Raw genomic sequence first — 72,089 nt, 5'->3', positions numbered from 1 at the left:
TGTATGCGGCATTGCCAGCAATTTCTTCAAAGCAAAGGCTTACAAACGCTGAGTGTTTTTTTTTCTTTTTTCTTTTTGCCAATGATTTATTTACTTGAAATTCTACAAAAAGAATGAGTTGTTTTGTTGCCTCTTATATCAGATGAATTTGATGCAGGGAGGGGATTTCTCAGAGCAAGTTAGCAACTTATCTGTGTTGCATTTGCATTTTGAGAAGCATTGCTTAGGACGAGAACGGGGAAGAAAATGAAACGAGACAGAGGAAAGAGCCGTGGGAGAACAGTCATTCATTAAAAATGATTTGTACGTTTAGATTTCTGCCCCTGCAGAACATAACTTAGTTAAAAAGCAGACACCCGTGGGAAGATTGTGTGGATGTCCTTTTTAATAGAAGCGTAAATGGACAAACAGAAAGGCAGAGAATCATCAGCCATACGTAATCACATTTAATATACAGACCGAGAAAATTAAAACTTATATTTGAGATTTTAACATGTTCACCCCTGGGAACTGCACAAGCATATACTTATCAAGAAAGACCATGTATTCCTTTATTGTTTTCCCAGACTCTCCTCATTTATTGTCTGTTTTGTTTGTGTTAATATCTTAATGATCCTGGTAAGCACCTGCAGTTTTATAGTGCAGAAAATGATATTTGGTCACCTAGTCCAAGTGCTGTTATCACCCAGCAATGCTGCTGCCATCTTTATGCGAATATTAATTACACTGATTAGTTTTCTGCATTAAGTTCAAGTTGGCTGGTACAAAAAAATAACTCAGCATGTTGCTATAGAGACCAGCTGCTCATGCCCAATAAAATCAATGACTCATATAAACAAATTTTAAATTCGATTGATATTATTTTAATTTATGTGTCCAACCAGTATCAATAAAATATGATAGTGTATGGATTTATCCTTTGGTTTTTAAACATTTAAAGTTATATGGTGTTTGTATGGTCTCCGTAAGTTTCCTTGCATGAGTTTAAGCTACATTTTGAAAATAATTTTATTAGTTGGTCAGTCAAACTGTTTATGTCTGTACAACATTGCCATAAGAAAAACCTTGCATATTTTTGTGTTCTTTATTCCGAACCCTTTATAATGCTCTTCTGCTCTGGCCTCCCCGCTACAACATGTGTGCATGTCAAATCAAGCGCACAACAGAAGCTGACATTTTCCTTTGCTCAAAATTTATCTCTCTGCACAGAAATACTGGAACACCAGAGGCTCCCATCATATCTGCAGAAGTCTGTCATTTCTCACAACAGGCCCCTAGTGACTCAACTGAAATGCCACTGGCACTGGGTACTTCAGAAACACTTCCCTTATTCTAAGAATGCATTTGTTAGGTTAAAAGACTGGTAATGGCAAATATAAAAGCACTGGGTTATGACTCCAAACATTCAAAGAATGTGACCCAGTTTGTTGGGTTGCATGAGAAACTAGAAGGGGCCCTGACATTGTTCACACAATGCCATTTATAACTACATGATCAGACTTCTATGAGGTAAGCATTAGCATAAACTTAGAGATTTAAGTTGCAAGCCACTATTTTTTGGTTCTTTGCCTGTTTTAATGACAAAGTTGAAATGATGGGGGAAAAAGTCAAAAAGCATATCGATGTCAAAACGTTAAGAATAAAGTTGCTATGTTGGTTTAAAGACCTGGTCAATAACCAAAACCAACACCAGCACAAAGCCCTATGACAGCCATGCCTATTTTTAAAAGCAAAGCTTTGTGCAAAAAGAGAATTAACTTTACTCTTTATAACAGGATTTATTGACAGGAAAAGTATTTATTTTTTAGAATATGAACATGCACAGCTCCAACGAGACCCACATGCGCAGAAGAAGAACATAGACATCACACAACAGCTCTTTGTCAATATTACGCACTTTTGTGTTTTTAGACAGTTGTTGGATGGTTTTAATCATCATGCTGAAGTTTTAATCCAGAAAAAAATGTATTAAACCAAAGCAGTGTTGTTTTAAATTCAACAGGTTTTTAGAGTGCTACACGTAAATATGCCTAGCGAAGTTTAAGAGTAAATATGTACCGACATTATTTCTCCTCTTCTAATCTCCAGTATAAGGACTGAATTTCTGAAAAGTGCTGAGAGTAAACAGAACATCTGTTTAGTAGGAAATTAGAAGCTGTAATTAAAATGAATAGTGTTTCCTACGAGATGACAGATTATACACACTCCACAACAAATTCCAGTCTCTTGACGGCTGCAGTAAAGTCTGTGATACAACAGACGTGTTATTGTAGCAATTATCTTTGATTTATTGTTGAAATAAGACGGGTTTTTTTAATCATTCCTCAACTGTTTGGGATTCAGCTAAACACTGCTTGCATTCAAACACATATTTAGTGTTTCTTTATTCCTTTAAGCTAATATTATTTGAAATTATGGATCGTATCATTTGCCAACCAGCCTTGCAACAGAAGAATGAGCAGTGTAAACAGAGTAAAACAAGCTAATTATTGTGAACACATAAGCAGGAACAGAAAAGGTGGGCTGTCAGGTGAAGGAATATTCAAACAGCTTGCATCAGTAGTAATCCCTCAGAGAAATGTCTGCTGTGGAAAAGCTTTCTAGTATATATAAAAAAGGCTGGCTCTGCCAGGACCCAAAGCCCCAAATGTCAAGAAGACACAAAACAAAACAAATCAAACTGTGATGCAAAAAAAAAAGTGTCATTCAAGCAGATCCTGTCAGTCTCCACCTGTCACTCAGAAATCCCAACATTTATGTGCTCACTTAAACACATCATTTGAGCTGAAAGTAACATCTTCTCATATGCCTGTGGCACTCACAGCCTACACAGGCGTTAGTGAAATACAGAGAAAAAGAGGAAAAACAAGACGATTTAAACAGTCAATTTGCTCCACAGTGTACCGCTGTTTTAAAAATAGCCAGTCCCGTAAAGCTTTTTAAATGGCTTGGCTTGTTCTGGGCTTGTTCATTTAGCCTGTTCAGCCTCCTGCTGCATAATGAGACGAAAATTGTCTCTTTCTCTCTCTCTCTGCTCAGTGATGAGGGTTTTTTTTTTTTTTTTTTGGAAAGCACAGTGGTGATGTGGTGGCGGCATTGCTTAGTAGAAGCACTGCACTGGTTTTTGCAAAACAATATTTGCTTCTCATGATGTTTAATAAATATGAAAAAATATGGCTTGAGATCCAGTATTACTAAAGACTGCAGTATTTTTTTTTTTTTCAAAGCTTTAACAGAGAAAAATCGACTTAAAAGGACTCAAACAAAAAGGTCAACACTTTCTGTTTTTTTTATTTATAAAACATTTTGAAAAACATATTTCCCTTTTGTCACATAAAATCCGAAGGTTATAGCCACACAAATTGTGAAAAAAGGAACAATTGCAGTTCTGCTGCAAGGCACAGTATCCGTTCATCTGTCCACTTTGGTCTTACAACAAATACTGCGTAACCAAAGTACAGATTAGATTAACATCGCGGTGAGCCACACGGCCTTATTAACAGTGACATGGATCTGGCATCTGGTGATTTTTATCTTCCTCGTGAAGGGATGGCATCATTATGCTGTCGGTGACTAATGTGCTGTCTCACATTTCCTGAAAGGAGAGGAGGAATTATTCTAACTAGTCAACTGAACAACTTAATAAACTGAACAAGTTTCTAATTGGCAATTGAATGACAGTTTTTATTTGAAAAAAAAAAACAAATGTCAAAAATAAAGAATATTTTTGACATTTTCATTATTGTTTCTGGGATGGTTGAGATTAAAAAAACGGGAAGGAAGATCAATCTTCAAAGACAGGAATGCTGCAAAGGGATTTTTCATTTGTAAGATATTTTGGGAAGTTATGCCTTCCTTTTAAAACTTTATGAAAATATGCTTCGCTATTCCACAGAAAGCTTCTGACTGCTGTTTTCCTTTTCCTGAGGCTATTTCCACCACCAGCGCTACTCCATGGCTTTTGGGGAGAGCAGGGAGTGTTGCAAGACAGGAAATGTGCTGCAGAGAAAGAGGGTGTCAGCTGTCTTGCCAAGGAAGGATGCTGAAGATAAGTCTTGTAAAATGAGACGTGTAGTTTCAAGGGCTTGCAGCAAATTGGGTGCTGGATTTCTGTTGATTCTGGAGGAGTCCGCAGCCTTTTAAGCTTCCAGCATTTTAAGCTCTGTGACTTCTCTTCCGGAGAAGAGAAATCACAGACACTAGATTACCATATTTCAAAGCCAGACCAGTTCAAAGAGAACAAACATTGATACGGAGCAAAGTGTACAATACCAACAAAAAATACTGTAATCATTATTAATTTAAAACCACTTGCTGGTTCTTTATCATTTTTAACCAAAGCTACTAAGAACCATTCTGGAAGGTCCATAGAGCCATTTGCAGCTCCATCGTTGCAGCTCTGGTCTAAACTGATATTTTTATTTTTCTGGCACACGTCTCACTTACTTTGTAAAATGTGATGCTATAGAAACAGAATAACTTTTGACATATTTTATGTTCTGTTTTTCTAATACTTAATGGTCACCTGATCTTATTGGAGTGGTAGCTCTGAGGCAGCGAGGTCTAAGTGAGGAATCTAATGATCCATAAACCAATCATGTTGAAGAACTACTTACGTATAACTTCTCATATTTACAGAGTACTACAACACATAAGTGTGTGATTGTGTCAGTAAGCCTCATTGGTGTTATATTTTTCTCCTTTTTTTCATGAGCAAATAAGTTAAATGAAGTAGCCACTCATCTCCACTGAGCGCTAAGGCACGGTCCGTGTCTATTTTATAATCTGGCTTATTCAGAAAAGAGAACCAGATAAATTCTCTCAGGGCAGGCAGGCTTAAACCCAAATGCCTAACATGCATCATACTACTGTAACGACAAAAGTGATGCACTAGCTGTTAATGCTAGTTGCATGTAGCGACTTTTTTTGTCCCCCAGTTAATGGATTGTGTTGTGCTGTGTGACGCTAACCGTACGGTATCCATGATCCTATAGACATACAACTGACGGGTGTCCAGGAATGCCGTAGTACGGGTTGGAAGTAGTTGGAAGTGGTTGAGCAGTACAGCATGGTACACAACCATGCTGTACTGCTCAGTTGCTGTATGTGAGAAACAAGCAGCTTAAATGGTTTACTTCACAAATCATAAAGTTCAGAGTGAGGAAAAAGCACCATAAATTGTCCACTTTGTTGCTCATATATGTCAGGATATATAACACTGTCAAAAACCTTTAGGCCTGTGGGGAAACAATATTTTTATATAATTTTGGTGATATACAAATAAATAATAACTGATTTGACTTTTTTTATTTTAAACTTGAATGGATATGATTAAATGTCAAACAAATGTCACCCTATAGAAATATTTAAAACATGTGTGTAAGCAGTTAAAACAGAAGAAACCTACGAGGTTCCAAATACTTTTTATGGGATTGAATCTCAGGTGTGTTTCTAGGTTGAAATCTCTATTAGTGTTTTGTATGCATTGAACACTTAATGCCCATTTCAGATTATTTTAAAGCTCACCTCAACTCTCATCCTTGGTGATGTTAAATGGTAGAATTATGTGTTAGCCACCTATTTTTTTTTTTGTTTGTTTTAAACGGTCTCGTAACAGGATTGCCAACATCTTTTTATTCTCGGACAAAACATACTGCTACATTAAGAAAAATAATCCACTAACTCTGAAAAGTAACATAGCTTCCAGCTTGTTGTGTTTTCCTCTACTTTCCATTCTCCCCAACTAAAAAAAGAAAAGAAAAGGAAAATCAGCTCACTGTACGCCGGATGAGACACAACATCAGCACCACTGAGCTCCACAACATTTCTGTGACTATCAACAACATACCAGGGGCGAAGTGTTGCTGAAATGCTGATAACCTCGGATTGCTATCGAATACAAATGGAGCGGCATAGATGAATAATCCTCCCTCATGACAGAAATAATAGGATTGGCTGCTGAATTAATCAATTTTCATCTGTAAAAAATGGCATACATTCAAAATATTCTCACTGCCTCTCAATGCCTTGCCTCTGCGATGCTCAAAAAAGTCAAAACTCTGGAAAAATTGATTTACTTGCATGAATAATGTTTAATATTTCATATTTAGTTGTTATTTCCCATGAAAATTTGATCTCATTAATAGTTCTGTTTCAGAAGAACAAACTAGAAATACCACTCTTATGAAGAAGCATATTACTCACAAGAATATTGTCTGTGTTAAAAGCAATGTTTAGACATCTTTTGTCTTTTGACTGAATTCTCTCAGAGATAACATTAATTCAGAAACGTGGAATCTGGAATTTCACTTAAATCCTCCATGGCAAAGACACATCTTATCAACATTTTCAAATTGTATCTTCTTGCATAGAATAATATTCCACAATCCATTTATGTTTCATACCCTCTTATCCTTACAGGCACCTGGTGCCCATCTCCAGCAGTCACCAGGTAAGACGTGGGGCACACTCTGGACAGGTATGCTAAATTGTAAAAGGTAAGACCTTTGTGCCAAATCCAGCCATGTGGCACACATTGTATTAACCTTTTTTTCCTCAATATTAGGCAGTCTACTTGACTACCTAATATTGTCAAACAGTTTTAGTGAGCTAAAGCATTTTTAGCTCACTAAAGCTAAAATGTGAGCTAAAGAAGCTAAATTCTAAATGTTGCTGAATTTAGAATGTTGGTTCTAAATTCACCAACATGAATTTAGAAACTCCAAATTCATGTTGGTGTTCTAAAAATTTCAAGTGACACATTTTATTGAAAAGTATCAAAAATAGTATTCACCATTGAACTGACACTTTCTGTCCTACAGCATCATTATGGAACCACAGAAAAATAGTCGAATGTTATACAGTGCTGAAAGGAAACACTACGTTCAAAAGATAAATGTGCAAAAGATGCTGTCTGAAGCCGGTGAGAGTGGGTGATGATCTACAATAAAATAAGTCCTACCAGGATGCACCAAAAGGCTAATTGGAAGGAAGGAACCAATACTCCAAAAGCAACATAAAAAAGACTGAATAAAGAGACTAGCTCACATTACAAAAGAAATATTCCTTTCCTGGGGAAAAAAAGAGAAAACATTATGTGGAATTACTGAAGCATCATCTCAAATCATTAGCAAGGAAATTAAAGCTTGGGTGCAAATGGTTCTTAAAAATGGAAATGACTCTAATCATATCCTTAAATTAATTTTTATTAGTAGTAATGTGGCTTAAGGACAACAAAGTCAGTGTTTCAAAGTGGCTGTCAAAAAACTCTCTTCAATTTTATTGAAAATTTGTGGGCAGAGCTGAAAATGTGTGTGAACAAGGCAGCCTGCAAACCTGACTCATTTTCAGCAGTTCTGTCAGGAGCAATGAGCAATAAGTCCTGCAGCTGTTATGAGTTGCTTGTTAAAGGCTACTCAGAAGATTTAAAGCAAGTAAAACACTTTAAAACGAAGTACTTATAGTTTTAACTGTGTTTGGTTTGTGTCAAAATGCTTTTCATCACCTTTTTGCCAAGACTCTGATGTTTCTGTGGACACCATTACTGAACCAAGGGAAGGTTCAGTAATGAATGCAAGGGGGAAAAATTAGAATGTAAATTGAAGCCAGTACAGGTATTTCTTCACCACGAATCAAATATAAATGAACAAGAACAAGTTAAGCACATCAAAAATACTTTTAAAATAAAATTTTGACCTACAGTACATTCTTATCCATGTAGAAAATGGGATTGAAGCACGACAAATTTTATGGGAACACTGAAGAATGGTGTAATAATGTGGTCTCCTGGTGCCAACGGGAAACATCTACTTTCTATAAGACCAGTTTTAGCTTAAAGTTCCTGCCAAAAAATAAATTTCAGCAGCCATGATAAGGACACACTTGCAAATCTACACAGTTTGTCACGTTACCATCAAAATGAACATTAAGTACGAAGGAAAGTTAGCAGTGTTGTGGTTCTACATGATAAAAAAAAGAAAGAACATTACAAAAAATAAAATAACATACTAGGTTGCCTGAAGAAAGCAGTTTGGCCTGCTGCTCAGTCAGCTCAATCGTCCTGGTTTTGTGGTACGTAGATCCCCTCGTGTTTTGAGGGAACAGGATTAACATCCTTGTAATCGCTCCTGTCTCTCTCTCAAAAAAACTCAATCCTTTCAGCATCCTGGCCGTCTTTAGTGCTTACTTTTTAGTAGAGAGCCTTTATCCTGCCATATTTACACCTGAGCTCTTGTCCTCCCACCCCTATTGGTGACCTTAGATGAGTGTTAAGATACTTCCATTTTCCTGTCAGATATACTGTATATATACTGTATATATATATATTTTTTTAACCAGTCCAGTATGTGTCTAACTTGTATTAAAATCTTATTTTTAGGCCAGAAATGTGCATTGAATTGAACAATGTGTGTAGGGTTTGGATAAGGCCTGTGAGATAACAATGTGTTAATCCAAAAAAGAGGATAAACCAAAAAGGATTTGGGGAAGAGAAGCAGCAAAGAATGATCCTGACTCATCAGAGTTATTTTTCTTTTTCTGCTCTCTCCAGGTGTGTGTGCTTGCCTCTTTTAGAACTTATTTTTGGCTGGTGATTAGACTCCCTTGTTTCCTTTAGCACTCAGCTGTGAATATGCCTCCTGCAGCCCCTCATTGTAAATTCTGACTCATACACAATTTCCTCAGATGTCCGTCCACAATCAAGGTGACTTCAAGAACTGTCTGCAAAAGTTGCACAGACTTGTGTAAGGGAAAATCTTTCACTTTTCAGGTAAAAAAAACCCACAAGGAACGTAGATTTTTGCTCAGGTTTGCTACTGAGTCATTAAAACCATTAAAAATAAGATGTTTAGTTTCAATGTGTTTTTCTCCCTGCTTAATTAGAGGTTGATATTTTAAACAACTGTTTGAAACTGAAATTTCACCCAATAGGAGCAACAAGTAATCCTTCTACACTTTAAGATAAAAAACTAGAGAAGTGACTAGTGAGTGATAAATGCTGGACGTAACTGCATTGCCTTGCAAAAGAATTCATAAACATACATTTTTTAAATAGAATTTTATATAATACATGATACAATATGACGTTGGTTAATACTTGATCCAGTGACTTCAAAAAAGGTCAATAAGAGATTGAATTGAGTGATTGCTCAAGAGTCTTTGTAACTGATTGTTCAAAGAAAGACGGTTCATTAAATAAAAAACACAATACAATTTGTATTAGTAATACATAAATACAACATTAGAGTGTCTTCAGTCAGAAGATGTTCAGATCTCCTGGGATGCAGACAACTAAAGGAGGTCATTCAACCCCCAACCAACACCACATTAAAGCACTGGAGAAATATAGTTAGCGAGAAATACTACAACATTAAGCTTTGATTTGGGATTAACTGAATCAAATTAAACTCATATGAACTAAGTTGAAATTAACTGAATTGATCTGAATTGAACTGACCTGTTTTCATGTGAATAAATGCAGGATGAACCAACATTTAACATTATAAAAGTACTAGATAGAGTTGTTCGCTATTGACATTCAAACAAATAGATTTTTGCTGAAAAAAAAAAAGAAATTAAAAATATTCTATCTCTCAACAGAGGTTACCAGTACTGCATGACTGCACTGTAGTTTTCCAAGAAGCATGCTCAGTGTATTAAATCGAGTCCTTTCATCACCTGCAGTCTCTTTGTTTTTCAGCCCCTGCTCATCATAGTTGTGTGTCACATCAGGAGAAGTGAAAACATGAGGTCAGCGAGGTCGCTGAAGCGTAATAAATATTGACAAGGCATCGGTCCATGCAACCCGTGCCCTGACAGTGTGCATTCAAGTATGTTTAACTACTCACGTAGGGATGATGACATCACCCCAGAGGAAAGAAAATATATATATATCTGAAAACTGAATTGATTATTCATATTTTCCACAGGGAGCTGCATGAAATATGAAGTGTGCCCTTTGACTGGCATTTGGACATGCTGCTTGTACTGATTAGCCGGGGTAGTCAGGACAGTATTATCTGCTAACAGGGTACAACTGACACGCTGTTCATTAGACCTGGTAATCAAAGGTATGGAGGGCCTCATTAAACAGTTGCCAATCATTCATCCAATCCAGGATCTTCAAAACATACACAGACCCAGCAGGCTGGCTGGGCAATAAAGAACAGCAACATCCAGTTTGCCGTTATTAAAGATTCACGTCTAATGATCATGTGCAAACCACAAAATACACACATAAATGCAAAGAGAAGCAGGCTCCCCTGTTACAGAAAGTTTATATAATCATCATAGTTTATAATGAAAAAGGTAAAAAATACCTTATACTAATAATTAGAGGTCAAAGTAAGGATGCCTTCCATTAAGCAATTTAATAACTGAATAAATTAACAAGGAAGGGAAAATACTGTCTGAGCAGCTGGAGCAGGTTGTGTTTGTAATGCACCTGTTTCACTTGTTCAGTCAGGCATGGTGTGTCAAGTATATTTTGTAAATGTTTTCTCTAACATAAAATCAAAATTGTATTATTATTATTATTATTATTATTTTACATGTTAATGTTTTGGTTTGAGCACAAAATCAAAAGAAGTGTAGTGTGGTAAAAACAGATGAAAGTGCGTTTCCTCTATGTCACATTTATGTCACCTTTTCCTTGGCGTAAGTTTCCCTTTCGGTTTCACACATGGGGAATTGTACAGAATTTATGAATTTAATATATTGCCACATATGTAGACACATGAAACCTTACACACCAACCAGACCCACTAGAGAAATCTTCAGGCTTTACGGCTTCGCCAGCCTTGACCTACTTTTTGTCTGCATTTATATCATTAAAGGTTTCTCTGTCATTCACATCCTAGACGGCACATTTATCCTCTAGGTATATAACAGCTACAGTTTTAAATCAGGACCTTTACAGCACAGTGATCCAGACATAAAGGAAGGTAATATGCTCTCAGACATTGAATAAGTCTCATAGGATGGCTGAATACCACAAATCCTGATTGAAGCATCAAGACTTTGATCTGCACAAAATAATACTTTTTCTTCTCGTGCTTTAAATCTACACAGAATTAACGTATATTTTGACATTTTAATAGAAGACAACAGTATATCACTGTTTTAACAGTGCAAAAGTCTTGCCTCAAACTTTATGTCTTTATTTTTGATTCCATGTTGCCAGGTTTGCTGTATTTGCAATCTTTTAAATACTCTTATGCCAGCTGGCCAGTCAAGGGTTGTGTTGTATTTTGGTACAGTTTTCTGACACACATACAGATAGCACACAAGATTCTGGCAACTTTAAGTTAGTTTTTGTCACAAAGATTCTCAGAATGAAATTCAGGCCAATAAAAGTTGATTCTGTGTTGCAGAGAATCAACAGAATCAACTTTTCCCCCCTTTTTCTAGGAGGAAAAAGAGAGGTATGGTTCCCGAATCTCCAATGATGACGAACTCTTGAGAGGTGGTGTGTTTTTTTTTTTCTTCCTTTGGTTTTTGTGATTCTAGTGGGCTTTATTCATTAGTAACTTGGCAGTAACAAGGGTTAAGAGATAAGAGGAAGACATGCAGCAAACAACCCAAGGTCGGGAATAAAACAAGGGACCGCAGTCTCTGCATATGGTGCACCTGCTCTACCACGGATCCATCTGGCTCCAAGACATCACCTTTAATGTCCAGCAGCTTCATGATGTGTTAATTTACATTTCTTCTCCAATGTAAATTGCATATTCTGCAACGTGGCAAAAAAAAAAAGAAAAAATCTGGCCATATTTTGAGAACAATTCCAGGTTTACATGTATATTGGCAATAAAAAACAAAAGTCAGTTGCTCTTAAGAAGGACTAGGATGAACAGGACAAGCCAGATTTAATCTTCAAATTTGTTTAAACAAGACTTCTCAAACAACTACATCATCTGCCATGACTGCCAAGATTGATTGGCAAGTAGAGAGGCTGATGATGGGTCCAATCTAAAAGGTTTTAGATCAAACTGAACCAGCACGCTCCAGTTCTCCAAACATCACAAAATTAAGTGCTCCTTTTTTTTGTTTGTGCACGTTGTACAGTGCTTAATGTATACGACAAAGAATTTGCACATCAGCTGCATGACTGATGTGCTGGCATGTCATGTAAGCAACAGCAGCAAAATTTGAGTGTCGAACGAGTGTGGAAATTGATCGAATGAAAAACATCAAACAGAATGTAGAATGATTCAAACCATTTTAAGTTTGTTTCAGCCTCTGCATTCATGTTACCATCCAACATGACCTTTGGATGATCAGAGCCAGTTTTTGGCTTACACATACGAGGTTGAAGTGCTTGCAGCTGCAACTTTTCCTCTGTCGGCGTTGTACTCCACAGGAGAAAAAAAGTCAGTTAGGCTGGATGAAAATATTTTAGAAATCATTTTGCAGTGTCCAAAATCACTCAATGGGCTTTACTTTACATTTACAAGCTTTTACTAAAGCCTTGACACAAACTTGAAATTTATTTTTTGTGTCAGACGTTGTTGTTAACAATTGTTTTTCCTGACCACTGTCAGTTCTGCCAGGAGATCTAAATTTTCGTTTATGTTGTATTTTGAGTTTATTCTGCTATTCCTTTTTCAGATTTTTGTAAATTAAATTTAGATTTTTGCACCAGAAAAGCACCTTTATCTGGTTTGTAGCATCTAGTAATATTGTGTTTTTTCATTGCAACAAAAAAATGGTTTTGTTTCAAGAGAAACTGTGTAAAATACTTTTTTCTAAAAACAAAATTATTCTTCTCATGAATGAAAGCAAATTTGATTGATTCCCAGAGAAGGCTGTTGCTAAACGCTATAAACTTCAATGTCGCTGGTACTTACAGGTATTAAATATTAAATCGTTTCCTATGAATTGAGAAAGAAAGCCCATTTAAAAAATCCCCTCTACATCAAATTGTGGCCACAGATGCATTGAAAATAGCTGCATGGAGTGATGTGTTCATAGACACCCTCTGGTTTGACAGCCTCAGTGCTTTTCTTCCATAATCTGCAATGACTGCTTTCTTCTTATTCAAACAAGAAGAAAATTGATGAAAGACCTTTAAAGTTCTTTCAGACGGATGCACGCTTAACGTAGAGCACGGTTCATCTTCTATAGCTTCATTATTTCCAGGCCTCTTTTTTTATTACTGTTTCGGTTCTGTGTTTTATGTAAGGGGAGGATCACAAAGGTTCATTTAAAAACTGTTGTGATCCACTCCACCGCTAATTGTGAAATCCCATTAAAAGCACGCACAGAGAAAAAGTAACCCGAGAAACGAATTGGATTTTGTTTGAGCGGGAGAGAAAAGACAACAGGCTAAACAGCAGAGATGTCAAAGGATAAATTCAGTAATTAAAAATACAACATAGGACTTTCAGATGCTCTCTTCTGAGCGGGGAGTTCAGAGGAACGGCTCTTATGAGCTGTTGAACATGCATGCTCTGCTTACTGCATGGATTCTCTTAAAAGAACAGAATTTGATTTCTGCTGCTCAAAGAAAACAATGACAGGACACTTGTCTTTCAATTACTGGATGTCTTCAACAAAGCTTCTAATTTTATTCCTATTTTTATACTAATGATATAGCCAAACGTTAAAAAAACAATTTCCTTGTTGATTTGTATTGTAATGCATATATTGTACAACACCATATTGTACCAAAACTTGGTACAATATGCCTGGTGTACAGTCATGCAGTAATAAAATCAACTGAATTTAAACAGCCAGATTCGATAAACTAGAATATACTTTCTGATGAGTTTGTCAGATTAAAAGTAACTTTTAAAAATAACAGCCCTTGTATGTGTATTAAACATATATCTTTAATAAGCCCACATTGAAAATGTTTTTTTATAGGTCTGACATGAAACTCCAGTGTAAAATGCTGTTTTCATTAGCTGTAAACATCATGAAAAACTTTATAACTTTATAAACTTTAGATAATATGTGATGTTATTCATTGAAATTGTTTTTAGTTTTTACTGTGAAGAGAGAGAAACAAGCAGAGACTCCCAGACCTCCTTGTTCTAAACTATTTCAACTGACTTATCCGGCTCCTGGGGAGCAGCATCATTACTCTAAACCCTTATCAAATCTCTAAGCCTTCCCAAAGGTTGAGCCAAGCCACTTTTCACAAAATGATTGTATTTGCAGAATTTTTTTTATATTTATTTTGGCTTTTGGTCACTCCCAAGAGCTTATCACAGTAGTTCAGATCAGGTCTTACTTCATAGTGATAAACCCAGTTACATGGATCCAGATGTTTTTTGTTTACATGTCGCTGATAATCACTGATCGGTGCAAGTCAAAGTTAGTCCAATCAGAACTAACATTATGGATGTTTTTTTAACATATATTATTTACATTCTCCCTCTTTTCAAATTTCATCTAAGCATAAGCCAAAAATGAGAACAGATACTTTGCTTTTGCACTGAGATCTTTTGCCAGAAATCTTTTTAAAGAAAACAATACAGCAATTGTGGTAGGAATTGCGGTGCAGTCTTCCTACACCTCCTGGAGCTCCTGACTCTTGAGTCACGAATTCTCATCTGCATTAGAAAGAGTAACTTCTCTTGCAATGCTAGCGTGGAAAGAATCTTTTACTTGACATATTATGACAACTAGTTTGACTACTTTGCAAGGTAAGAGTTATGCAACGTACGTATGCTGCTGTGGAGGTTGAGAATATTCATAATAGACACAAATAATGCAATTTCAACATGTTTTAATGAAACTGAAAATGAAGGCAATAGCAGAGGGTTGTACATAATCACTAGTGTGAATGTACTGAAGCATTCGCAACTTGTTCAAAGCAATAAGAAACAACTTTTCTAAAGTGTCTAAGTGATAAAGTGATTTAAAGATCCAACAGGTAGTTTTGAGAATTTCAATACTGATCTGAAGGCTATGCCAAAGCGACTGAGAAAGTCTGTATTATAAACAACTTGTCCATAAAGTTGTTCACATTAACTTTTTCTCACTTTTAGTGGAAAGCTCTTCAGGCTACAGGTTCTTGCATGGGAACAGCAAGAGCAAAATTGGATCCGAAGACAACTCAGGGTAATTGATAGATTTTGATGGTTGGCACATGAGTTTTTGGTTTGCGTTATGTTTAAGATAAGGGGAGAAGATCTATGGCAGGTTTCAGGAGCTGTATGTTGTAAATTACAGTCTTAGCCATGACAGAGACCAAAGGCATGCACAAAATGTCAAACCCACACGTGAACGAGATGTCATGTCCCGTGTTCTTTAAACGACTATGCAGCATTTCAACAATATTTTATTTTGTGTTCCCTTTTATCCTCAAAGGGTTTATCAGATTACTCGAGGAGAGAGCAATTTTCAACTTGGGACAAAATCTTGATTGTTTTTTTGCTGCAAGTCACTGAAGTGAAACATGGAGCAGCTACAGTCTATTTTCCAGAGTGCATCATCAGTGAGGAAGCTTAATGTGTTGCAGAAACATCTACCAACATTTCTTTAATTGGAAAACTAAGTGTGGCAATTTTTTTCAATTAACTAAGCCCTAGCAGCACTCTAGCTACAAATTTATCCACATTTCTATTATGACATTGAAAAGTTAATAGGTGTTGCATATACATGAGATTTAAATATGTATTATTGTGAGGCAGGCATTCAATAATTAGCACCAGATTCACTAACGTTTTGTTGGCCTTGCTTTGTCTCTTCAAACACTGCTGCTCATTTGTATTCTTTTCTGTTTCTCCCTGTGAGTGTCGACTGAGAGTGACAGAGAGGTAGAGGTTGGGATCGAGCACGGTGCCGTCGATGAGCCCTCTGCCTTCTAGACTCATTTGTGAAAAGGTCTGTAAAGGTGACAAATGACACCGTAAGAGGAGAGCCAGAAAATGGTTGGAGGCGAGAGCGAGGTTTTTATATGCCCAGTGTAGCTCCGTTCTTAAGGAATTCTCTCCACGCTGTTGCCATTATGCCGGAATGCCATCCTCCTGCCTCCAAACAGACCTGTGAGCCACTGAGCTCAGGGATATTCATTTGCAGCCCTAATGTTCTGTGGCAAAAGGAATTGGAGTCATCTCAAAACAAACAAATTGGATCTTACAGCTCTGCTGCATCGCGAGACATGCCTGTAGCTGTGAGAGCGACAAGCACCCCTGAAAAGCAGGAAAGGATACGGCAGAACTTCACAATATGACAGCCTTCTGCTGATCAAACTGTAAGTGCAAAAAGAGAGGAGTGAAGCTAAGGAAGAAAAGTTATCAATGATTGATGGGCTTCTGATGAGGCCAAGAGTGCAACCGACCAGTGGACCTGAATCTGTTTGTCAGGAATGATTGCTGTTCCACTGAGTTTGAACAAAAAAATACAGATAGGAAAAAAAAAAAATACTCCTGGGAGGCCTGTCTTAAGAACAGTAGGTGGTTTGAGGAAACGTTGAAATGGCGGTATGATCAATGTTTCAGAACGTTCAAGCTATTACACGGCCTGTCAGAGCCACCTCCCATTGTGCTTGCCCTCTTTTTTTCCATCCCTATTGTCCATCCCTTGGTCAAACTCTGTGATGATCCAGACTATTTTGATCCACACTCTCCTGGGGTATTTCTTGACCTTTTCCCCACTTTTTTCTTACGCTCTTCTTTACTCTAAAGTGGGCAGGTCTAAATGTCAAATGCATAAAAGAGGCTGGTATACATCAAAGAAAAGAAATGTCTATACAAAGAATCTGAGAGATTTTACACTTACGGGTCAAAATAATTAAGAGTAAGAGGTCCGGATGTAGATTACGGTGCATATTTACTCTGAGGTGCATTTACTTTTATTAAGTTCTCATTTTCTTTTAGAATGTAAAAGAGACAAGCATTAAATGATTGATATGTTGTTGATGTAACAGTAACAAGAAAATTCCTACAAGAGGATGATTCATATATCTGTGACCCAGCTGCACATTTATAGAATGCTCTATTTTTTAGATTAGAATCCAGATTTAGTGCATACTAATTTGCCGCCTGGCATAATATAACATATGGGTGCAATTGCTCTTTGTGTTAATGTGTTAATTAGTTAAGGCGTTAAATCTTACACTGAGATTTTTTTTTCCTGCACAATTCTGTGATATAGCTTCATTTTTCCTAGCAACCCACATGATGTTTTAGAATACAAATACAAAGACACACAATGCTGTCTGATTAGGACAGTGCCAGTGTTACTGGCTGTGCCTGCAGCTTTAATGAAGTCCATGGATCCATCTTCTACACCTGCTTAATCCTTACAGGATTCCAAGGGGGTCAAAAGGTGAGAGATGGAATAAACCCATGGACCAGACGGCAGTCTATCACAGAGCAACAAAGACACCCACAGGACAAAAGACACCAAACAGCAAGTTAGAGAGACTAATCCACCTACAATAACAGGCATATTTTTATGCCTGAAACCCAAAGGTTTCTGGCTGCCCAAGAAACCCTTGCCCAAGAAACCCTTGGGCAGCCAGAAACCTTTGGGTTTCAGGTTTCAGGCCCAAGAAACCCTTGGGCAGCCAGTATCGGCCAAAATCTCTTGTATTTGCTCTTTGCTTGTTGTCTCAAAACTGTAGTTTTATCACAGATTGAAAATCTTTTTGAGAAGTTGCTATTGACATAAATCAATGGGCCGAACAATGAATGCAGCCTGCTGCCATATAATTCACTACTGTAGTTGGCAATAGCAGGCTATATCCAGCTTGTACCACCCCTGATGTGGTACCAGAAAACAGGGAAAAACTGCACAGTATCTGGAAATGGAGATAAATCTACATGGGGCTGGCTGGGGGGAAAAAAACAGGTAAAGCCACATCCATGGAGAAGAAGCTTAAGGGAACGCACCTGAAAAGGCTCCAGCCAGGATTCACATCTATAACCTTTTTGCTGCAAGGAAAAACCTCAGACTTGACTTAACTTCAAGAGTATCCAAAGACATTCCCAGGATATAGAATCTATCTAGCAAGTTCTGGGTCGGCACTGGCTGGAGTATCCTCACAATGGGACACCTGGAAAACCTTTGAAGGGACGAGAGGTGGAAGCATTTTGACCAGATCTCAGAATCACCTCAGCTGATTACTTTCTCAAAGCAGCAGTGATGTGATGATACTATGAGCCAGCCTTCAAGATGGCCGACCTTTGTGTTTATCTGGAGTTCAAACTGAGCAATAAACGGCATTGCTGACCATGTACACCCTTTTTTGACCACTAATAGGAAAAACCATGTTGCAATCCTAAAATCATCTTAAACTGGCAACTTGTACATGACAGAGTACGAGTAATCAAAATAATTTGACTTGCAGCAGATAAATCTGCATCAACTGTGTGAACCTGTCATGTCAATAATGGCGAAACTTTGGAAGAGATGGCTTTGACACCTTGTTGATATGCAATAAAGAATTAGGGCTTTATACTTCTGGCAAAAAAAAGGGGGGTCCAACCCAGTACTAGCAAAGCGTTCCCAAGAAACAGAAATTAAACATATTTAATAAGAAATTATTTTCAGGGTCTTTCACCAAGTAGATTTATTGTCTGATTTCTATAATAATAATAATAATAATAATAATAATAATAATAATGTGATTGAAGTCATTGGATTCACACATTTAAACTAATGAAATCACGGGTCACAGAAAAAACACAGAGCTGCCTCCTCACGTCCATCCATTCTCTATATAATTGCCGCAGCTGTGTTTAAAAGGTGCCCGCTGTCTGCCCTGAAGCCCTTCCAAGGAGAGATGACAGTCCAGTCCAATCACGACTCTGATCACCTGTCACTTTAATGAACTTAGATTTGCTTGGACTTTTCTACCTTATTTCATCCCAGTCTGCTTGCTTTCCCGCAGCGAGCGGTGGATTGCCTTGATTTCGAGCAGTCAGGGTTTTAGCAGATCTTCAGATTGCAGACGGCTTGCTGATGACCAATAGGTAATAGTAAATTCGGTTATAGTAATTTCTGGCTGTCTGGGGTGGACGTGTTGTGTTGCCTACTCGCCTTGCGCGCACTTCCACTCCTCATCTCTCTATCCGCGTCTCTAAACCTTTACGCACCATCAATCGTGTCTCCCTCTTTTTGTTCCGAGGGTTGTTCTAAGTTTCAGAAGAGACAGATATCCAGTGAGAGGTCGGGTTTATTGTGGGGAGAGAACCTCATATTTGGTGGAGGAGCTCTTTCTCCCCCCCCACCACCCCCCTTGAAGTCGGAAGAGCGGCTTCGCCCGGAGTGATGGGCTATTTCTTTAAATTATAAAGTCTGAGAAATGTCTCTTTCTGTGGAGGACAACGCCAGCTCCGCTGCCATAATGCACGGGCAAAAACAAGCGAATGTTTCCATCCTCATGACATCTGGAGCCGCCAGGACCCAAAGGTAGGGATTTTATTCTCCCATCACAGTTTTCAATCTCTTTCGCAATAAACGCGTGTAGAGGCGCGCTTTTATTTGATCGCGAGTGTCTTTATGTGAAGAAAGCGCGCTGCTTTTACGCACAGTTTTGCCTTCTCATGTTCATCCTCAAGTAATTAATTTTATTACGGGGCCATATCTGTCGCATTGCACTGGGTCCCTTGCGATGGAGGAGGATGTTGATAAAGAACTCACACAGTCTCCACTTGCGACTGCTGAAGCTAAAATCCTACTCTGTTGTTTTTTCAGCGACTCAACTTCTGTCCTATATTATCGGGATGTGTCTTTATAAGATTGGGCAGAGATTGGAGTAAAAGCACTTGCTTGGACAAACAGTGTTAAAGGATTTATTTTTTCCTTAATGAAGAAATCAAAGGGTGAAAAAGAAACAAAGGACGCTGTGGGGTTTTTTGCGTGAACGAGTACGTTATCTCCTTAAAGTATTTGCATTTTATATGTTTTATACTCTAATTTCAAAAAGTACAACTATTTTGTGGATTCATAAAGTGATATAATTCAAACGTTTATGTTTTGAGCTATTTTAATCATTAGTTTTTTTTAGCTAACAAACACACAAAATTATGTTTCTGAGATTATTAGAATATATAAAAAATATTTTAGTTGGAAAGGCTTTATGTTCATATCTACAGTCTTTGATACTGTCCTCAAAGAGGGTACCTAAAATCAATGCTTGGAAAAGCTGGCTGTTCCCAGATTGCTGCGTCAAAGCATATTTGTGGAAAGCTTAGTGGAAGGAAAAAGTATGAAATGTGTGCAGAGGCACTGTTTCAATAGCAACAGGTTTGAATTGGTCAATAATTGGCCAATACGTGCTGATGTGAAGCCAATAGATAAATTGAAGAGGGAGCTGAAGATTAGGGTTATTACAGAGAAAGGTGTCAATTATTTTTAAAAATGCAATTTTTTGCATAAAAAAAATAAAATAATAAATGCAGAAAAAATATGTCTTTTTTAAGATCGATTCCTCGTTTTACTGTATTATCTTTTGAGAGATGCCTGTTTCATTTTCTACAAGAAACAAACTTTTTGTCTGAATGAAAGCAATTCTAAATCTACATCTAACAGATGGTGTGAATAATTTTGGTTTTATGTGAGCACATTAAATGAAAGTTGTGTGGAAGGGAAACAATGCACAAGTAAGAAGGATGACAACAGACTTGAGAGGATTCTAGTTAGTGGGAGAAACTGACACTGTTGGCATGCACTCGGCACTACACAGGACTAGTTCTCACTATTAATATTTAATCACTGACATTGGTGAGATTTATCATTTTTGTCTCCAAATGGGAAGCCTGTCCCCTGAGCACCTGCAGTGATTTCTGTCCCCCGAATCTGAGTTTCATGAGTAAACAAGACAATAAGCCCTCAATCTATACCCATTCGTCCATCCAACACTGAAAATAACCTGGTCTAAACGTTGGTCTCATGTCATCTGCGCCTAAAGTCTGCGATCAATAGGTAATGAAGACAACTCAGACACATTCTGCCTCACCGACAGCAAACAACAGAGAACAAACTATGCAGAAGTGCGACACCTTTCTCGCTGAATTATTCAAGCACCCATGACAGAGACGGCGGATTTACACATCAAGGAACACCTTGTGTCCTCTCACAGGAGTGTGAACATCCTAAAGCACGGTGGCAAGAGTGCAACTGGGCACAAAGACTCCAGAGAGGGCTCTGGCTGTTCCGTGAAATGTATGAATAGTTTTATGTTCATGAGCTCAGCACACAGTCATGACCTCATCTGTGGCTGTTCGTGCAGAAATAGACATCCGATTAATTTGAAGTGGGTTATTTTATACACAGTCTCCTTTGATGGTAATAGATCGTAAAAGGATCAGTCAGCACGAGTGAAGCCCATTGCTCATATAATCATTTTTGTTTGTCCCCAGATCAATCTGTGGGTTTTCCTCTGCTGAGGGATCACTGATAATGTGCTAATGCTGATGTTTCAGCATTTCAACCTTGTGCATCATTCCAATTTGTGGCCATAAACAAGTGTGTGTCGTCTCCCTTCTTCAATGCCATGCACTGCTTCTAAAATGAAATTACATAGCGATGGATCCGTTGTTGTGGTTCCCAGCAAGCGGCTCTCCACATGTGGCGGCGAAACTGTGGATGCGACGTTCTAGTAAACACATTAGACAGATAAGGCGCATTGGTATTCTGCCGCCTCTCGCTGATGCTTGCCTCAAGGCCTTGTTGATAATACCCGCTTTCCGTTTCTCCAGGGTCAGAGGTTAGAGCTTGATTGGCAGCAGGCTGCGAAAGGGAAGCAGGCTATGCTGACTGGAGTCTAATTGTGCTGCGGCACTCAGATGTTGGCGCTGCCACGGTCTTAATCTTACCCTATTCACACCTTGTTGCTTACAGGCTGTTAGCTAATCTTTGGACCCCATTGCTGGACCCCTCTGGGCGCCTCTCTCTCATGCAGTTGCACTGCAGCACCCAGGCCCTGCGCTAAGGCCATCTTAGTCATGCCGAATTGTTTTCCTTGCAACAATGGCTTCTCTGCCTCATTCGCTTTCAGCCGCGCCTCCCAGCTTTTTATTCCTCGCCACCTCTGCTGTCTGCCAATATGCCCAAATGCACTCAACCAGAGAATCACATATAATTGTGATCTCCCTCTCGATTCCCCCCCACCCTCTCCCGGCATCTATTTGTTACTCCTTCTTTGCCCAAAAAAAAAAAAATGCACCCAGCCTCAGATACAGATGTATAGTCACTTACGGCCACATGTCAAACAAAACACGCCTGCATATATAAATTTGAATTCTTTAGCTCTATGACTTTCATGCTGTCTGATTCTAAGGTGTCCTACATTTTTCAGCCTGCACTAAAATAGCTTATTTACTCTTTAATTCCCATTTGGAGGAAAAGAAAAAGCGCCCACCTTGAACCACCAACACAGCCTCAACAAATTAAGTAGCATGGCAAAACCATAAATATTCCTGCGTGTGTCCCAAAGTAATGCAGCTCATTCAAAGCATTTATTTGGAGTATTAGTCTTACAGATATTATAGCAGCAAAGTATTAAGCAGAAAACTTTTTCCTGTTACTTACATGACAACCGCATCATCTTGCTCTCAAAACCAAGTCAGAGTGGCTTGGCTTATTTGCTTTTAAAGTTTAAGCAGACCCACTAAATCAGGATTGTTTGTTGTCCACTAAGCATGGACTGTTCTGATATTTAGGTAGTCAGAGAATCCTGATGAAATACTAGGATTTAATGGGATCACATATAAATATTAAATCAAAAGCTTATATTACACAGTTCATTTGGACAATAACACGAATTCTTCATAGTGCTGCTGAAAGGGCACAGCATATTAATTATTGCAGTTGTAATTTTGTGTACGGCATTTATGTAATGTTTTGAGTTATATACATAGACTAATGCAAAAATCTAGCATATGTACACATTAAATTTACTAGTAGTTTTAAAAGAACAGTGCTTATTGTGCATTGTGGGTGTCTGGGTATTTACTGGCTGGTTAATTATTTGGACAGTCTGCTCAGGTAGCCAACCTGCAGTTGGCTGCTTACCAGACTTGCTGCTTAAAGCTAGTGAAGTGTCTTAATACAGTAAATATGAGAACAATAGTAAATATGATGGTGAAGCTCCTTTGGTTCTCACATTATGATGAAATAGATTTTTCGAGACCGGATATTATGGCATGCAAGGCAAATGTCTTTTGCCAAGTTGCCTGGCAGTGGCAACTTGAAGCCTTGTTTACCAAAACTGAAACTTTAAATACATTATACAATCATTGGAAACATTCTGATGATTTCTTCTGCAAGAGAATAAATTAACTGGGAATAGTCCAGGCAAACACTTTTGGGAATCAATTTCACTGTCTATGTCAGAGTAAAGAAAAAATGCAATGTTTTTTTAAACACTGTTCTTAAGAGTATTATATTTACACCAAACCTTCCCGACCTGGCCGACCACTCACCAAATGCTTCTGAAACATTATGCCTATTTCAGTAACACTTTATTTGACGGGTTGTGAATATCATGACACTTTTAATACAAAGTTGACATTATTCGTTATGACAACTTGACATTAATCAAGAAATCGTGATCTGACATAAATTTGTTTTAAAAGTATTACTGATTAAACTTTAAAAATGATGTAGCTTTATGTTATTAAAGCTAAAGTTGCTCTATTCTAATAGGGATGTGATTTACAGCTGCTAAAATGCACTTTAACTGAAGTATCTAGCAAACACAAGGTAAAAATAATGCAATATAAACAAAAAAAACTAAATCTGTCAGCAGTGGCCTACAGTGTCAATAACTTATATATCAGGATCCATACGCCACAACATGGTCTATGTCTAGGCCAAGAAGACCTGTTTACATACATAAATATAGCATCAAGAGCAGAAAGTAATGTAAACACCTGCTCATCTGCTGCACAATGTGCTATTAATCTCATTCTTAAAATTTAAGATTCACTTGCACATATGAGCCCTGGAGCCATGCATGGTCTAATCAAAATCATTTTCTCAGCACATTGAGGCACAGGAAGACCAGCAGGGAGGAACACTGAAAACATTGTTAGCTGTCCAGTGCTTCTAGAGTTTTAGGATGTCTGGGAGTCTGAGGATGTTGATTTATTAATGTGTTTTCAGAAAAGAGAAAAGGGGAGTGGGGGGAATCCACCTTGGAAGAAAAGTGGGGAAGCAAGGAGAGGAATTTGTAGCATATAACAAGTCATTAAAGCAAAGAATGCAAGGAGGTCACAAACCTCAATGTTTTTAATTGGAACTTAATGTGATAGATCAACACAATGCAATTGCTATAAAATGAATAGGATACAAAGTTGTTTTTTTCTACAAATGATTATCTAAAACATGGAGTGTGCATTTGTACTGAAACCCCATGAGTCAACACCTTTAGAACTGTATCTGCATGGCTGTCTGTCCAGGGTGTATTCTGTCTTCTGCCCAATGATCAGTGGAGATAGGAACGAGCCACCCTGTGACCCTGCATGGATAAGTGGGTGTAGACAATGGATGGATGTTACTGCTCAAGAAAAACAATAGATAGAGTAAATAGTTTTGGTGAGATGTGAAGCATCCAGTGTGTGGCTGGCAGAGAAGAGGTATAGGACACACTCTTTTTGTGCCAGAGGTCCAAACTATAAGTGTGGACTTCTGTGTAATGCTATAAGAACAACTTGGTGGTCCAATAACTACCAGTGTCTCTGTCCCAATATTTATAATATGTATATGTTTTCTATTTAAGGCTTAGGATTATTGGGTGGGTATTTTTATGTGTGATGTGTTTAAGTATATTTTTTTTCTATGATGAATGACAGAGAAAGTGGTAATGCTCATGAATTGCAAAATGTATATACATATTGAACTTGAATGCAGCAGACATAATTAATTGATTAGAAAACTTCATCAAAGAACAGTTCATACGAACAGAGTTTCAATATCAGTTCGAAGTTGTGCAGAGATGGGACACATTTACATAATCATTTTTGCAATTCATGTATGGAAAACATATTGAAATGCAGTGGCAGAGATGAAAGATTTGGTGCTGATTTAAAGAGACTATGAAAAATAGAAAAACAATATGCACGTGTGAATCTGCTGCTTTTTTATTTACTATAAATAACCTACAAATCAATAATCATGTTTAAGATAATAAGTACACAGGGTGTTAATCACTGAGCCCTCCATTGTATTTATCCCATCAACTGAAGGCCATTTCCTGTTGTTCCTAATCTTGTTCTTTTCTGCATTACCTTAAAGCATTTGGTAATTCAGCCATATATGACTGTGATCAGGAATCAAGGTAAATAATCTATGTCTGGAAATATCATGCAACCTAGAAATTATTCAGAGGAAGGTCAAGGGGTGAGAAGAGAACCTGGGATGGTGGGAAAACAAGTAGGGTGACCAAAAATATACATTTGAGCCTGGATGCTTTTTGGATGCAGGTGCATAGTGCTACAGATGGAAGATGGCTAGTGAGCACTTCTGCACTAATCCAGCACATTATTTTTTCTTTCCTGTGCTCTGAAAAACATGTTGACTGGCATAAGGCTTACACTTTTGCATGACATTAAAAGTTTATTTTTAGGGTTGTTCACATATACTGTATATTCAAGGGGAACCGCTGCAATATTTTCTCCAAATAACTATCGCAATTATATTTTGATAACGTTGTCACTGAGAAATATATTAAAAAGCTGTATTAAACTTTAAATTGAGTGCCAGATATTTAATGACAAAATTAATAAACATTGAAAATGAGTACCTTTGCCAATCTCTAACTTATTAAAGACCAATTATAAACTTCCGTTCTAAAGATGTCATACTTGTTTAAGCAGAACTATCAGACACTGATTAGTAGGAATGGGAACAATAGCTTCCCTGTGAGCAAAAGATATGTAGGAGGCATCCACTGACACATCAGACGGTGATACTGATTACACTTTTGACAATAATCTGATGTGCTCACAAAACCTACATACACAGTGGAAAATAGCGATATAAAAACCCTTTCTCAATTATTTGAGATTCTTCCCTTTTCTTTGATACACTTACATAAAATTGAGCTTGCCTTAAGAAGACACCTAGTGTGTTATTAGAGCACACTTTTGTGTATTTCAACCTCAGTATAAAAACAATTGTTCTAAGAACAAACATCATGAAGGCTAAGGAATAGACAACTATTTACCAGACAAGTCCGGTAAATAGTTGTGGAGATGTTTAAAGCTCTCCAAGGCACACATTTCCCTGTGGCAACATCATGATGCCCTTCTTTGCATCATAGTGCATAGAAAGATAAGTAGAGATGAAATACAAAGCAGTCCTAAAGGAAAACTGTTAGAGGAGGTAAAGGCCTTGAGATCAACCTTCAAGCAGAATGGCAACCATAAACAGCCAGAGCCACAATAAAATGTGTTTTTTTTTTTTTTGTTTGTTTTTTTAGATCAAAGCATGGTCATGTGTTACACCGACCCAGGCAAAGCCAGAGCTAAATCCAATTTTGTCTTGTAGCAAGATCTGAAAATTGATGTTCTCAGACGTGTCATTCTGTCTGGCTGTGCCTGAGCCATTTCGGCAAAAGTGTTAGTTTCTTAATGTGCAAAGCTTGCAGAGAAACACCCCAAAAGACTAGTAGATGTACGAAGGCACTTGATGGCAGTGGATTATATTTATACTCATTAAAGCAAAAGGAGGTAAGTACAACATATAGACCACACCTTTAGGCTTTCATTTGTAGAAGAAAACAAAACAGAAACAATCATTTTCACTTTCAACTACGCCTATCACATTAAATCCAAATGAAACACACCAGCATTTGTGGCTGTAATGGAATAAAATATGGAAATGCTCACTGGATATGAAGACCTTTACAATTCGCCGCATATTACTGCAGTTTCTGCTCTTTTGTATGTGAATGTTTTCTAATGTGACTTGAGCGAGGATGCAAATTAGGCCTAATGGATTCATCTGCACCATCCAGTTCTCGACAAGCAGAAGGCTGTAAAAGTTGCTGCTGCTGAGAGAGCCCCGGCTCTTAACTTTGATCTGATGTGAGCATGTGTTGGAGTAAATGTTACCTGCCAGTAGATGTCAAGTAAAATTCTGCTGAAGGTAAAAGCTCTCATCTCTGTCTGTGTTTGTTGCCTCTACAGATCTCAGAGTGCTTAATGCCATTAATGTCTATTGGCATTAACACCCACCACTAAGGAGCCTGTTCCTCCCACAACTCTTCCGTCTCTTCCGGCTGCTGAGAAGGTTCGTTGTCTCGCATTTTGATCCCAGTTCCAATGGAGAACCTCAGCGAACTGCAGAACCCGTTGCTGGACAAAAACAGTAAGCACATGGTCAATGGTTACGGAGGAGAATTCCCCAATAACCAATACCAAGAAAACATTATTAACTACTTTGCTGGAGGAGGAGGAGGAGGTCCAGGTGGAGGTGAGGGCGGTGAAGGAGGAGGAAAGGTAAATAATGGGAATGTAGTCAGTGGAGGAAGTTACAGCACCAATGGGAAGGTGAAGTCGCAGCAGTTTCTGGACGCCACCTCTCTGCATCTGGCGGTGGAGGCTTTCTACAGGCCTAACTTCATCCTGTACAAGGAGGACAGCGGAAGCATCAAGGCTAAGGAATACAAAAGTGAGTGCTGTGAGACCACCTTTACCGAGAAGAAGGCAAAGGAGGTGTCCAACACAGCGGGAGGGGACACGCCCGGCGCAGAGGACCCTCAGTCCAAGCTGCTTGAAGATGGCGAACATGTCAAGATTCAAACCGTTTCTTACGAGGTGGAGGAGGAGGAATATGTGGAGTATGAGGTAAGAGCAGATCGAAGATGGCATGATTTTATCAAAAATATTCAAACGCACTCCTAGAATTGCTGTAATGGGTCAGCTTATCCGCATCTAGAAGAAGCTATGCATGTAAAGCAATGAATTCATTTTGTTCCTTGCTCCTGTCCCATCATATCTGACGTTTCCATATATGCTGCTGATTTGAGAAATGCATTTTACCGGGGTCTAAAAGTGAAGAACTGAAGGAAAGTTTGAGGAAAATCCTGCAAGCTGATATTTGGATCTGCTGAATCTGACCTACTCTGACGTACTTTCTGATTAATTCATCTAATCAATATTTGACCTCTTGGGGGCACATATAGGTTATGTTCACACTTAAGCCAAAAGTGACTCAAATCCAACTATTTTGCTCAAGTGATCTATTACTTATCCTGAACCTCACAATCAGATTTATTTTTCAAATTAGACCACTGGCCACTATGATGAGTGGTTGTGAACTGCAGATGGTTGTGATGTGTTCTGAAGCTCACTCAGTCTAGATGTTCGCATTTTACATCACTGAAATATGACGCTACATAAAATGCAGACAAGGGTAGAATAAGAGTGGCAGACTAGGTGATAGTCATTGTTTTGTTGGTTCAGATCAGATTTATCTTATGTTTGATACACACACACCAGCTTATGTTGCATCCATATTTATTTCCGAATAATCCAACATGCTGTGTGTGATGAAACATATCCATAAACTGTTCATATCTAAGGAGCATTGACTTTGCTGAATTGCTTCAAAGTCATCCTCAGTGATATTTTTACAGAGCGTTGCTTTTAAAGTTTGTTTTTTTTTTTATCAGTGAGTATTGTTTCTATCCATTTTTGGGTCCAATCATTTTCAGTTCAAGATCATTTTCAGTTAGATCTAATCTTATTCGTTAAGCCACTGAACTTTGACCCACGAATTCAAGCCACACACCCGTAAACGGACTCCTAAGTGTCCTTAAACTTGTGTGTTTTTGTATATAACAACTTAGCAAAACACCAGTTTTAAACAGGATCTATGGTCACTTTCTTTTGCCGAGTCAAAGTTTGTTTCAGTCTCTTGTTGACTCCTTGAAAATATCGTAGACAATAAAGATACTCACTCACTGAAATGGCATTTTAGCTCTTTCTAATACATTGTTAGCTAAAAACTTGACATAAAGCAGGTCAACAGAAGCGTGTTACATCTTTCAGACTTTGAGTGGCAGTCTTTCTATTTTGTCCTGCACTTACAGAGTCCTTTTTAAGCATTCACCACGTAGCATCCAGCCATGGTCAGGTACATGTCAGGACAGAAAATTAGAGAAAACGCTTGTATTTCTGTGGCAGACGTACTTTTATATTCAGGTCTTTTGTAAGACTGACATTTTACCGAGAATAAATCTCTTTTGATGCACTGACCTTGCAGTCAGTTCCCTATATTGGTAACTCAATCGCTAGATATTATGAAATCACAGGCCTTCCTAGAACAGAAATATTGGGTACTTGCCACAAAATTAGCTGCAGCATTTTCACTCTCAGCCAGCACAACCAATTGCAAAAAGTGCTCAAATGGATTTAACAAACCAGACAAGCAGAATAGGGAGCTAGAAGCTAATCGGTGTCCTGTACTGGGCTCTGTACACAGGTGGCTACTGGAATCCACCTGGATAATTGTGGCAAACATCAGACATATTTACCACAAAATAGTCACTGGGGAATGAAAGTACTCTTCAACTGCTTTGATGTATAGACGCATAAGAGGAAATAATTTCTTGATTTTGGAATTTCCATTTCTCCATTTTCTTTGAAACTTGTGGATTTAGATGCAAACATCATCCCATAAGACATGTTTGATCTGTGGGATCTCATTGACATTTAGCTGCTAAAAACCAACATCGTTTTATTGCTGTTATTCTTTTCACACACATTCTCTTTGAGGCACATCAGCAAATCACTTTGAGATGTAAAGACCGAAGTAAACATTGGGAGTCATTATGTAGAGTAGGAAACAAATGACACTTCCAAGGTGTTTCTAACTCTCCTACTCACAGTCTGACAACATCAAAGATCTCAGACTAGAAAGGCTGTCTGCTGAGATGCATTGTGGTTGAGATTTAGCACTCGGGGACACAAATACTTTCACTATGAATCTATATTCTCAACTTCATATTTGCAGACAGTTTGCTCCCAGGAATTCATTTGCCATTTCATTATTTCCCTTGATTATTATTATTATTTTTTTATTATTTAGTTCTTTGCTGATTTTTCTGAGGGCATTGTGCAAGAAACATTGTTCTGCCTGGTGAATGGCCATGTTATCAGTTTGATTAAATCAGCATTGTAGACATTTTGTCTTCCCCTAATGGCAATTGGAGTAAATTTAATGTTTGTCCTTGTAGAGAAAGGCTTTCTTTTTAGGATATTAATATAGGTGAACGAACACCTTTCTCTTTTTGCCTGGTGTCTCAGGAAATTTTTTGCTGTAACAAAGAGCTCTATGTTTTAAATATTTTTGCTTTAGTCATCATGTAAATGATGTGTGTGTGTCTGAGATACTTAATGGGCCTAACATTGAAATTATTGGCCTATCATTACACATAATTGCCGCATATAAACTACATGCAGTTGAAACCTGATGTATACATACACTAAATAAAAAAAGTATTTTAGATATAGAAAGATTGTGCACACGGCTTTAAGGGTGCATGACTCTGTTGTTTAGCCATGCAGAGAGCCTTGTGCATTATGGCTAAACTGAAACTGGGTCATCAACAGGTCAATGGTTTCAAACACAACAGCTATGACTGGAAAAACAAAAGGCATTCACACAAAGTCAAACTTCAACATTATTGAAATTCTGTGTAGTGACCTGTGCAGAATCAAATGCCTGCAAACTCAATTAATCATGAGCTATGCTTGATCATTGACACACAGCTTTTTCATTTTGTCCATATACACAATGCACAAAACCCTAGAACTGAAAGAGGGTGCTGTTAAGAGTTGCACTATAAATTAACATTGGGGACACACCACTTTAAAACTAGAAATCTGGCTTGAAGTGCTGCAGGGCTGTCTTGCTTTGTTTTATCTGTAACTAACAGCTGTTGTTTTCAGTTTATCACGAAAAAATAAATAGCTAAAAGAATTAACGGGAAAAAGGCTGTAATGGAATTAAGTCTTCTTCAGTTTTACTATCAAGAGACTAAAGTAACTGAAATCAAAGTGCCTAAGTAAATTACGTAAAGGCCCGAGGGGAAAAGGAATATTGTTTTAATAATATATCATGATAAACTTCTGTTGATGTGTTGGAATTCACTATTTCCAAACTTCACAATACATTTCTATTCAAACATTTCATCATGGCCTCTTGCTGAGATAGTAAAAGAAGTCTGAACTGCAGGAAATAATGTACAAAAGTTTATAAATGATTAATAAATTAAAAATATATACAAATATACTATGCATTTGTATTTGTACTGAAATTAGCATGTTAATGTTTAAGCCTTAAGATGTCAAACTTTTGTAAAAAATTTGAAAATCTTATTTTATTTATTGGCTTTTTGAAGAATATAACTCAGTTTTGTTTATAGGTGAATTTTCTGTCTCCAGATTTTGTTTGGATGTTTTTCTAATTTCAATTTCTTTCATTTAATGTGAATACTTGCCAACTAATCTTTACAGATTGATTTATTTTAATAGCCCTATGATTCGGTTGAATACTTGATAACAGGAATGCTTGGAGACATTCCTGAAATTCTTCAGAGCAAAACATTTTTAAGATGTATGGTCTCCTTGAAGAGCATTACCAGTACAATTTTTTTTCTTCAGAATTCAGCAAACCTTAGGCTTCAAGGTCTCCATGCCAGACTACCAAGGTAATATTACCTGCTGCTTTTCATCAGGCTGTACTTTAACACATGTACAATAAGCACAGGAGGTCAGCCAAATGAACCACCATCTGTCTCCATCACGCTGTAGCCTCAGTGTGCATTGGCAGGTGAGAGCATGAGGACATTTGGCCAACTATGGATGAAAAACAAAAAAAAAAAAACGCTTCTCTGAAGCAAGGAGGTGGCATTTACTTGGTTAGATTCCTTATAGGATTGTTATTTCTGTGGGTCAATGAAAGGAGATCACACACAGGATGTGTACTGCCAGAACATGCTGAAGTATTGTGAAATGTTGTCAGTGTTGCAGTGCCATTGTTGCACAGTGGGTAAATAACTGCTTTAGTACATTAGCCATGTTACAGCATACTGAGAAATACGCTGGAAGCAGCACCTTAAAAAGCATGCTGAAATACATAAAGCAGTAACTAACCTTTTAATAGCACAGGGATACTTTTTATATTTAGTATATGTATAAGTTCTTTAAATACACAGTTATGGATAAGCAACAAGAACAACATTTGTCTTTTCATAGAAAAATCCCTCTACAATCAGTTATTTTTGTCTTTAGAGTGAATGAAACATCCCACAAGAATATTTTTGCTAAGCGCTCGCTGAAATAAAGATTTTGCTAAACAATATATAGTTGTGGTTAGGACTGTGTAATGTTTCTGCTTAATTGCAGACCAACAAAAATCAGCTGAAGAAACAAAAACCAATGGACCAAGAGTAAGGTTCTGGGGGACAAATACCTATATTTATATATTTAGGGAACGCAGCTCGCACCGTGTCTCCCCATTCCATATAAAAACAACTGTTGTGCACATTGCTTTCCCAAAAAAATGCACTTTGCATCATAAATCTTATATTAGAAATGGATAACAGGCAGGTTAATGGATGCAGTTTACCTGGCAAGTACTTAGCACAACAATACAGTGTGGGCAAGAAGGAGAGCATGCAGGTACGAGTTGTGTTGTGTATTCATTTGTGCAAAGTTCTAACGGGAATGAGCTGCTTTTTATGCAGATGATGTGCTGAAAAGTACTAAATATTGTACTTTGAGTAAATCACCTTCATGGAAACGGCATTCCCTCGCTCGCGGTGGAATATTATGAATGTGCAAAGAAGCCAAAATGGTTCAAGAACATGCAAACAGCCGTAGTTTGAGTTTTACAGTGATAAAAAGATATGTGTGTGTTCATGCGTGTTTGTGTGTATGTTTCCATTAAGTTGTGCACAGTTGTGAAAGCTGCTAGATCTAGATGCGAAGTGTTTTGCATTTTGCCGGCTCTACTATTCCCATGACTCGGGAAGCCATGTTCGTGGAAAAGCTGTGCACAGATCTGCAACAAAAGCTGTTTCTTCATTGAAACAGCTTTTGTTGCGCGATTGGGTGCATTTTTCCTTGAAAAGTCAGCGATAAACTATGTTTTCAAGTCTCATCTGGTGAAATGCGCAGCCTTTTGTCCACAGTTGGGGGAAAAAAAATATAAGAGAGCAGCAGATGGTGTTGGTGTCCACACTAAGACATCTGCTGGCTATATAAAGAACGCAGTCTAGCCATCATCCCATCATTCCTGTCCTTATTTGCCTCAGCTCAAGAAGCAAAGTGGTGTGAAAAAGGTCTCACTTCCAGGTCAGTCAACCAGGTTCCGTCCCAAAACCACTTTCACGTCACTAACTGACAATATTTCATGAATACATCAGCCGGCCATTTCACTTAAGCATGTAATTGAAAAAAGTTTGATATTTTACAAGTAATATTCATGTCAGATAAAAGGGAGAGTGAAAACATTATACTTGCTCATAGTTTATTGTTGTAACATGATTAAGCCATGATCACATTTTGTTTTTGGTTTCTGCAGTTGTGAATAATGATAGATTCAAGTAATATCGGCTTCTATTTATGCAGTTTTCATATTACATCACAAACAAGTTTAAACAAGTTTATACTGTTTTTTTTTTGTTTTTTTTTTACTGAGTCAGTTTTGTTTTTTCAGACCAGTTTGGTTGTATTTCAGTTTGTGAAATTCTTTTGACTTCTGAAAATGCTGAGACAGTGTAAGAAAGGCCAGACAAATCTCCAGATGACAGTTTTATTGACTGCTATAGCTTAAGGGAGAGTACATGAAGGTCTAGTCTGTCAGAAATTTGAGTGAGAAAAGCGAATGAAAGGTGACTTGGGCAGTTTGTCTGAAGATTGCTTTAGTGGAAGAAATAGTCTTAGAAATGTGCATCTTTCCAGAAAAGTGGACTAAAGCTCTTAAGTTTTGTATCTTATATTGGATAATGACTGTTGTAGCAATACTGCATATGCACTAATACCAGTAAAAACCAAGCAAACAAAACACAATTTCATATTCAGGAAGAGTTTTAGCCTGAAAGGAAGAGGGAAGTAAGGTTTTCTTACAATATGAAATTTGTCTTTAAAAATCTTTCAGCAAAAATCCAGATTAATATTCCCAGTGGCTGAGGTTAGTAGCTAATCTGTTGGGTCTCTAAGACCAAATCAGACTTCTGCACAATAAAACAACTCAGTTCTCAAGTAAATTATGACTGTTTACGCAAACACCAATTCATGAACCATAATTAGTTACCATGTCTTTTTTGGTTTTTACTTCTGCAAAAGTTGTTGGTTATGTACACAGAAAATTAAGGTAGTAGATGATTCATGTATAACTACGGGTTCTGAGAATATTTCATATCAGGTCAGACTAACTACCTGATATAATAGTGAACTGGTATAAAAACCAAAAGTACCGTATTTTCCGCACTATAAGGGGCACCACATTATAAGGCTCACCTTCAATGAATGGCCTGTTTTAAAACTTTTTTCATATATAAGGCGCACCGCATTATAAGGCGCATAGAATAGACGCTACAGTAGAGGCTGGGGTTACGTTATGCATCCATTAGATGGAACTGCGCTAAAGGGAATGTCAACAAAATAGTCAGATAGGTCAGTCAAACTTTATTAATAGATTACAAACCAGTGTTCTGAAAATTCCGTTCATTCCCAAAACGAATAAACAGCGGTTTTATTATTTTCCCCGAGGTAAAGTAAGTGACATGGTATTTTCGTGACAGTTTATCTTTCAACAACAGCAAGGTATAACATATAGTGGAGGGGAACTTTTCCTCGATTCAATAAACACGTAAAAAAACAGTCTTATACTGTTGCGGTAAATCAAACGTTAGTGCAATCACAATATATATCCACTTCCGCACCATTGATTCGTTCATGTTAAATTCTCTCGCTGCTGCTCTATTCCCGTGTTCTACTGCGTGACTGGTCGCCTTGAGCTTAAACTCTGCGTCGTAAGCGTGTCTCTTAACAGGAGCCATTTTGGGGTTTTTACACAAAACCCAGCGTGCACCGCGCGCTTCTTCCTCTATGGGGGGAAATGAAGTTGGCGGCTGCTTACCGTAGTTGCGAGACCTGTTGTGGCTCAATATTGGTCCATATATAAGGCGCACTGGATTATAAGGCGCACTGTCGGCTTTTGAGAATTTTGAAGGTTTTTAGGTGCGCCTTATTGTGCGGAAAATACGGTAATAGCCCTTTTTATTGACAGAAACCCATTTTTGATTTTTGTGTAAATTTTTCATTATTTTCAATCTCAATCTGTCAGCTGAAATTGAGTCACACGTTGTTTGTGGTGCCAAACACGAATAGACGTAGTCTTGGCGGCTAACCACATCTCATCATATCTCCCATGTAAAACATGAACTAAGGAAAGGAACAGACTGATATTACTGTGATATTAGTGAATACATATCAAGCTGCGTTCACACTGCAGCCTGAAGTGACCCAATTCTGATTTTTTTTTTTTTTTTACGTAATTCGACCTGTACCTGATCTTTTCATGACACTCTGAACACTGAGCACTTCTTTTTATGGCGGTTGGGAGAACACTGAGACCGCTGACGCTATTGTGCCCTCTACTGCGTATGTGGGACACTTTTAGGTCGTTGGCCTGTTCAGACTGCAGAACACGATTTCAGGAGTAAGAGGCTGAAACCGTCTGTGACGTCAGGAGTCACAGAGGCTGAAAACTTCTGTGACGTCAGGAGTCACAGAGGCTGAAAACTTCTGACGTCAGGAGTCACAGAGGCTGAAAACTTCCGACGTCAGGAGTCACAGAGGCTGAAAACTTCCGACGTCAGGAGTAACAGAGGCTGAAAACTTCCGACGTCAGGAGTCACAGAGGCTGAAAACTTCTGTGACATCAGGAGTCACAGAGGCTGAAAACTTCCAACGTCAGGAGTCACAGAGGCTGAAAACTTGCGACATCAGGAGTCACAGAGGCTGAAAACTTCTGTGACGTCAGGAGTCACATAGGCTGAAAACGTCTGTGACTCCTAAAGTCACAGAGGCTGAAAACTTCTGACATCAGGAGTCACAGAGGCTGAAAACGTCTGACATCAGGAGTCACAGAGGCTGAAAACTTCTGTGACATCAGGAGTCACAGAGGCTGAAAACTTCCGACGTCAGGAGTCACAGAGGCTGAAAACTTCTGACATCAGGAGTCACAGAGGCTGAAAACTTCTGTGACGTCAGGAGTCACATAGGCTGAAAACGTCTGTGACTCGTAAAGTCACAGAGGCTGAAAACTTCTGACATCAGGAGTCACTGAGGCTGAAAACTTCCGACGTCAGGAGTCACAGAGGCTGAAAACGTCTGACATCAGGAGTCACAGAGGCTGAAAACTTCTGTGACACCTAAAGTCACAGAGGCTGAAAACGTCCGACGTCAGGAGTCACAGAGGCTGAAAATGTCTGTGACGTCAGGAGTCACAGAGGCTGAAAAGTTCTGACGTCAGGAGTCACAGAGGCTGAAAACGTCTGACATCAGGAGTCACACAGGCTGAAAACTTCTGTGACTCCTAAAGTCACAGAGGCTGAAAACGTCTGTGACACCTAAAGTCACAGAGGCTGAAAACTTCCGACGTCAGGAGTCATAGAGGCTGAAAAGTTCTGACGTCAGGAGTCACAGAGGCTGAAACGTCTGTGACTCCTGACGTCACAGAGACTGAAAACTTCTGTGACTCCTGGTGTCACAGAGGCTGAAAACTTCTGGGACTCCTGACGTCACAGAGGCTGAAGACTTCTGACGTCAGGAGTCACAGAGGCTGAAAAGTTCTGATGTCAGGAGTCACAGAGGCTGAAACCGTCTGTGACTCCTGACGTCAAAGAGACTGAAAACTTCTGTGACTCCTGGTGTCACAGAGGCTGAAAACTTCTGACATCAGGAGTCACAGAGGCTGAAAACTTCTGTGACTCCTAAAGTCACAGAGGCTGAAAACTTCTGTGACACCTAAAGTCACAGAGGCTGAAAACTTCCGACGTCAGGAGTCACAGAGGCTGAAACTTCTGAGACTCCTGACGTCACAGACTGAAAACTTCTGTGACTCCTGGTGTCACAGAGGCTGAAAACTTCTGTGACTCCTGACGTCACAGAGGCTGAAAACTTCTGTGACGTCAGGAGTCAAGGCTGAAAACTTCCGATGTCAGGAGTCACAGAGGCTGAAAACTTCTGACATCAGGAGTCACAGAGGCTGAAAACTTCTGTGACGTCAGGAGTCACAGAAGCTGATAACTTCCGACGTCAGTAGTCACAGAGGCTGAAAACGTCTGTGACGTCAGGAGTCACAGAGGCTGAAAAGTTCTGTGACGTCAGGAGTCACAGAGGCTGAAAACTTCTGTGACGTCAGGAGTCACAAAGGCTGAAAACTTCCGATGTCAGGAGTCACAGAGGCTGAAAACTTCCGACGTCAGGAGTCACAGAGGCTGAAAACTTCTGTGACTCCTGACGTCACAGAGACTGAAAACTTCTGTGACTCCTGGTGTCACAGAGGCTGAAAACTTCTGTGACTCCTGACGTCACAGAGGCTGAAAACTTCTGTGACGTCAGGAGTCAAAGGCTGAAAACTTCCGATGTCAGGAGTCACAGAGGCTGAAAACGTCTGACATCAGGAGTCACAGAGGCTGAAACCTTCTGTGACGTCAGGAGTCACAGAAGCTGAAAACTTCCGACGTCAGGAGTCACAGAGGCTGAAAACTTCTGTGACGTCAGGAGTCACAGAGGCTGAAAACTTCTGTGACGTCAGGAGTCACAGAGGCTGAAAACTTCCGATGTCAGGAGTCACAGAGGCTGAAAACGTCCGACGTCAGGAGTCACAGAGGCTGAAAACTTCTGTGACTCCTGACGTCACAGAGACTGAAAACTTCTGTGACTCCTGGTGTCACAGAGGCTGAAAACTTCTGTGACTCCTGACGTCACAGAGACTGAAAACTTCTGTGAGTCCTGGTGTCATAGCGGCTGAAAACTTCTGTGACTCCTGACGTCACAGAGGCTGAAGAGTTCTGACGTGAGGAGTCACAGAGGCTGAAAAGTTCTGACGTCAGGAGTCACAGAGGCTGAAACCTTCTGTGACTCCTGACGTCACAGATACTGAAAACTTCTGTGACTCCTGGTGTCACAGAGGCTGAAAACTTCTGTGACTGCTGACGTCACAGAGGCTGAAGACTTCTGACGTCAGGAGTCACAGAGGTTGAAAACTTCTGTGACGTCAGGAGTCACAAAGGCTGAAAACTTCCGATGTCAGGTGTCACAGAGGCTGAAAACTTCTTTGACTCCTGACGTCACAGAGACTGAAAACTTCTGTGACTCCTGGTGTCACAGAAGCTGAAAACTTCTGTGACTCCTGACATAACAGAGGCTGAAGACTTCTGACGTCAGGAGTCACAGAGGTTGAAAACTTCTGTGACGTCAGGAGTCACAAAGGCTGAAAACTTCCGATGTCAGGTGTCACAGAGGCTGAAAACTTCTGACGTCAGGAGTCACAGAGGCTGAAAACTTCTGTGACGTCAGGAGTCACAAAGACTGAAAACTTCCGATGTCAGGAGTCACAGAGGCTGAAACCTTCTGTGACTCCTGACGTCACAGATACTGAAAACTTCTGTGACTCCTGGTGTCACAGAGGCTGAAAACTTCTGTGACTCCTGACGTCACAGAGGCTGAAGACTTCTGACGTCAGGAGTCACAGAGGTTGAAAACTTCTGTGACGTCAGGAGTCACAAAGGCTGAAAACTTCCGATGTCAGGTGTCACAGAGGCTGAAAACTTCTGACGTCAGGAGTCACAGAGGCTGAAAACTTCTGTGACGTCAGGAGTCACAAAGGCTGAAAACTTCCGATGTCAGGAGTCACAGAGGCTGAAACCTTCTGTGACTCCTGACGTCACAGATACTGAAAACTTCTGTGACTCCTGGTGTCACAGAGGCTGAAAACTTCTGTGACTCCTGACGTCACAGAGGCTGAAGACTTCTGACGTCAGGAGTCACAGAGGTTGAAAACTTCTGTGACGTCAGGAGTCACAAAGGCTGAAAACTTCCGATGTTAGGTGTCACAGAGGCTGAAAACTTCTGATGTCAGGAGTCACAGAGGCTGAAAACTTCTGTGACGTCAGGAGTCACAGAGGCTGAAAACGTCCGATGTCAGGAGTCACAGAGGCTGAAAACTTCTGTGACGTCAGGAGTCACAGAGGCTGAAAACTTCCGACATCAGGAGTTACAGAGGCTGAAAACTTCTGACGTCAGGAGTCACAAAGGCTTAAAACTTCTGTGACGTCAGGAGTCACAGGGGCTGAAAACGTCCGACGTCAGGAGTCACAGAGGCTGAAAACTTCTGTGACGTCAGGAGTCACAGAGGCTGAAAACGTCTGTGACGTCAGGAGTCACAGAGGTTGAAAACTTCTGTGACGTCAGGAGTCACAAAGGCTGAAAACTTCCGATGTCAGGTGTCACAGACGCTGAAAACTTCTTTGACTCCTGACGTCACAGAGACTGAAAACTTCTGTGACTCCTGGTGTCACAGAAGCTGAAAACTTCTGTGACTCCTGACATAACAGAGGCTGAAGACTTCTGACGTCAGGAGTCACAGAGGCTGAAAACTTCTGTGACGTCAGGAGTCACAAAGGCTGAAATCTTCTGACATCAGGAGTCACAGAGGTTGAAAACTTCTGTGACGTCAGGAGTCACAAAGGCTGAAAACTTCCGATGTCAGGTGTCACAGAGGCTGAAAACTTCTGACGTCAGGAGTCACAGAGCCTGAAAACTTCTGTGACGTCAGGAGTCACAGAGGCTGAAAACGTCCGACGTCAGGAGTCACAGAGGCTGAAAACTTCTGTGACGTCAGGAGTCACAGAGGCTGAAAACGTCTGTGACGTCAGGAGTCACAGAGGCTGAAAACTTCCGACATCAGGAGTCACAGAGGCTGAAAACTTCCGACGTCAGGAGTCACAGAGGCTGAAAACGTCTGTGACTCCTGATGTCACAGAGACTGAAAACTTCTGTGACTCCTGGTGTCACAGAGGCTGAAAACTTCTGTGACTCCTAAAATAACAGAGGCTGAAGACTTCTGACGTCAGGAGTCACAGAGGCTGAAAACTTCTGTGACGTCAGGAGTCACAAAGGCTGAAATCTTCTGACATCAGGAGTCACAGAGGCTGAAAACTTCTGTGACGTCAGGAGTCACAGAGGCTGAAAACTTCCGACATCAGGAGTCACAGAGGCTGAAAACTTCTGACGTCAGGAGTCACAAAGGCTTAAAACTTCTGTGACGTCAGGAGTCACAGGGGCTGAAAACGTCCGACGTCAGGAGTCACAGAGGCTGAAAACTTCTGTGACGTCAGGAGTCACAGAGGCTGAAAACTTCTGTGACGTCAGGAGTTACAGAGGCTGAAAACTTCCGACGTCAGGAGTCACAGAAGCTGAAAACCTCCGACATTAGGAGTCACAGAGGCTGAAAACTTCTGTGACTCCTAACGTCACAGAGACTGAAAACTTATGTGACTCCTGGTGTCACAGAGGCTGAAATCTTCTGTGACTGCTGACGTCACAGAGGCTGAAGACTTCTGACGTCAGGAGTCACAGAGGCTGAAAACTTCTGTGACGTCAGGAGTCACAGAGGCTGAAAACGTCTGTGACGTCAGGAGTCACAGAGGCTGAAAACTTCTGACGTCAGGAGTCACAGAGGCTGAAACCTTCTGTGACTCCTGACGTCACAGATACTGAAAACTTCTGTGACTCCTGGTGTCACAGAGGCTGAAAACTTCTGTGACTGCTGACGTCACAGAGGCTGAAGACTTCTGACGTCAGGAGTCACAGAGGTTGAAAACTTCTGTGACGTCAGGAGTCACAAAGGCTGAAAACTTCCGATGTCAGGTGTCACAGAGGCTGAAAACTTCTTTGACTCCTGACGTCACAGAGACTGAAAACTTCTGTGACTCCTGGTGTCACAGAAGCTGAAAACTTCTGTGACTCCTGACATAACAGAGGCTGAAGACTTCTGACGTCAGGAGTCACAGAGGTTGAAAACTTCTGTGACGTCAGGAGTCACAAAGGCTGAAAACTTCCGATGTCAGGTGTCACAGAGGCTGAAAACTTCTGACGTCAGGAGTCACAGAGGCTGAAAACTTCTGTGACGTCAGGAGTCACAAAGGCTGAAAACTTCCGATGTCAGGAGTCACAGAGGCTGAAACCTTCTGTGACTCCTGACGTCACAGATACTGAAAACTTCTGTGACTCCTGGTGTCACAGAGGCTGAAAACTTCTGTGACTCCTGACGTCACAGAGGCTGAAGACTTCTGACGTCAGGAGTCACAGAGGTTGAAAACTTCTGTGACGTCAGGAGTCACAAAGGCTGAAAACTTCCGATGTTAGGTGTCACAGAGGCTGAAAACTTCTGATGTCAGGAGTCACAGAGGCTGAAAACTTCTGTGACGTCAGGAGTCACAGAGGCTGAAAACGTCCGACGTCAGGAGTCACAGAGGCTGAAAACTTCTGTGACGTCAGGAGTCACAGAGGCTGAAAACTTCCGACATCAGGAGTCACAGAGGCTGAAAACTTCTGACGTCAGGAGTCACAAAGGCTTAAAACTTCTGTGACGTCAGGAGTCACAGGGGCTGAAAACGTCCGACGTCAGGAGTCACAGAGGCTGAAAACTTCTGTGACGTCAGGAGTCACAGAGGCTGAAAACGTCTGTGACGTCAGGAGTCACAGAGGTTGAAAACTTCTGTGACGTCAGGAGTCACAAAGGCTGAAAACTTCCGATGTCAGGTGTCACAGAGGCTGAAAACTTCTTTGACTCCTGACGTCACAGAGACTGAAAACTTCTGTGACTCCTGGTGTCACAGAAGCTGAAAACTTCTGTGACTCCTGACATAACAGAGGCTGAAGACTTCTGACGTCAGGAGTCACAGAGGCTGAAAACTTCTGTGACGTCAGGAGTCACAAAGGCTGAAATCTTCTGACATCAGGAGTCACAGAGGTTGAAAACTTCTGTGACGTCAGGCGTCACAAAGGCTGAAAACTTCCGATGTCAGGTGTCACAGAGGCTGAAAACTTCTGACGTCAGGAGTCACAGAGGCTGAAAACTTCTGTGACGTCAGGAGTCACAGAGGCTGAAAACGTCCGACGTCAGGAGTCACAGAGGCTGAAAACTTCTGTGACGTCAGGAGTCACAGAGGCTGAAAACGTCTGTGACGTCAGGAGTCACAGAGGCTGAAAACTTCCGACATCAGGAGTCACAGAGGCTGAAAACTTCCGACGTCAGGAGTCACAGAGGCTGAAAACGTCTGTGACTCCTGATGTCACAGAGACTGAAAACTTCTGTGACTCCTGGTGTCACAGAGGCTGAAAACTTCTGTGACTCCTAAAATAACAGAGGCTGAAGACTTCTGACGTCAGGAGTCACAGAGGCTGAAAACTTCTGTGACGTCAGGAGTCACAAAGGCTGAAATCTTCTGACATCAGGAGTCACAGAGGCTGAAAACTTCTGTGACGTCAGGAGTCACAGAGGCTGAAAACTTCCGACATCAGGAGTCACAGAGGCTGAAAACTTCTGACGTCAGGAGTCACAAAGGCTTAAAACTTCTGTGACGTCAGGAGTCACAGGGGCTGAAAACGTCCGACGTCAGGAGTCACAGAGGCTGAAAACTTCTGTGACGTCAGGAGTCACAGAGGCTGAAAACTTCTGTGACGTCAGGAGTTACAGAGGCTGAAAACTTCCGACGTCAGGAGTCACAGAAGCTGAAAACCTCCGACATTAGGAGTCACAGAGGCTGAAAACTTCTGTGACTCCTAACGTCACAGAGACTGAAAACTTATGTGACTCCTGGTGTCACAGAGGCTGAAATCTTCTGTGACTGCTGACGTCACAGAGGCTGAAGACTTCTGACGTCAGGAGTCACAGAGGCTGAAAACTTCTGTGACGTCAGGAGTCACAGAGGCTGAAAACGTCTGTGACGTCAGGAGTCACAGAGGCTGAAAACTTCCGACGTCAGGAGTCACAGAGGCTGAAAACTTCCGACGTCAGGAGTCACATAGGCTGAAAACTTCTTTGACTCCTGACGTCACAGAGACTGAAAACTTCTGTGACTCCTGGTGTCACAGAGGCTGAAAACTTCTGTGACTCCTGACATAACAGAGGCTGAAGACTTCTGACGTCAGGAGTCACAGAGGCTGAAAACTTCTGTGACGTCAGGAGTCACAAAGGCTGAAATCTTCTGACATCAGGAGTCACAGAGGCTGAAAACTTCTGTGACGTCAGGAGTCACAGAGGCTGAAAACTTCCGACATCAGGAGTCACAGAGGCTGAAAACTTCTGACGTCAGGAGTCACAAAGGCTTAAAACTTCTGTGACGTCAGGAGTCACAGAGGCTGAAAACTTCTGTGACGTCAGGAGTTACAGAGGCTGAAAACTTCCGACGTCAGGAGTCGCAGAAGCTGAAAACCTCCGACATTAGGAGTCACAGAGGCTGAAAACGTCTGTGACTCCTAACGTCACAGAGACTGAAAACTTCTGTGACTCCTGGTGTCACAGAGGCTGAAAACTTCTGTGACTCCTGACGTCACAGAGGCTGAAGACTTCTGACGTCAGGAGTCACAGAGGCTGAAAACTTCTGTGACGTCAGGAGTCACAAAGGCTGAAAACGTCCGATGTCAGGAGTCACAGAGGCTGAAAACTTCTGTGATGTCAGGAGTCACAGAGGCTGAAAACTTCTGTGACTCCTGACATAACAGAGGCTGAAGACTTCTGACATCAGGAGTCACATAGGCTGAAAACTTCTCACGTCAGGAGTCACAGAGGCTGAAAACTTCTGTGACGTCAGGAGTCACAGAGGCTGAAAACGTCCGACATCAGGAGTCACAGAGGCTGAAAACTTCTGACGTCAGGAGTCACAGTGGCTGAAAACTTCTGACGTCAGGAGTCACAGTGGCTGAAAACTTCTGTGACTCCTAACGTGACAGAGACTGAAAACTTCTGTGACTCCTGGTGTCACAGAGGCTGAAAACTTCTGTGACTCCTGGTGTCACAGAGGCTGAAAACTTCTGTGACTCCTAATGTCACAGAGGCTGAAGACTTCTGACGTCAGGAGTCACAGAGGCTGAAAACTTCCGACATCAGGAGTCACAGAGGCTGAAAACTTCTGACGTCAGGAGTCACAGAGGCTGAAAACCTCCGACATCAGGAGTCACAGAGGCTGAAGACTTCTGACGTCAGGAGTCACATAGGCTGAAAACTTCTGTGACGTCAGGAGTCACAAAGGCTGAAAACTTCCGATGTCAGGAGTCACAGAGGCTGAAAACTTCTGTGACGTCAGGAGTCACAGAGGCTGAAAACTTCCGACATCAGGAGTCACAGAGGCTGAAAACCTCTGTGACTCCTCACGTCACAGAGTTAGTGCAATCACAATATATATCCACTTCCGCACCATTGATTCGTTCATGTTAAATTCTCTCGCTGCTGCTCTATTCCCGTGTTCTTCTGCGTGACTGATCGCCTTGAGCTTAAACTCTGCGTCGTAAGCGTGTCTCTTAATAGGAGCCATTTTGGAGTCTTTACACAAAACCCAGCGTGCACCCGTGCTTCTTCTTCTACGGGGGAAAATGAAGTCGGCGGCTGCTTACCGTAGTTGCGAGACCTGTTGTGGCTCAATATTGGTCCATATATAAGGCGCACCGGATTATAAGGCGCACTGTCGGCTTTTGAGAAAATTGAAGGTTTTTAGGTGCGCCTTATAGTGCGGAAAATACGGTAATTTTATCCTATCTTGCTTTTTTTTGAGAATTCATTTCTCAGTTTGTGTTTCCGCAGGAAGATGATTGGCTGCACACAGCCTCCAACATTCATTTCCTGTGCAAATCAAATCCTATTTCTCTTGAGCTAATTGTCCATTGCAAATGTGAAGATGGCTTAAAAGTGACATTCAGCTAAACTGCTTCTAAGTTTTTCAGGCTGGTGTGTTGTGGGACAGTATAAATTAGTGTTGGCACTTCTTGGAATTGATGCTACATTCAATCTGAATGCGAATTAGTACAAAATGAAAATGCAAAGAGCGTTATCTACTCTATCTGCAGATGTGATATTAACTCCATCTAACCATTTCACAGAAACTCATTTTAAAACTTAACAGTTTAAGCAGAACTGTTTCCCAGTCAGAATTTGTCTTTTTAAAATTGTAACCAGCATGCGAAGAGAATACTTCAGCCAACCACATTTGTTTGTCACCCATCTGTTGCATCAGTTCAATGCATAGCATTTGCTTTCATCAGTACTTTTTACATCCCAGACATCCCAGAGGCTTTTTACATCCTTCGAGGATGTTTCCAGCTGGCACTCACTGAGCGTGTCTGTAATCAGAACTGTGACTATAGTAATAATAATAATAATAATGGAGAAAGTGGGTTGCGGTCTAAGAGAGAAATTTCAGCAGGTGATGCATTGATGGAACATAAAAATCAACTTCCACTCAGCCTTACTGTTTTTTCACTCTGCACCACGAGTACTAAAATGTTAAAATCATTGCCTTGTGTGTCGGATTAATAGAGGGTTTGGCTTTTTATACAGATATCAGTGACATCCCGCTACCCTCTGCAGAATGTTAGATAGAGGCCGAGTCGATTACAAGCATTATCCGTTTAATCTATATGTGAGAGAAAGTGGCTGCCTATGCTTACATTAAATTTAAAATGCTGTCATTCTCTAGTTCGCTGCACGCCAGTTGTTCACTCTTCAAAAGGTTCACACAGTGTGAGCTAGTGCCTCACTTTCCGGCAAAATCTTTTAACAGTCTCAGATTTTTCTTATAGAGCTCGACAAAGTCAGGGGGGGTCACATGAGCTCTGAAATTGATTTTCAAACCTGAAAACTAAAGAGTTTTATGCCTTTTAGAGAAGTGTTTCAGTTAAACAAATGATAGAAATGTTTCAAAATATGTCAAAGAAGAGATGCTCTGTAAATCCGAAGTTTTATGCATCTTGTAAAAACAAAACACCAAGGAGATTTTAAGTTACTGCTTAATGAATAATAATTTTCTACAAAGTGCAAAATACTGCACACAATCACAGATTTGAGATGTTCCACTGGCTTCTGAATGAAAGTCATTTTGGGTCCGTGAACGTACTTTCTATCTATATGCTTGCACATATATCTTGATTATCTTTTATTTTTTCATTTTAATCAAGCAATTTAAAATGTCAATTAATATTAATCAGCATCTATGGCATAATAAAATGCTCCCTTCCTGCTAATGTATCTCACCTATCTCACAGTTTTCATGAAGATGAAATGATTAAGACTTTTCACTTTATCTAGCAGTAGTCTTAATGTGGCTTCTGGCTGGTTTGTATCAAATACTGTACATGGCCACTTAATGTAGCTGGAAGTCGGTTCATAATTAACCACACTCAGACGAACACAGGTCTGTGTTAAATAAGAAGTAGCTTGTCTGTAGTATGATTTAGTTTATTGTTGTTGTATTGTTTTATTTATCTATTTCTACAGACAAGCTAGCATTAGAAATGATATATCAAAATAACATGTGGGGTGATTTTTTTTCTTTTCTTTTTTCTGTTCCAGCCATTAGGCAGAAAATTACTGCAGTGAGTATCTTTGGTTTTGCTGAGTATGATATTATCAACTGATAGTAGCAACCATGATAAATGTTCCTTTTAACCTAAGGCAGAAGCATAGATCATTTGTATGACTTTGTTTTGCAGCTATTGCCTTGAGAAATTCTTTGTATGCAATGTTGGACTGTTAGAGTCTTGTGTTCAACTTTGATAGAGGATGTCTGGAAGAGTTTGACAAAAGGACAAACTCTGACAGACCCCTGGAGTGAGCTTGGTTTTAACACAGATGTCTGTACTTTAATCTTGGACCACAGCTGGAAATGATTCTAACCAGAAAACATTTTGTTCCTTGAAAAATCAAAAATGCCTGCGTAGCATACCATAGGTCTCATAGGAAATTTAATAATGACACCATCCTATTATCATAAGCATTAATGAGACATCAAGAAATAAAATATCCTTCATAGTGCCACTTTGAAGTACCAAAAGCCATATTTAATCCTCACCTGACTAGCAGTTCAGCGTATTAAAAAGTGAATAGAGTGAAAATTGTGTGTTTAACGTTGTGAGGATTTTTTTTTTATTACCGTCAGCCCTAGAAGGAATGATTATACATAGAGAATACAAACAATGCGTTAAAAGGAGCTCTGTTGGATTTAGATGGATTTAGTTGTTTCCCCTTCTCCAGGAAATAAACAAAATAATTCAGGCTCCCTCACATGTGCAAAATTGACAAGCACTAACAGTATAATGTGAATTTCCTTCTCATGTCCACTTAAATCCCACTATGTGTTTGTATTTCACTTTTTAAATCAGCTGCAGTTTTAATTAGCGTAACAGCACAGTTGTCACTTTAAATAAAAGTAACATCTTTACAGCAAACTTGGAATTGATTTTGTGCAGCCACTTTTACAGTCACACATAATTTGCTGTACCCTGTTGACGTGAAGTCATATAAGTTTAAAAGTAGGAGCAGTGAGTAATTGTACTTAAGCAAGATTTGTTATTTCAAAAATAATGGTACTCGAGTTGAAGAATACTTGAAAAGACATTACTAAGTAAATGTAACTAAGTAAATGTAACTATTCACATCCCACCTCTGCTTACTTCCTCTACAAACCCAACATTTGCTATTGCATTTTAAAACATTCAAGTAACGCAACATGAATGCTAACCATGTACCGGTTCCTGCTGATGTCTCATTACCCGATCCCAAATTGCACACCTGTCAAAGAGAGGCCACAAGGTAGTGAAAAGAAGAAAAAAAACAATCTTTTTTCATTAGTGATCGTGGGTAGCAGGTCTCCAATGACTGTTCTGCATGTTTGGGAAGACAGCAGCATAACGTCGCAGACAGAGATGCTATTATCGTGAGCCCACGCACTCTGTGCACTCTGAGAGAAACACCTGAGGATGGTGGACATTTTATCAGGTTTATGCTTGTGCACTTGTAGTGCATGATACATATACATGTCACGTTTTTAATATAAAACATGATGTGTGTATCATGTTGTAACATGATAATGTAGCTTGGCCTTAAAGCGTGGATCTCAGCAGTGATTGCTCCTCTGCTGTGTCGTTCTGATGCGGTGGGTGTGGATTGATGTTGTTTTTCCAAGTGTGGCGTCGCTGTAGTTGCTGGGCTGGATGCGCCAATGATTGTTTTTATTCTGAGTGACCACGGGCCATCTATTGCAGAAATAAAGTAATAGAATAAGGAAGAGACTATTAAGAACAGACACTAATAGCTGCTGTTTCTGTAAATAGCTTATTAATAGATGTAGGCATAGCAAGTGCCAGACACCATAGGGAAACACTGAATAATATGCATAATTTGTGTCATTTTGCATGATTCATCCCATGTTTTATGCCTGCAAATATGCTTAAAATGTGACTTTGCATCCAAATTTTTCTCATTAACTTTGCTTATGCATTCATCCAATTAATTGAATTGCTTTTGGCTATAGAGGTTTCTTTCTGCCTCCAGCCCCTCCTGCACACTTTATCTTAGTACTGCCGTACAGTATAACAATTAATAAGTGTATAATCTCAAACATTGGGCTCCTGCATAATAAGAAGGTTGAAAAGGCAACGCTGGTTTAAATAGCTTCTCTTTACTTTTCTATTATGTTAATGTTAATGTATGGGATTTTATGTGACGGACCAAAACAAAGTAATGTTTAGTAATGAACGAAAAGTGATGGAGGCCAGGGTTTCCCCCAGAAAACTTGCTAAGTTTGCTTGCGGTGAGCGGTGCTCAGGGCGCTTCAGCAGTCATCCAGCCACCTGCCTTGTTTTTGAGTTAAAGAAATGTTTAAACCTGACAGGAAATTTGAAAATATCATTGTATAGTTATGCATTTTTGGAAGACTGGAAGATTAATACCTAAACACCAACTATAATTCTTTTAAAAAAAAGGCAATTATAAAAAAATAACCTGAATACAGTACAGACCAAAAGTTTGGACACACCTTTTAATTCAATGAGTTTCCTTTATTTTCATGACTATTGACATTGTAGAATCACACTGAAGGCATCAAACTATGAATAACACATGTGGAAATATGCACTAAACAAAAAAATGTAAAACAACTGAAAATACCCCTTATATTCTAGTTTCTTCAAAGTAGCAACCTTTTGCTGTGATTACTGCTTTGCACACACTCTGCATTTTCTTGATGAGCTTCAAGAGGTAGTCACCTGAAATGGTTTTCACTTCATAGGTGTGCCCTGTCAGGTTAATAAGTGGGATTTCTTGCCTTATAAATAGTCATGAAAATAAAGAAAACCCATTTTAATTAGAAGGTGTGTCCAAACTTTTGGTCTGTACTGTAAATTAACAATGTTATGCCTGCTGGGGGCACCAGGAAAGCCTGGAGGCCCACCAGGCTTATAATACACTGAGGGAAACCCTGGAGGTGTTTCAACATAATTTACCGATTAAAATCAGAATTTTGGCATTCATGTTTTTAGATCCTTTCACTTTGATACCTCTAAATGTCAAACTCCAGTCCTGGAGGGCAACTGCCCTGCACCTTTTAGATGTGCCTCTGCTGCACCACACCTGAACAGAATAATTAGGTCATTAAGGCTCTGGAGAACTGATCTACACAAGGAGGAGGTAATTAAGCCATTTCATTCCAGTGTTTTGTACCTGTGGCGCATCTAAAAACTGCAGGACTGCGGCCCTCGAGGACTGAAGTTTGACACCCCTGCTCTGAATGAAATCCAGTCGAATCAATTAACATAAGAAATGTATCTGTAATTTAAGGTCAGTAGGAATCCAGCTTTTCTCTAAAGGCCTCAAAGTTTGTTTTTTGGGGGGGGGTTTTAAGAATATTGGTGAACAAACAGCATCACAAGAACCAATGAACACAGCAGGCAGAGCAGCGATCTTGTGGGAATTGTGGAGAATTTTCTTCATCCGAAAATTAAAATGTAAAGAAGAACTGCAAACCTACCAAGACATGGCCTAAACTGACTGACTGGACAACTCAAAAACAGTTATCAGAGAAGTTGCCCAAGCAGCCATTTTAACTCTGGAGGAGTTGTAGACAGCAACAGCTTAGGTGTGAGAATCTTCTGACAGGAGATGTATTGAACTTTACAAATATGTTGTCTAGTATCTAATTGTCTAGTTAAGAGAAAGATATTTAAGTTTTCCACAAGCAACAAAGAGAACAGAGTTAACATGGATTACAGTGCTCTGGTCAGATTAAACCAAAATTAAACTTTTTGACCTGCACGTCGAACTCAATGTCTGGCAGAAAACCAGTACCATCCCCACCACAAAATATGCTGTGAGGAAGATTTTCTTCCAGCAAGGACAGGAGAGTAGACTTTATCGGAAGATGGAAAGAACTAAAAATATGACAACTTAGAAAGAAAATCTGAAAATGACTTGTAACTACAATTACAATGAAAGGAGTTCCTATAAAATATTGATGCAGGGCGACTAAATACTAATGCTTGCCACACTTTGCTTATTCTTGCAATTTTTGTTGATCAACCTCATAAAATCCACAAGAATTTATGTGGTTGAATCAGCAAAGTGAAACTGAAAACAATGATGATACAGCAGATTGATTCTTTTAACGGTGAACTTAGGTTATTGTAGACTTGCTGAATACAAAGGGCCACTGTATTTTAATTTTAAAGTAAAGCTCTCATAAGATCAATCTACATTTGGCATAAAGTAGAGTCATTTTGCTTGTTTATATCTGGCCACATTTCGAAAACTTTGGGGTTATTAGTGCACATCTTTCCTGATATTTAAATTAATCAAACCCTTCAGTGGCTTATGCTAAGTAATGAAGCTATCAATTATCTGTTTGCAACTTGTTGGCAACATTTCATATTTTTACCACTCAGTTTGGAAAAAATGTCTGAATTCATACTCATTAGGACACTCTGGTAGAGGTGACCGATTGGCAGCAGCACACAGATGCTCATTAAAAGTTATACGGGAAATGTGTAAACAGCTCTGCTTTGCTGTAAACCCAGAGGAGGTTCATGACCCGTAACACTACAGTATGTTTGTAGAGACTGATTTGAAATCATGTGTCACATTCATTTGAGTGAAAATGAAAGATAATTGCGTTGTTCCCGGAAGATAATTGGTTCATAAAACTGCTCGTGAGCTGTCTGAAAAGTTTGAATTATAGTTATCTTGTACCGTGAGCCAAATCTGGTTCTTCACTTACTTTACTAACTTCCTGTGCTAGTTGAACTTCTCTTCCTCGGCAAATATTTACTAATGGTATTCTTGAAGGCTGTTTGTTTTTTTCTCCAAACAGCCACAAGGCTGTGCATATAATGTTAGCAAAAATCTGAACACACATTATGCAAGCTGGTCTGGCTCTGCAGCGATTGCACCATGGCATCTGCTTTAGGCCGTTATTGCAGAGTGACATTATGCACAATGTGAGCTGCATTATGCTCATCCGACCTTCTTAGCCTCCGCATTTCCTTTTAAAAAAGAATTAAAATATATTGACTACCACAACAGGAGTCTGTTTTCACAGCTTTTAACATATTTGTGAGCGCAGCTTGACAGCAGAGTCGGATATTGTCTGCGGGCAAAGGACAATATGAAAGCTTTTGCTGGCTCAATCATGTTTGCCGTCAAATATTGCTTGTTTTTGTTTTGCATTTGTGTTTGAAGCTTAATCCAAAATGTACCCCTACCATGAGAGAGCAGAGCCAGGGTAGGGTCTCAACCACCCACCGTCTAATCCTCCATCATCAGTCATGCAACATGGCCGTGGGTATGCACTTCTAAATTAATTGAAACTAGTTTTACGGCTACAAGCAAATGTGTTCTCAATACAATCCTTCATTTGCAACCTTTTAACATTAATTGCAATAGAAATATTACAACTATGTGCTGCTACTAATATAAAGAGACTCAACTGAAAGAACATTAATTTGTCTGCAATGTGTCGTCGTCATCTATATAATGATAACTGTGATAATAATGATAATGATCAAATTCAGGGCATTCGCAAGCTTTTTTCAGTCCCTTTTTGATCATTTCATTATTATTTCCAATTTCTAACCTTTTCCAGTTATGTGTCGGCTGTTCAAAAACGTGTCTGTTGATCAAAAAGATCAATTTGTTCAATTTCATGACTATATTTATAGTCACCATATATTTTCTGAAGTCTTAATCCCCTCCAAATGAACTCCCCACTCAAATGTTTAGCATCCATCCACGCAAAGGTTTTTTTAAATTAATTTTTTATTTTTTTGCAGACATGGTAAACATCTTTAATGGTGACTTTAACTCAGCCATTCTCTCTCCTCTCATTTTGTGGACTGGAGAGCGATTTTAGTTGGAAAGCCTTTGAATTTTGGGTGGGCCTCGTCATGTCGTTCCAGGTTCCCATTTCATCAGCACAACAGCTTGGTAGCAAAGCAGGCAGACTGGTTTGTCTTTGACCTAAGTGCATAAAAACCCATTTCCACTCTGAATAAAAGTGGTAGATTTTCAGCTTCTTCTGAACACCATCTGCCAGCTTAAGCAGCCATGCGGTTGGCAGATTCCAGTTTTGGCTAAATGACGATCTCTGTAGCTGCGCTTGCAAGACAGTAACATGACCCAAACTGAACATCACAAGACCTTCAAGCATCATGAACAAATGTGGAAACAGTAGAGTGATTCAGTAAACTGATTGGCTGAATGAAAAAAAAAACTTTAATGACCTAACGTTTGCTGGACAGACTGGCGACCTGTCCAGGGTGTACCCCGGAACGTTAGCTTGAGATAAGCACCAGTACACCTCCCGACCCCACTAAGGACAAGGGTGTTAGAAAATGGATGGATGGATGGACCTAACGTTTGATAGTTTTGCAATCTTCTTCTATTGGCACAGAGATTGACTAGTCGATTGTGATCGACTGCATAAGGAACATTATTTTAAATGCCCAAGGGACATGGCCATCCCTCCTACTCTGACCAACTTGACAAAGAGAGCATTATTCAATGAGGCAGCCAGGAAGCCCTTAGTGATTCTGGAGGAGCTGCAGAGATCCACAGCTCAGGTGGGGGAATCTGTTAACAGGACAGATGGGACAAATAGAGCCAGTAATGGTTGTAGAAACTTTAGGTATGAATTTCTTTAGCAGCTACAGGAAAACTATTCAGAGATGATTACATAAATCCAATGAAGGATCTGTTTATAATTACTAACACTATTCAGTCTGACTGAGTTTGACACACTCTGAAAGACCTGCAGCTATAATTGCAATGAAATATGACAGAATTCAAATCACACCAGACCTTTTTTTTTGTCTTTTACTGTACAAACTTTTGAAAACTAAGTATTATATTCCTTCTACTTCTTAATTATGTGCTGGTTTGGGTTAGTCTGTCACATAAAATCCCAATATAACATATTTCAAAATGTGGAAGAATATGAAAAAAGTTACTAAGGACTGTATTACTAGAGAATATTGGAACACAATCATGATGCAAGACATTTACATCATACATTCAGGTTGCACCCTAATAAAAATGTAATAAATAAATAAAAAGTCAAACTTCCTTGGCCAAACAACATTTCCACAATAAAAGGATCAATAAGATATAGACTCCATCACTTAGACTGTATATGCTGCTTGCTTTTATCCACCTTCCCCAACCTTTTCTCTTACTTATCCAACCTATCTGATCAAACTATCAAATGTTATTTTACACTACTTTGTCTCAATAGCCTTGATTGTTAGTTTTTTTTTGGTCATTTATTTTCAATCTTCCATCCTCCTGCTGCATCATCCTTTAAACAGGATCATGGGAAGAATGCAGCTTAAAGACTCTTATAGAAGCAGTGACCTCAATCTGCAATTTCCTTTCAATAGCACAACCACCGAAAATAAATCTCTGGTTTTTGTTTCGTCTTTGTTGATATGCGAGTACATTAGAAGATGTCACGGTCAAAATATGTGGATCGGTAGATGGTGACACACACTGATAATTTTTGTTCTGGATAAGGACTCAGAATCTGCAACCTCCCAAAGAGAGTAATAATCTTTTTTTTTCTTTTTGCTGAAAGCGTTGCAGTTCCATGTGAGGAATATTGTGTGGAGCGTGAAATAGTTTCATAAAGCTTTAGGGTTGGAGGTGTGTTTGATTTATAAGTTTTTCACATCTGAAATGGAGGATACTTTCAAGCGTATCCTTTTTTGATACCATCTGTTGTTTAGAAGCCAAAATGTGGGCTTCTGCATATATCAGAACTAATGGAAACCTAATGGGCCATCACGAAAACGCCATGAATATGAGCTGTGACATTTGGTGGAAGCAAACAATCCCGCATACAGTGACATGTTTTGTTTCTCATTACACAAATGACTTTTCTTTTCAAAGGATGGAGATTCTTCCCTCACTCAGATTGAAAATTACCTCTACCTATTCACACTTTATTGTAATGAGAGAGGCTACCATCTGCCATCTGTCACTTTTTACAGTAAAATCTATTTTTTCCCCTCTGTAGACCTAACAAGATATCAGCCATAAATATCCAAACTGCATTTATCTGTTGATGTGGTGTGCAACAATGTAGCAAAAATTGAAAGCAAGCAAATTTGAGATATGGGCCTGCATATCACTATGTGTTGCTTATTGTTCAGCAGTGAGGAGTGTGTGTCTGTTTTTTTCTAGTTAGTCACTTCAGTTAATAAAGTGTCTTGAATATACATTTTCGCATTTTTTACTACTACAATCTTCAGTATAGTGCATGGACAATTTAGAGATCTCATATAATTTGTGGTGTGAGGAGTGTGTAGATGAGCTGATTGACAGCGCTAAGACCCTCCTCCTCGCTCTGATTGGTGTATTTCCGCAAATGACAGTAGAACCAGAGGGAGGAGGCTCATGCTATGCTGTCAGGACATAGTGACAGTTTCAAACAAATATGTTAAAAATATATTTTTTATAATATTAACTTTAAAGAGTAACACTGTAGGTATGACAATTTGACACAAGCTCACCGTTAAATAGTCAAGAAGCTGCCTAACTTTAGTCTGGCAGCTTCTGATAGAAGGTGAAACAAAGATTTGGGATGGGAAAGTGGATTACAGTACAAAATTGAGTCATGTTGCACAGAAGAAAATCCATGAATCAGTAAATTCATGAATACTGAACCCTGAATAGGCTGTGGTCCACTGTAGCACCATGAATATAAAAAATGTTAATTTACAAATTATCATAGTGGTTATAAACTCAGAAACCTAGTATGCATTTTCCAAAAGGAACAAGTATTTCAATGGTATTTTCAGGATATTAAGTGTAAATAACAAGCTTCCACAAAAATAACGATGTAACAATGGTGGGTGAGTTTAAAGGTTTATATTTTTGTGTTTCTATGCTGTTCTATGATGTTCTTTTGATGTTCCTATTGAAATGCTCCAACTTGAGGGTTTTTTCTACATTTTTAGTACCAGAACAGAATGAATAATGCAAGATGTCTTTGTTAGCTTGACACACCTCTTTGTTTATTGCCACGCCACCGCTTGTGAGCTGTAAAATATGTCTATGGATGATGCCTGTAATGGAAGTATGCTATGACCTTGTTCTCTATGCAGACGGACTGCTCCAGTGACAGTGAGAGCGAAGATAACTTCATAGTTGTCCCACCACGAGACCACCTTGGCCTGGCTATTTTCTCCATGCTCTGCTGTTTCTGGCCTTTGGGGATAGCAGCCTTTTACTTCTCACAGGGGGTGAGTCCACACACAAACACACACGATTACACACACGCCTTCAAAGCTGCGGTCCGTTACACATGAATGGTGCAGCATCTGTTTGTCAAGGTCTAACATTTTGTGCTTTCAAACACACAGAAATGCACATTTTCATAGATTCATCAGTGTGCACACACTCACATGCACGTTCCCGTTTTTTGGTGGTGTGCAAGTCATTACCACAAGATTAAGAACCATCACTACCAGTAAAAACCTTGCAACTGACAGTCCTAATGCAAGGCCAATTTTTATTAAGCAAGCCATCAATAACTCAAGGCCAATCTGTAAGCCTGATGCTCCGTAAACACGATGAGAGCCTCCTTTAGTGGGAGTTCATAAATCACTTTTAAGGCTCTATCTCTGAACGCCAAGAAAGGAGGCTTTCAAAATCCTTAGGTGAGAAGGACCCTTTGAACTATTGCCGTTTTCAAGAGGATTAAAGATGAACCCAATTAAAGGTGTGCCTCGGTGTTTAAAAATGATGAGCTCTCGGAAACACTAAACAGGCCTGTTTCAGCTGCTTTGCAGGAGGTTAGAGAACTAAATAGTTGGAAAAGGTCCATGAATACATGAACAATTCTCCACGTTTTTTTTCTTTTATCCACATTTACATTGCATTTTTAACTCTTTAACGTAGACATTATGATGGCCTCACTAGACATTCACCGTGAAAAAAATGAAATTCATTTCTTTAAATAAAGAGTTTTCACATTTTCACTTTGATAGACGAGATGCATTTAGACTTTTAAGTCATTGACAAATAAATACATTATTCCTATTGGGTGAAAACTATATACTGTTATCAAAATAATGTTACAAACTATGTTACTTTCAGTATTTGTTTCTTCTGCAATCTCTACATGCTGCTTACGCTTTACACTCGATAAAACCCTCACTACCAACTACCCACCCTACTTTACCCAGTTGACCTGTGTATGTTACCAATAAAAATTTCTATTTTCATCCTTAAGCTCTCCCAGATGGCAAATGCTTAGCCTCTTCAGCATCTTAAACTGCCTCACCATCCTCATCTAAAACTTTCCTACAACTAGTGTCACCATATTCTTCCTTCTCTGAGATACACTCTTTGGCTTCCATCTTTTTTTGTTTGTGAGCAAACAAACAAACAAAAAAAAAAATCACTACATTTACAGATTTTTACAACTATCTCTGTTAGTACTTTGTTAGTTGATGATACAATGACATAATTTTTACTTGTAAGGATCTTGAATGAAAAGGATTGACAATATACCAGAGGTGCTAACCATTTCTGGTTGCTTTCCAGTCATGTAAACACCTTTCCACTAGACTGAGTTTAATGTCAGAATTAGCTTAACCACTAGGTTATGTAAACAAAAGCTTTTTGCTAGCACTAAAAGCTAATATTAACTGGCTGAAAATCAGCTAGGCTATTGGCTTGGTTAGCTAGTTAAACTCTGCTAATCAAATATATTGCAGTAAACTTTAGACATCCCAACTTACCTTCAAAAAAGTGTTGCCTTAAGGATGGCGTTGATCACTTTCTAGACTTTGTAGGGAAATGGCTACATTTCTTATTAAAACAAGTGATAAGAGTGACTGTGATGCAAGACTTAGACTTAGACTTAGACTTGTACTTTATTGATCCTTTGGGAAGACTCCCTCAGGAAACTGAAGTTACCAGCAGCTCCCAGGCAAAAAACAAAGTTAACACACAGTAAGCAAAAGTGCAAAAGAATACAAAATACAAATTAAATACTAAGGTACACACCAAATGTGAGTAACCAAAACCTTAAATTATGCAAGAAACAAGGAATAAGAATATAGAATATAAGAATATAAGTAAATATAAATACAACACAAAAAAAATATAAGAATTTGACGGATAGATTGACCAGTGATATCGTATCGTATGCAAAGGAGTTGGAAAATCTTTGATCCAACCTTTGCTCACTCTAGAAGGGTCTCTGGAAATAAACCATAACAATAGTATGGTATTTAAAAAAATGTAAAGTTTCAAAGCTGTTGGGAAAATGGCACCAAACTTTGAGACCAACAACTAGCCCCAGTTTCATCCAGTGATATGGCTAATTAAAGCAGCAACCACAGTCATTCAGGAAAATGGCTTCTAAATATGAAATTACAATAAATTATTTAATTAGTTAATGTATTTGACCCACAATCTTATATCGAAATTCACTGTTGAGCTACAAAAACTCACATCTGCCGTATTACACATCCGTGACCCCGGTGCATTTGAGTTTTAACCAGTAACAAAAGCAAGACTCCTCTAATAGATGTCTCTGTCGGCTTCCATCCAGACTTCCTCCCTCTCCCCCGGTTTGCAGGAAACAGCTTGAAAGATGCCGTGTTGCATAAAGAAGACAAAGACCAGTCCTGTCTTGCCGCTAACCGATTCTTTCCCCGTGCATCATCAGCAGGACAAAGAGATAACATATTTAAGGGATATCATTAGCACACCCACGTGCTCACAAAAGCTCATTTAAAACCAGGCACTGTACCCGTGCATTTGCTGTGGATCGACAGCCATTTCACTAAATTGCCTTAGATGATAAAGCTTGAACATTTAACCATCTTATCTTTGGAGGCAAGGAGTTCAAGTCAGTCAGTGAATTATCTTGTCAGGAGCTAATTTGATTCTTCCTAAGCAATTATGAGAACATTGTGGCAGTGTTTAGGTACAGGCGTTTTTTCTGCCAGTCTCCCTGCTTTAGAAGTTGCATCAAGTAGAGCTGTCACGAAAGAACATAGAGGGAGTTTTAAATTACTTTATTTCATAGCTGAGTAACTCCCTGCTGTATCTTAATTTCATTTTTTTTTTCTTAGGAAGAACAGCCAATGAAAAAATTATTTAAGCATATTTGACTGTGTTGAATGTTTTTAACTGAATACAGACAAAAAGTCAGAGAAAAATTCCCTGGACCATTGCCTATGTTCCTTTTAAAATGTGGCCTAATGTTTAAATTATAAACATTAGTTTCAAATGATCAAATAAACATTCCATGTCGGTTTTGCGAATAAGCCAGAAAAATGTGAACATTTCATGTTTTGTTTTTTTTGTTATGGTGAAATAATAAATTGAGTCACTATATCATCCTTCTGATCAGGATCAGTCTGAGATTATTGGCTAGTTTCTTATAAAAATAAAAAAATTTACATTAAATTTTGTATGGGTTTAAGAACTGGAAAATAATAGAAATACACCTCTACATAACCCATCAAAAAGCACTGGGATCAGAACTCAAAAAACTAAAGTAACATTTCACATGTTTCATGTAATATTTGGGAGACAATGAATCCTCCGAATGGTTAAGAACCACCTTCGAGCATTTGTTTCTTTCTCCAAACATTGTTTGAAGAAATGATTGCCTTTTTGTCGATGAATGACGAGAGCAGCAGAGAAAGCTGAGGAATTTCAAAGATTTCAATGATTGCACATCAGCCTCACCATTTAGATGAGGACATCAACAAACAAACTTGTTATTGACTGTAAATGGCTGCATATGGTCGATCGATAGTCATGCTACAATACTTGAAGGTCGTGTTTAGTCAAATAGAGAGCTTCTGGGGAGAAGTTGAGTCAGGGCACCAGGATATATATACAAGCACAAACACCGACATTGTTTGTCTGTATCTGTTCCCTCAAACAGACCCCAAACAGCTAAATTGGTATTTGCTGAAGAAAACATTTTAAATCCCTTGTAATGCTTTTATGAATTCAGGATTTGTACTAATAAGCCTCAAACACTCACAACAGATAATGACTTAAGTACCCTGGTTACCTGAAGAAATTCTGTTTTGACTTTAGATTGTAAACTAGCAATGAGTCCTAATTAATCTGACAGTAATTGAGTGCGGGTTGTGTTTGGTGCAGATAGATTTCATTCTCATCTCTGACAGCCGTGGACCAACGTGTGGAGCTGAGGGGGCAGCAGTGATTCCACTCTTGATTATGCAAATATAACTCCACCGAAGGTAGATTATGGCATACAAGCCATCATAATGAATGAAAATGAATGAGCTAATTATTGTTGAGCAGTTAAATTGTCTGCATGTCTGTGTTAAGGGCAGTCAGGACAGTGAGCGTCAGAGATGGAGACTTTCCGCTTTGCACATCATTTGGTAAAGAAAAAAAACCTGTTAACGCTCCTGAATTGACTTCTGAGCGCAAAGCAGAGTGAGCCTCCATGCAGCCAAGACTGAGATGTTATCTTTTTTTTTTTCCTATGACACCCCATTTCAGTAATTTTGTCAAGGTTGTGCAGATAAAGCCCAGAAGCTTTCTAACCATTTTGCTCTCAAGGGTATCCTGACATTCACATTGACATGCACTATTAGTCTCTCACAGTTCTAATCTTATAAAGCCATATGAGAGCATTTCTTCATTTAGCTATAATCTTTGCATATGCAGAGTGCACCAACATGTCTGATCTTCTGTCAACACATAAACCTTTTAGATTTCATTCATTAGATAAAAAAGAGGAACGTCTGCTTCAACGCTACACTGATGGAGAGAACTATTTGCTGTTTTGGTAGTATTCAGGATTTAGCTTTACTAGACAGCAACAAAAAAAACCTGAAAAAGACCCAAAAAAAATTGTTCTTTCTTTTTCAGTTGCATGTCTGTATTTCCTTAAAAAATTTGCTTTTCAGCCATGATCTGCATTGTATTGCATTATTAAGTCTTCCGTGAAAATATTCCTTGACCTTGACACTGAACCAGTTGGTGTACAGTGGAAGAACACACAGTCCACTACTAAATGTGGCAAAGTGCCTACTGAGTTCTTTATTTTTTTTATGACAATTTGTGCCAGCAGCAAAGTGTTCTTGTTTTAGTGTGAAAGCATTCTAAATTGGTTTGCTGTTTACTGAAAACATGGTTGTGCATAATAGAAAAGCTCTCAGTGGAAAACAGTGAGAGCTCATTTCACTTTTAATACATAAGTAGCTAATTTGCATATGCTGGGAGTGGAGACAACTATAATCATATTCTATTAAATGTTATTTTGTGTTCTTTTAACATTGCAAGAAGCTCATTCTGGGTTTGGGCTACAAACTTACCGCCTACAGGCTAAACTTTAAATACACCAAAACTGAAACGTGAGAAGGAGATCCAAGAATTTCACACCTGCATTGTTATTTTTATTTACTTATTTTAATACTTTGTAGTCTTCACAATACATTTTACGGCTCACTGCTGAGATAGTAATATTCTAGTAGTCATATATTTTGCATTTTACTGGGATTTTATAATACAATACCACTTTCATTATTAAAAATTGTCATATATTGTATCAAATAGTATAAAAAACAGATTTTATTAAGAACAAAACAGTGATTGGATCAAATTGTGGTTAAGACAAATTGTGGTCATGCATTAAGACATACATGACACTGTCGCTGTCATGATCCTGGTTTTTGTTCTGAGTTTTCTCCTTAATTCCCTCCACCTTTGGTACTGACTGATGCAGCTGTTTTTGGTTTCTTGATTGTTCTCCCTGTGTGTATTTAGGTTCACCTGTGTTTCTTGGTGTTTTGTTGGCTCCTCTGTTTAGCTTGGTTTAGCTTAAGTCAGTACTGTTATGTACGATCGCACATGTGTGTGCAGAAGTTTTCCTGCTGAGAATAAAAGTAACAAGATTTGCTGCTTACCTGGTTCTGCTCGCTCTTCCTCATTAAACTTTGGCTAAACATGACAGTCGCATGTCTTACCAATTGAATGGATTGTGTGATAAAGTACCATATAACATTTTTTTCAGTTAATCAAAACAATAAGATGAAGAGAATTATAGTTGTCTTTAATGTATCAGATAATTAGCAGTGTATCAAGATACACTGTACTGGAGCATATTTTATGTTATTGTTTTGCTCTTTATTATATGTATCAAATAATATTGTATGGTATCGTAATCAAAACAATGATTACGAGTGAATTTTGTTTGTGGTCCTTAATGTAGCACTATATCAAGATACATACATCAGCCACAAAGTGGAGGCGCCCGGCTTCTCAGCAGATTCAGCATAAAGTAGTTAGCAGACGCACTCCCTGCCCATCTTAAAATAAGAAAATACAAAAGATCAGACCTGATTATGACTCAGAGCGTCTGACCCTGAGGCTGATCTCATCATACGCGGGCACATCACACATTGTTGTTGAAATGAAGTCTGGAATAATGAAGGTCATTCCCCACGCTGACATCCTGGACTTGGAGGCTCTGCTTCCACACTGCAGTCTGACCCATGTGTTGTTAATATACAGACACGTTGAATTACGGTTTCTTTAACGACAGTCTGCACTCTTCACCCTGCTGCAGCTGAGGACAACAAATGCATAAATGTGTCAGCAGTACTGTAATTAAGCCAAACAGAATTAATGTAGCGAAGGACAGTGTCGTTGGAAAACACAAAAACAATTTGAAACGAGAATGAAAACACAATGGAATAATTCCTCCTTCCTACATTCTGTCAATTCCTCATAACACTCCAGTACTCTGACAATGAACACATCATAACACATTAAGTGACTAAATTATGGACAATTGAGGACAATCTAATAAAAGTTTTGTTTAAATTGAAAGATTTCATCTAACCAGATTGGAACAGCTCCGAAAACAAGATCTATACTGGAATAACAAAATTACCTGCTACCTTAACTGCTTCAAATAAAAAGTAGTAGCAAAAAAAGAGAAAAATTAACATTGCACTTCGTTGCCAAAATCAGTTTTTTCCCTTAAGGGCAATAAAACGAACACTGACTGCACTTGATTGAAGTCACATTTGTGGAAAATCATCTTTTTTGTACCCTTAATTTTCCAATTTTTAAAAAAATCATCCGTTTCACATCAGATCTCAGAAAACACAAAGTTACTACTGAATTACCGTCAACAGTGTTCGGAAGAAGGTCCAGCAAAGACTCTACTTCCGGGCTGATCTTTCCTCCATCCAGAACTTTTACAGGCCTAGGGTCAGGAAGACAGCAGTTGACATCTTTGCAGACCCCAAAGATTCTGGACACAAACTGTTTAGACTTTTATCTTCAGGTCAGGACTATAGGGCAATATTTTCAATAATCATATGTCATTGAGACATTTTCTTCCCCAGGGTGGCTCTCTGATAAAGATTGCATATTTACACTATTTCAACCTTGTCTTCCTCTTCTGCATACATATTTACAATAAAAACATTTATTTTAATTTCCCTTCTTCTATATTTATATTTAAAATGTCTCCCTTGTGAGTCAAAGTCCATGTTGGAGCGCACAGCTTTGGTGAATAAACCCGATTCTCAATCTGCTTTCCTTCATTTTCTCTTTTCCAGACCACCAAGGCGGTGAACAAAGGAGACTTCCCACTGGCCAACATCGCCTCCCGGAGGGCTTTGTTCCTCGCTGCCCTAGCCATCACTATAGGCACCGGTGTTTATGTAGGAGTGGTGGTAGCTCTCATTGCCTACCTCTCTAAACCAGGACACATATAGCAGAAGCACCCTGTTTTCCATCACCTCCTGGGAGCCTGGGAAAAGAACAAACCCCCTCTGGGGAGACAGAATTGCACCTGCAGACTTTGAGGAAACTTTTATGTGGATGTACAGTTGTTTTTTTCTGTCTTTTTTTTCCATCCACCTTTCTCTCTTTTCTGCCTCCTCCTGCAAAATACCCTCTGGTGTCCAGGACAAGCCACAGTGACTAGAGACAGATCAAGCTTCAGGGGAATGATGGGGGCACAGGGGTAAAAAGGGAACTTTGACTTATTTGGCTGTTTTTAACTCCACGGATGTGATGACAAAATTTCCCGTGAGCTTTGTTTGCGTTCGGTTGACTTGATCCTTGTTTGCTTTGACTGGATTTTATCTTCCCAGTTACCTAAACTGAGCTCCAAAGGAGAAAATAGAGAATATCGTTCAGAAATCAAGTAACTGACTATCATCGTTAAAGACGGTTAAGAAATAATGTGCTCATTTAAACCAACTCTGTATTTATTACAGCTAATGTTATATCTCAAACTTCTTGGGCAGACTTGTCTTGCAGGTATGCCAGCTATGAATGCACCCTTGTCTTTGACTCATCAACTTAAACTATTGGTATTTGTACTGAACTGACTTCCTCACAAACTAGGAATAAGATTAAGCATAAATGCATAATGTCCAAATAATGTTGAGAAAGATCCTTTAATTTTTTTCTCCTTTTGTCATGTCCCAACACAAACTTCATTGTAATTTGTTGTTGTTTCATGTGTAGACCAACACAAAGAAGTGTATTTTGTATCAACTGAACTGTTTTATGCAATAACCTTCTGAATTTAGGACTGACTGCATGGTTGGGGTAATTGTACTGCTGAAGGTGGACATCTACCCCAGTCTCAAGAGTTTTGGTGTATTTAGCTTTTCCCCAGAGTACAATGCTACCACCACTATTCAAGGTGGGGATGGCATGTCCAGAGTGTTTTGCAATGCTAGTTTTCTGCCAACATGATTAAATATGCTCTCCTCTGGCCAGAGGACCTTCTAATACATGTCTGCTGTTATCCCACGTAGATTTTGGCAAACTGCTAATGGAAAAATGACATTTTAGCAATGGTTTTCTTCTTGTCTCTTTTACAAAATGAATGGATTTCTAAAGTGGAGTGCACAATTAATAGTTGTCTTCTTAACAGAAACCAACACCTGACCTATGGACCTCTGTAGCTTCTGCATAGGGCTCTTGGAGGACATCAATGGCTATTTAGTTGTGCTATACTCTACATTTTTGGATGAGTTTAAAAAATATATCATGTCCAATGTTGAAAACTTGGGACTTTGTCTGAAAAGCTACCCCTACTTTTGTCTCTAGATCCTGCTAATTTTCTAGAGTTCTAGAGCAGTTGTAGGCAAAAGGTTGTACTACTTTTTATTTATGTATATCACAGGAAACGGTACTGACCGCAAAGATACTAGACCACTTACTGAATTTTATTTGTAAGAAAAAAACATGTGTCATTTCCTTTTTACTTTATTCTTATGTGCTAATTTACGTTGGTCATACAAAATCCCAATGAAATACAATGATGTTTGTGTTTTGTGAAATGACAAAATGTAAAAAAGCTAGATGGTTGCTACTTCAAGAGACTTTGGAGTAGAAGATGTTGATAGAGGCTTTCTTCTCTTTAAAGTGTTAAATTGACATATGTCACAAAAATACATATCGGTGCCTCAGTCCTGTATGTTTCCGCAGAGAAAGTGTCCAAACACCACATGCACATCTGATGGAAGACCAAATCTTGGTGTCTCCTGTGGTTATGAAGGAGTCCTTACTAATCTCACTTTAAAGAATGTAAGTAGCACAGATTTGAGTTATTCAGATGGTCTGAGATTTACTCCCAATAGTCTCTAGGGACCAAAATAAAATATTTAAAATTACCCATGCACAGCTGACAGGAAGGTTATAAATCATGTAGATAATCTCATTTAAAAGAATGCCTTACATATTTTTCATGAATAAATGGAAAAATGCCATCTGACAGCGTTGAATTTTGCTCTAATCTGCTATTCCGTGCATGAGTCCTGCTATACCGGCAGTATACTGCAATGCATGATTGGTTGGACAGTATAACTTGTTTTTCTATGTGAAATAAAAGTTTTAACAGCTGTAGAACAGACCACACTTGCACAACTCTTGAATCTAAATTCCACTCTTCAGCTAGTAACAAAAGAAAATCTGAAAACATAGTTTTAGGCCATTAATGAGTGAGATCCGATTGAGGCTTCATCATTTTTCTGTCAGTCCTTCAATTACTCTCATGGATACTCAAAAAAAAAATCTGGAAACGCAAAGAAATCTTAGCTGACTTGAATTGTTATTCTCTGGCATTTCAACTGACTCTTGTGCATTGAAGCTTAGAAACCAGGCATACTGTTTGAGCGGTGAAGTCTCAGGAAGCTAGATGTTACATTTTCTGCACAGGTACTGCATTGTCTGCAGTACCTGTGCTGCAAACAAGGTACTGCAATTAGGCTATAAAACAAGCTTTGCGGTGTATTCCCCAGAGAACAACCCTGAAATAACACAGCCACATTAATTTCACTAATAAGCTACTTTTGGTTTTGCTTGTTGCTACAAAAACCTTTTTTAAAGGTAAAGAGTCGTTTTCTTTAAATGAAAGCCAGTTTTGAGTTGCCTTTTTATGAAAGCCAGATACAGATTTACAGCGTAATGCAGACTGATTGTAACATTTTATTTGTCAAAGCTTGTCTGAGTTTTGCTGATCTGAATAGGCTGTCTTCATCGGCTCCAATTGGACCACAGGTCACCACAGAAACTCTGGATCTACAGGTTTCAGTGAACACATGTGTCATCCTCATCAGTGAAGTTATTGCTAAAGACATTTCCCTTCTTTCTGCAGATACCCATTTACATGCATTCACTCATCAAGAGTGTCTTTCAAACCTGCTTTGTTTTCTTACCTGGTACTGTATAGTATGTCAAAATGGTATGTGAACTTTTATGCTGCTGCTTTTATTTATTTCCTTTCTAGCAATGACCTGAGTCCACGCATCAAAACGATCGTTCTCAATGCAGTTCTTAATGCCGGGGTGATAGTCGTATGTTTGTGTTGAGCTTATATGTCACATTTATGTTTTTGAGTTCTTCCTTTCTATTTTTGTGTGACTGCATTGTGTAAATAGTGTCAATAAGATGCAAAAGCATTCTCAAATGTATTGGAAAATAAACCTGAACAGAAGGGTGTCTTCGTAAAAGCACAAATGTTTATTCATTTATTTATTTATTTGCTTGTCTTTTATTTGTCTTTGGGAGTTGGAATAACTTGAAGATACATAATTATCTGAAACTATCCCCACAGCCTGAGAGAATTGAGTTCATGAAGCAAAAAGCAAAGCCAGACTGAGTCACAGAGTGTAGGCTGTATTGCTAGGAAGAGACAGAAACTTGGATCTGAACCAATATCGTTGATTTATGCAAGAAGTAAAGCTCCCTTTGTGTTCTTGGTGTTACTGATGTGTAAATATAATACCAGCATCAAATCTAGGACAAAAGCTGAGTTTATTTTATTTATAGCAAACATGTTTAATCAGTTTTATACATTTATTTACACTCTGAGTTCAATGCCCAGGTCCAAAGTGTTTATAACCAGTCATGTATGCTACATGTCAGTCTTATTTAACATTCTGTTAGTCTTAGAAAGCAAAGACCAGTTGATGTAGTTTTTGAATTTCAGACCCAACTGGTTGCAATCACCGCATTATCATGCTCAACATAACCTTTCTCTAAATGACTGTGTTTATTACTGCACGTTCAGTTTTAACATTGCTTGTTACTTTTATAGTTATTGTACACAAATGCATCCACATATTTATTGGCTTTTAAAACTTAAGAGTTGCTTTTTCAGTTTCATTACGAGAGAATTGACTACATTCTGTTTTTATCACTGTTACAAAGCATATGTCCTTATTTGGGAATATTTTAACTGAATTTGTCCAAATGACCAAAAAAACACAGGCCATCAAAAATACTTATAGAAACATCCAAAAAGCTGCTCAGGAATTATAAGAAAGTGTTACAGGTCCCGAGTGTCAGAACCTCTGTAACAGCGATGACACAATCTGGAGAACAAATTGACAGGAGTCATCAATGGAACGTAGCGCTGCCTTTAGCATCCAGATTGCTTTTTTATTTGTTATTATTTGTTAACACACAAAACCTTTATATTATACAAGAGTAATGCTTTACATTGCCACTAAGCTTTGCTGCAATTTTACTGTACTTAAAGAAACCAATTTAAAAGCTTGAAATTAAAAATTCAAATTCATTTTAAGTCATATTTGACATAAAAGCAGCAATTCTATAACTACTGAAGGTAGCATAATGGCTAGATTGTGCTATAAGATGTCACCATGTCTCTGGAAAAAAGCATAATTCTGCCCCTTTAATTATTTTCCTAAAGAATCATCTTTCTTCAGAAGATTACTCAGTTGTTTGTGCTTGAATGGATTTTGTAGAATCTGGATAAAAGCTCCTTCTCTTGAGCAGTCTGAATACTTCTTATTGCTAGTCCTCCACCACTGGCTCGCACCTAATTACACTCAGCTTGGTACAGATTGAAGGGGCCTTCTCAGAAAATCAATGAACATTGCTCTGCTCTTAGACACATTTATTAGGAGGACGGACTCCACTTAACACCACTTAACGAATGCATTTATGGCTGGGCCATGATCTTGCTCCACGCCCTGCAGATTCTTTAGCACATTAAGGGGCAGGCAAGACGGTTTTTTGATGAATATGTAAAAAATGTAAAAAAGCTTGAAGCGCAAAGTCTTGAGAGGACATAATGGAAAATGGGATCCTCTGGGACAGGTTAATGATCAGCCACCTTGCAGTTTAATGTCCTTTCAGATAGAATCACTGATCTGCAGCTATGAATTGCAAATGACTAGGCATCTGATGCAAGAAATAAACCTGTGAAGACTTAATTATTCTTTGTGGGTCATGCTGTGTCACAGTATGTGCACACTGCAAGAAACCTGAGTTTGGTTCCAGCTGTGGAGAAGATTTCTTCGCAAGAGAGGAAAACATCTCGGGTTGCTGTCACTAAACAAGCTGCAGAAGAACAGAGATGCTTTCGAAGTCACCGGGAGTGAGCAATACTCATAAACAAACAACATAAAAGGGTGTTTTTTTGTATGTACCAGCATAAACAACCAATGCTGAACAGCAGACACAAGTGGGCTGAACTAATAAGCACATATGGATCAAAGGAAACTGGTTATGTTTTACAGAGTTCAAGAAGCTCAGCTGAAAAAAAAATAGATGATGTGTTTTTAAAATAATGTGATCTTGTGTGTCCAATATGTGCATTTTGATGGACTATTTCATTTACATCTTTATGCTCGCACATACCATGAAAATTATTGCAAAAATGATTAAACACGGACGGGATATTCCTGATTAAGACACAAAAACAGCCTCTTTGATCCAGATGTTGCTTGGTTTTCTCCTCTCTAAATGACTCAGGTGTCATGAAACCAAGAAATGAAATTCATACATGTTAATATTAAAGTGCCACTGCTTATATGCTAAAAAATAACTTCCTAAAAAAATAAATAATGTCAGATTAGCTTGCCTCTTATGTTCTGACAAGTTTATTTCTCAGGCATTGTATTCCACCCAAGGATGGAGCAGCACCAGAAACCCTATTTTACATGGGCTGATGATCACCCACCCACATAACATGGAAAATCATCACAACACAGCTCAAATAAATATTGCTGTAAACCGTTTTGTTCACAAGCGGATTAGGAAACAAAAAGACATGCAGAGCAGCTTCCAAAACAAGGCATTTGTGTTTTGATTTCAATATGTGTGTGCAAAATGTCCCTTAGCAAATTTCTTTTGGAAGCTGACTCCTTTTTTTAGTTCTTACCATACAAAATCCAAATTATATCCAACTTCCCTCAAAGGATTTCTGAGGTTTGTTTTGGGAAAATAAATTGTGCTTCTCATAACAGACAAGCGAGAAACTTTCTACTCGTCACATCATCGAATCCCTACAGCTGTAAAAACTAAAAATTCAAATCACCATATTGGGCCTAAACATCACTTTAAGCTGATAGCGCAGTGAGCAGGTGTTGGTTCTGTGTATTGCGTTGTGAATATGAAGTGGAATATCATTTCACCATGTTCTCAGATGAGGGGGAGATTCTTTTTCTACAGGGTTGAGTGAATCTTTCAAATAACTGAATCGCATACAGCTGTGTCAGGTTTTGACCAAAACACAACCATGAACTTAGAACTGGAGAGAAACTTACAGGGCTTGAATGGAGAAAACAGAATGTAGAGCACGAGCAGAGCAGCAAAGAGAAAGTCTGTGAGCCTACTTAGTAGGTTGAAAGTAGAGAATGACATTGAATGCTGGTGAGTCAATTATGGGATTAGGAACAGCTGTGAAAGAGAACAAACAGGCAAACTGAGGAAAGGTGAATAAATTACACAAAGGAAGTTGAACTAGCTCTCCTGTTATGTTCATTTCTGAGGTACAGCAAAAATGTTCGTGGGTCAATTTGACCCAGGTAGTGTTTAATCATGCAGTAGTGTCAGAAACCAAAAAATTCCTCCAAAACATTTTTCTATCTGATTATTAACTCCAATACTAACCATTTCAATCAATATTTGTGCAATGATGTTTAATTATTTCTCAGAAATTAAGGATCGATGACGACAACTTAATCATTTACTCATTTGGACATTAAAAAAGGAATTTACATTTTTTATGGCCATTGAAAAAAAACCTAGACACAAAAATATAATAATTTCCTTGAAGTTGACCTTTGGTAAAAAAAAAATTATATTACTTTTTTTTTTTTTTCCAATGGGTGATCTTTATAATTGAACTTGAGACACATCAAGACAAATGAGTCATGCAGAGAATATTTATGTTTCCCCCACTTCTGCTGAGTGTCCTATTAAGCGTGTACCTATTAAGACAAATAGAAAAAGTTTTATGCAAAAAAAATACTTCCAACTATTTTAAAAAAAAATGTAAATTTTAAAACGGGTCAATTTGACCCTCAACATAACATGAGGGCTAGATACAACAAAACCATCAAAAATGACTAAAACTGATAAAAGAGAAATAAATCAAGAGGCATAAAGAGCAAACTAGAAAGGAAACACAAAGGAATCCACAAGCGTAACACGTTTCTACCAATAATGAACACAAAAACATGAACTGAATACAGCAAGACCTTTTAAGAAATAATAGAAAACTCAGAAGAAATCAAATGAAAAACAAAACACACAAGAATCATGATAAGTTAATTCCTGGTACGACTAAGGGAAGTCCAGGTACCACCACTGGTACTTGCACCACTGTTTCAGAACCACAGCCTTAAAGGTTAGATATAACATTGGTTATAATTGTAATGTGCTGTATCTCTATACATGCTGCATGTTTCCCTGTAAGTACGAATATGGATCTATGAATTACACTCAACAGACTGTATTTATGTTTTACACAGAAAACACTATCATATTTGATAACTGCTAGCAATGCTAGCAAAATTATCGATTTTCCCCATTTTGAATAATTAAATTTTACACAACAGTTGCTGTACAGTAGCCCACTGTGTGCGACATATTTAATATAATATAGACCCTCAAAAGTACACAAAAAGTGGTTTGAAGCCAGCATTATGTTTTGTTTGCAACGCAGCCTTGCAATGGACCTCTGACCTGTCCAGGGCGTACTCCACCTCTCGCCCAATGACTGCTGGCGAAAGGCACCTGCCTCCTTCCAGATCCGTCAAGGATAAGCATGTAGCTCTTGGAGAAAATGGCAGCAATTTCGAAAGATGTTGTCAATCTTTTTTCCCCTGGCTTTAATGTAATAATCCAGTGTTTCATCTGAATGCTTATAAGTCTGACCTTGGAAAAACAACCATCTATATGAAGTGACCATCTGTCACTTCAGAATACATTTTCCCATAATAGAAGGATTCAGGTATTATTTTCAGTTTGCTTTAAAATTCTGTTGTATCCCTACCTAAATTATTAAAACTTCTAAGACAATAAATTGGGAACATTTCTGCTTTCAAGACATAATTACATTAAATCAAAGCATATTCACCTTTTAAATTGCTTGCTCTAAATCTAATTGAAAACTGATGGTCAAACTTGAAAATTGCAAGTTCTCCATCCAATATGTTTGACATTGAGATGTTTCACAAAGTAGAACATGCAATGAATTTAGTAAATTAACAAAGCTGGTAGAGACATTTCCCTTAAGTCTTGCAGCTCTAACTGCAATTAAAGGTGCTTCTGCAAAGTACTGTGGGGGCTGAATACAAATGGATGAAATACATTTTAAATTTCTCTATATAAAGGAAATGAAAAGGTATTTTTTTATTCAGCTTTGTATTTATGCACTACACTTTGTGGTGAACTAACACACAATTTCAACATACATTGAAGTTTGTGTCTCTCTATTAAGGAAATTAGAACAATGGTGAGTCTGGTGAAAGATAATTTAATCAATAAAAGCAAATATGCTCTCAGTCTAGTTAGCATTAGCTTTTCACCCGCTTTATTCATCACTGTTTAAATTCATATATTAATATGTCTCGTTTCAAAGATGTTGACCTATTGCTTCTGCCTGACTAGGTTTCATCCATGAGTCTGTGGATCTTTACATGGATGTTTCCTGGAAACCCTTTTCAAACGCAATGAAAGCAAGAGATTCCATGTTTTCTCATGGTTCTGACTTTTATCTGGCTGCTGCACTAGTCGGTTTGTCTGCAAGCAGAGAGGGGAAA

The 72,089-nt window shown here is 38.9% G+C and overlaps 1 protein-coding gene across 3 annotated transcripts; it reads left to right on the top strand.

Annotated features, from left to right (window-relative positions):
- The first annotated feature begins 15,737 nt into the window (after positions 1-15,737).
- Positions 15,738-65,592, top strand: syndig1l (synapse differentiation inducing 1-like). Of its 3 annotated transcripts, none has more exons than XM_032585928.1 (4): positions 15,738-15,831; positions 27,090-27,749; positions 55,632-55,769; positions 63,108-65,592. In XM_032585928.1, exons 2-4 carry the CDS (start codon positions 27,225-27,227, stop codon positions 63,264-63,266), a joined length of 822 nt encoding a protein of 273 aa, XP_032441819.1. In that variant the 5' UTR covers positions 15,738-15,831; positions 27,090-27,224; the 3' UTR covers positions 63,267-65,592. The 3 variants fall into 3 exon arrangements, with proteins under 3 accessions (XP_032441819.1, XP_032441818.1, XP_032441817.1); XM_032585927.1 differs by lacking the exon at positions 15,738-15,831 and adding an exon at positions 18,662-18,926; XM_032585926.1 differs by lacking the exon at positions 15,738-15,831 and adding an exon at positions 18,662-19,365.
- Positions 65,593-72,089: the final 6,497 nt, after the last annotated feature.

Source organism: Xiphophorus hellerii, chromosome 15 (genome assembly GCF_003331165.1).
Source record: "Xiphophorus hellerii strain 12219 chromosome 15, Xiphophorus_hellerii-4.1, whole genome shotgun sequence".
NCBI classification, from domain to species: Eukaryota; Metazoa; Chordata; class Actinopteri; order Cyprinodontiformes; family Poeciliidae; genus Xiphophorus; species Xiphophorus hellerii.
Note: the sequence above shows the minus strand (reverse complement) of the source record. Positions and strands in the feature narration are given on the sequence as shown.

What these genes read in the sequence shown, in the direction of transcription:
- syndig1l (XM_032585928.1), top strand. Translation starts at nt 27,225, where the DNA reads ATGGAGAACCTCAGCGAACTGCAGAACCCGTTGCTGGACAAAAACAGT. An exon ending in AGGAATATGTGGAGTATGAG is followed by an intron (nt 27,750 to 55,631) that starts GTAAGAGCAGAT and finishes TTCTCTATGCAG; the next exon opens with ACGGACTGCTCCAGTGACAG. An exon ending in CCTTTTACTTCTCACAGGGG is followed by an intron (nt 55,770 to 63,107) that starts GTGAGTCCACAC and finishes TCTCTTTTCCAG; the next exon opens with ACCACCAAGGCGGTGAACAA.